The sequence below is a fragment of the Apteryx mantelli genome, chromosome 2 (assembly GCF_036417845.1).
Source record: "Apteryx mantelli isolate bAptMan1 chromosome 2, bAptMan1.hap1, whole genome shotgun sequence".
Lineage (NCBI taxonomy): Eukaryota > Metazoa > Chordata > Aves > Apterygiformes > Apterygidae > Apteryx > Apteryx mantelli.
In genome coordinates this window covers 23,497,059-23,551,780 of record NC_089979.1, presented here as the reverse complement: position 1 = coordinate 23,551,780, position 54,722 = coordinate 23,497,059, and the positions used below count along the sequence as shown (strand labels likewise).

At 39.0% G+C, this 54,722-nt stretch overlaps 2 protein-coding genes across 7 annotated transcripts; one reads left to right on the top strand and one right to left on the bottom strand.

The window, feature by feature from the left end:
* Positions 1–7,988: 7,988 nt before the first annotated feature.
* TMEM67 (transmembrane protein 67) lies at positions 7,989–43,854 on the bottom strand. Of its 3 annotated transcripts, XR_010883274.1 has the most exons (29): positions 43,834–43,854; positions 41,579–41,667; positions 40,026–40,119; positions 38,414–38,513; positions 37,832–37,901; positions 37,663–37,737; positions 36,971–37,033; positions 35,300–35,454; positions 35,064–35,172; positions 33,874–33,960; positions 31,775–31,840; positions 29,830–29,986; positions 29,333–29,456; positions 28,096–28,201; positions 25,973–26,029; positions 25,782–25,880; positions 25,186–25,284; positions 24,755–24,841; positions 23,898–23,997; positions 23,658–23,797; positions 21,499–21,639; positions 20,921–21,001; positions 19,612–19,728; positions 18,343–18,459; positions 18,157–18,261; positions 17,706–17,808; positions 14,967–15,109; positions 14,398–14,555; positions 7,989–8,501 (listed from the first exon to the last, which is right to left on the bottom strand). XR_010883274.1 is itself a non-coding variant. In XM_067290291.1 (28 exons), the coding sequence occupies exons 2-28, from the start codon at positions 41,633–41,635 to the stop codon at positions 14,475–14,477; spliced, it is 2,733 nt and encodes a 910-aa protein (XP_067146392.1). In that variant the 5' UTR covers positions 41,636–41,667; positions 43,834–43,854; the 3' UTR covers positions 11,378–14,474. The 3 variants fall into 3 exon arrangements, 2 of the variants coding, with proteins under 2 accessions (XP_067146392.1, XP_067146393.1); XM_067290291.1 differs by lacking the exon at positions 7,989–8,501 and having other exon boundaries at positions 11,378–14,555; XM_067290292.1 differs by lacking the exons at positions 7,989–8,501; positions 40,026–40,119; positions 43,834–43,854 and having other exon boundaries at positions 11,378–14,555; positions 41,579–41,640.
* A 2,346-nt stretch (positions 43,855–46,200) lies between these two features.
* On the top strand, positions 46,201–53,852 carry RBM12B (RNA binding motif protein 12B). 4 transcript variants are annotated; one of them, XM_067290287.1, is made up of 3 exons: positions 46,201–46,280; positions 48,813–48,857; positions 49,573–53,852. In XM_067290287.1, exon 3 carries the CDS (start codon positions 49,601–49,603, stop codon positions 51,704–51,706), a length of 2,106 nt encoding a protein of 701 aa, XP_067146388.1. In that variant the 5' UTR covers positions 46,201–46,280; positions 48,813–48,857; positions 49,573–49,600; the 3' UTR covers positions 51,707–53,852. The 4 variants fall into 4 exon arrangements, with proteins under 4 accessions (XP_067146388.1, XP_067146389.1, XP_067146387.1 ...); XM_067290288.1 differs by lacking the exon at positions 46,201–46,280 and adding an exon at positions 46,686–48,352; XM_067290286.1 differs by lacking the exon at positions 46,201–46,280 and adding an exon at positions 46,686–48,673.
* The last annotated feature ends 870 nt before the right edge of the window (positions 53,853–54,722 follow it).

Below are 54,722 nucleotides of genomic sequence, written 5' to 3'. Positions count from 1 at the left end.
ATCAACTCTAATGACATCTGGATTTGAGTGGCTGAGAGCAGAACGTGCTGTATTACAGCAAACACTGCAAAAGAGAATCAGAGAGAAAAAGGACAAAGATTAACCAGTTGTGTATCTCTGAGATCAGTAAACCCATGTCCATCAGGATGGGAAAAGGACAGAACATTCCACAAATCAAAGCGTTATCTCTCTTCTTTTAGTAAATCATAACCACTTCTAAACTTCTGTCTTTTTTGCTAAGAGGAATGCAGGTATTATGAACTAAGTCATAGAATGTGAATGAATATGTTATGAGAGAGCTTTTCACCTGGCTGATAGACTTATTGATGAACTGGCCAAGTCCAGTGGGAAAATGGAGATACCGAGCCCACACAGGAGAGACAGGGGGTCCATTTGGTGCAATTGCTTTGTACACTTTCATTGCAATAGCTTAAGTAGAGCTCATAAAGCCAAGCTATAGCTTGTACCACAGGATTTAGAATAAGCTAGAAAACAATCCAGGGCCATTTCTGACAGGGTGGCCACCTGGCTACAGGGGGCACCGGGGTCATTTGAATTGTATATGATCTTGATGGACCCAAATAAAAGGCATCACACTGAACACAGTAATGATTTCTGCCTATTTCTGCTGAAGTCACAATACTACAACCTTGTTGGTAGATGCTTCTAATGAACTACAGCAACAAGGTCTGACAATCAAGAAATGGTAGGAAAAATAGGGCGAAATGTCAGTCCCAGATATATTTGACATGAAAAAGCCATCTCATTACCCATGCTGTAGGCACCAAGCCTCAGTTGTGACAATGGGAGACCTTTTCTTCCCCAAAGTTCCTCATCTTTCCTCACGTTCTCTTGCTTGCTGTCCCTCACCTCACCCGCTCCTTTCAGTGAGTTACTCCTTTTAATGAGTTATATTCAGTGCCTTTGCTCAAACCCTGCTTGAGCGCCAGGGCATGTGCTCTACTCCCAGTGTGGGGTCTGCCCCCCTTTGCAGCTGTGCTCCTGTGCTCTTGCCTGCAGCATGTTTGATGCTGCGCCAGAGCTCTGCAGGAATGCATAGACAGCCAATATGGATGTTAAAGAGGAATTTGAGTCAGTGCTCATGACTAAGCTGCTTCTTGACCGCAGGTAATCCCCAAACACTGCAGAAGCAGCTCTTCAAAGGGCGGTTATGCGTCTTGTCCCGTTGGGTGCTGGGATGTGGGTCTGTCAGAGCTAAGTAACCCAATTCTGCAAAATGCCTCTGAATGTTATATTCAGCATGAGCCTTGCAGACCAGACCTTACCAAGCTGTGGAGGCTTGGTGCTGGTAAGCCATCAGGACGGCGTTGCGCAGGTAAGGAAATGAGGGCTGGAGGGCCGTCTCGTCCAAAAAGCCCTTGAACTGCGCACAGTAACATTTGCTTCCAGGATCTATTTCAAAAGACTCACCCAATTTGGCATCCGATCTTGCCCTGGGTGATGGAAGGAAAGGCCTTCCCAGAAAGAGAGACGACTATAGCCACAGCCAAAGGAGTTCGTCTCTTATTCCACCCTATCTCTGCAGCAATTTCACTCTCATATACATCAGAGAAACAACACCTGTTATTATGACACCTTGGAAATCATCAGCAAATAGCTCTTATAAACATCAAACACAGGAGAGAGAAGCAGCTGGATAAAAGGATGAAGTGTGCTCCCTCAACACAGTGAAGCCAGCACTGAGGGGAATATATTTTCCCATAAGAAATCCACAGGAAGAATTACAGATCCTACAACGAGTGAGAGGAAGGACTGGAGAGTTAAAGCTTCAGAAGTGAATCAGCTGCAGGGCAGGTAACAAGGACGCTCATGAGAGGCAATTTCTCAGTTTTCCCCACCTCTGTGGTCGAGGGGAAGGCTTGGTTTGATATGAATGTGCCACCCATGCAGGATATCAGCTGAAGTGCTGAATCTCAAGCACTCTCCTTCCCAGCAGCACAAGGGCAAGTGGATTTGTACGTCACAGACCACAAAGCAGATATCCGATTTCAAAACAGAGTTTGGATAGAGATGTAGATGTGTTTGTGCTCTGAATAGAACACTTTGGTTTTAGGTTGGTTATTTAGGGTTTGGTGCTCCTGTAAACTTTTTTTTTTTTTTCTGGAAATTCTTTTCGTGTTATCTGAGTCCTGGTTTAAATGTTTTAACTATTTTGTTATCAGTAGTAACAGCAATAGCAGCAGTTATGAGAACTTGTCAAACTCTCTGGTCTCTGAGACATTCTGAAACTGAAGAAAACCTTAATTTCATTTTAGGAATACTATTATAAGCAGATGTCCAGGCTTCTCGTTCCCCTGGGGGGCATGGAAACCCTGATGTCCTCGATGTGAGATGGTATCCTTGGGGATCCCAGGCTCCGTCCCATGCAGCCAGGAGCTAAGCCCTGTTCCTGCTAGGCATTTCCACAGTTCCCAGCTCTGGAAAATAAAAAGTCCCTGGACCTGAAATACCAGGAGCCACAGATTTGGGAGTCCTGGCCTCCTCTGCAGCTGAAGAAACCGGCAAGGAATGAAGCAAGTTTCTGAAAAAGATCTGTTTCTTTTTTCTCAGAAGTTCAATAGAAACCAGCGTGTTGGTTCAAAGCATGCTGATTTTGATGATCTGGCATTTTCTGATGAAAACCTGTTGTTTTGATGGAAAAATTTCCAGCCAGCTGTGGGACGTACGTTGCTGCCTGGCTGTGCTGCTGTCGGCCCCGTCGGCAGGGCGCGGGAACTCAGTCCCGCTGCCCTGGCGGTGCTGCCCCACGCTCCCCGGGACGCCGAGGCCCGAGAGAAAACCTCGAAACCAGCCCTGGGCTGTGGGAGGCAGGGGAAAGGCACGGAGTCATCCTTTGCCACATCTCCCTAGCCGACTGCTCGAAGTGGCTGGCCCTTCTCTTTGCCTGGTGACGCAATGCTATCAGACAGGGCTCATATATCTCTGGAGCAGTATCTAATTTGTTTATTAACAATGTCAAAAGCACATTTTTACTTCTGTCAGCAGAGACGATACAACTGTAAAAGAACCGGCTGCTTTGCCTCATGCATTATCAGCAAAAGTGCCAGCTCAGCACTAATTCCTGAATCCTTTTGTGGCTGATGCTCGGCAATGATGTGTGGAGCAGAAAACAGCAAAACAAGTTGCTTATTTACATTTTGCTGTGCTGGGGGTTAGAAAAATATGATTTTAACCACTGAAGTGACCATGTGCATAAACAGGGAATGTATGTAGAGGTAGGTGGATATATGGCCCCAACATACCGTTGTATGGAAGTACATTTCTAATAATAACTAATCTAAAATAGCTGTCTGGGTTTTTGGTAATGTGTAAATAGTTTGCCTCAATTCACACTTTTCGAGTAAACCTGCTAAGACTTAGATGACAGCAGTAAAGAAGTCGGTGGCACTGCAGTAATTTGTGTGTCCTGCAGTTTTGTTCCCTTCACCTCCCACCTGGCATGAAGGGGACGGCAACGCTGGAGGGGAATTGCCGGCATCACCGAAGCACCTAAGAACGAGAGAGACCCCAGCATGCCACAAGACATGCCAAAGACCCAGCACAGCGCTTGCTGAATCAAATGAACATAAGCAAATTCATGATAACAAATGAAGTAGAAAATATTTAAGGTCACTTACTGGCAGGAAAAACTTGAGAGACACTTTTTTTATAACCTGATCTTTTGCAGCTTTTAAAATATTTTTTCACCTGCTGTTCTCTGGCAACACAGATATAAAGACTTGTGATCCTTCACTGCTACTTGTCTCTCTTGTAGCAGATCCTATTACGCACATGTTGTTCTGACATTTTTTAAAACATTTTTTTCTTTTTTTTCTTTTTTAGTGCAGTTCAGACCCCCACTGGCACTCAGTGCAGAGATTGCCCCCGGCAGGGAGGGAAGGCTCTGCCTGTGGCTTCTGCTCCGTGGCAGCCGGCAGTGCCAGCGTCGGACGCGAAGGGGACAGATGGGATGGTGGGGGGATGTCAGAGTGCTGGTGGCTTTGGAGGAGCTCATGTGTCAGATCATGTGGGCCGAGATGTTGTGGGGTGTTTTCAACTGCTGAAAAGATGCTGGGTATGGATGATGAAAAAACCCGGAGTGCTGGTAATGCGGCCAGGCGTCGCCACCGGAAAGGCAGAGTTTGGGCTGGATCTCATCACGTTCAGTGCAAGCACTTGACACCAAAGGGGCTGGAGCAGAGCCCCAGCACGTGGCGGAGATTTTGTGACAGAGAGGTCATACGACATTTTGCCATGTATTTGGGTAGGTCAAAGCGTTTCGACCACCGTTTGCACCAGCCACCTCGAACTCGCCGTGCTGTGGATGCCTCACACACGCAACATTTTTGGTCTTCAGTTCAGGCATTTCTGGAAAACAAGTGCAAACTTCACGGAGACGTATTTATCCTGTGTTCCTCCTGTCCCAGGAAACAAACCTGAGTCCCCCGCTAGTCCTGCGGGCAGAATTTCCGGGGGTCGACGGTGGCCCCGCGGGTGCTTTCCGTCCCGGTGGAGCCCCGTTGCAGCTGCAGTGGGAGGCAGCGGGTTCCCTCGCGGCTCCAGCCGGGTTAACCGGCCAGGCGACTGCCAGGGGAGCCGGGCGCCGCTGCTGTCTGACCTCCCTGCTCCGGCATGAGCCCCAATACGGCCGGTGCGGGCGGGTTGCTCAGGCTGGGCGGCACGGAAAGGGTTTCGCTGGGAGGCCCCGCTCCCTCTTCAAGTTATGAAAGAAATTTAAACTCTGAAGCAGGTCACCAGCAAGACAATATTCTTAAGCCAATACTGCTCCAGGACTGAGCAAACAAGAGAGGAGTTACTTAAAACATTTCTGTGCTAGGCTTGGCCAGGCGACAGCTTTCGTGATGCCTCTGTGAACCAGGAGCAAAATTACATTTTAGTGACTGCTTAGTTAGTCAGGAGCATGCAGAACTTCCCCACTCAAAAATTAATCCTAAAAATAAATATATTGGGAAAAAAGCCATGTCAGCGCCTGTGCCAGCAGTGGGAATAGGTCACCGGGGAGGTTTCGGCATGTGCTTGGGGGCTTCTTTGGCAAACGTGTTTACAGGCACTGGGGTCACCAAAAGGAAACGGGGATTTGCCCTTTGCTGTCCGTAAAAGTTATCCTTGGCACTTTGCAACACAGGGCAGGGGACAGAGACAGCTGTAGGATTGCACGACTTCGGACAGGGATGTGAGCTTTGGACATTTTTATGACAGCTCATAGTTCACTCTCCTGAACTCCTAAGCGATTCCTTGGGGCCATAAGGATAGCCGGGCCTGACCGGCTCTGGGGCTAGTGCCTGGAAGTGCACCAGCAGCGGTGTGGGAGAGCCGACATTTAGGCGGCCAGCTGAATAAAACCCAGTGCGTGACTCTGTTGTCGCAGTGCTGGGGTCCCTGCCGCACGGGGTACGGGTCCGTCCTCGGCGCAGCTCCGTGTGCAGCAGGGGATCACGCTGTGCATTGCATCATTGCATTCAGCGTTAATGCTTGCCACGCGCTCTTCCCTGGCAGAGGTGCTGGAGAGAAGGAGTCCATGGGAACTGCCTGCTCCCTACTGCCCACGTGATGCGGTGGGAGCGCTGCCAAAAACCAGCCGAAAGCGCTTGCAGAGTGGCGCTGACGCTGTGCTTTACGCAAGCCCCACGCGGCTCTTGCGCTGGCTCAGCTGCTGCTCCCACTCGCCCGCGTTGCTGCAGGCACCTCTTTCCAGGACGGGCTCCTTCACTCGCTCCTCTCGCCCTGATGCAACCGGCAGCCACTGTGGGCCTGCAGGGGAACGAACCCTGTGAGAGCGCCTTAGCAGCAACCCCTTCCACATCCACTTTCCCTTTTAGATCCGTTACAGCACCATGCCGGAAATGATGGTACAGGCCAGGGCTCTTGCAGCTCATTCCCAGCTGTGGGCTGATTTTTAAGGGTGTTTATTACCGAGCACATGCACGCACAGAGCTGGCTTGCTCTTTTAGCGGACTTCCTATTACACCATTCCTGATCTGAGAGACCAAGGAAGAGTGTGAAAAGCAGTTAGGATTTTGCACTCTCGCATGTATACATGCACGGAATGTGAAAACACCCTCCTCTAATTGTACCCTGTTGTTTGCAGTAGAGCTTTTTAATTACTGGTGGCATGACAATGACTGGGGTTTTTAAGCTTCCCAAATTCTCTAACTGTGGCTTTCACCTGCTGCACCAATTTCAAGCTCTCACAGTCAAAGTAGCTGCAACTGAACAGTGCCAGAGAGAAATCAGAAGCTGGATAAAAGCTAAAAGCATTAGGAAACAAAAGCCATTCCCCAGAGGGTATCAACTTCTTTCTGTTCCTCTGGTGAGATACATTTAAATGCATCTGCTCCCTAATTGTATCTTTAAAAGTCCCAGCCCTTTAGCAGTAATGATTGCTGAGATGGCAGCATTGCCCATAATGACAAATCATGAGGAAGCAAAAGGACACGTTCGGAAGAGCAGAGTGCACCCAGTGGCATACAGCAAGAGCAGACCAGATCATCTAATGGTCCTCTCAAGCTTGAAATCTGGTGGGAATGGGCAACGCATTTTTTATTTCTGAGAAACTTGTCATCTAAACATCACTCTGAATTTATTTACATTGTCAGAAAGTAGTCACTGGAGACCAGTGGTAGCTCTAACTAGCAAGAGCTTCAGGAAATTGTGGTCTCCTCACAGTATGGGGGTTTAGGAAGCAAAACTTGCTTGCTGGCAGTGCTGGACCCCTGCCCTCCCCATCACACCAGTATGTGTAACAGAGATGTAGCAGCAGAACATCTGCAGCTGCAAACCAGACAGCATCACTGCAAGGTGCTGCTGGTTCTGTTGCCAAACCAGACACTCCCAATCCAGAGGGCTCAGATCCAGTTTTTCCCTGTCAGCATGTTCACAAAAGCTCTGGGACTGATCACAACTTCTCAGACCTTCAGAGGGATTCAGTATGTTGCCTTCCAAACAACATATCGCTAGGGGCACTGCAAATCCAGAGGCAGGATGCTGTTTTTGAGAATAGCATACAACATCAACATCAGTAAGAAATGAGAGATTTAGCTGTGCGTGCAAACCATTCAGCCATATTCTTTCTGTTTTGAGAAATATACTCATGTCTACACTGCAGAATTTGTCAGGCTTTGCCTCCATCCCTATGGAGATGGATATTTCCCTATCCCTGTAAAGTGGGGTTGGGGTTGCTGCTGGGGAAACCTAGAGCTTCAGCAAGTTCTGCATTGAGCAGGGATATTGCATAACACAATTCATCTCTGCATAGCAATCCCTTTCCAAAAAATACTTTCTGCATATCATCTCATGTATCTATCAGTGACCAGGCAGTAATGTTTTCCAGTGTTTGTAAAAATAACTACTGCATACATGGCACATATTAGCAGCTTGAGTATTTCCAAAGGTAAAGTTCAGACCTTCAGATCCATGACACCAAAGTGTTTAAAATGGGAAACGCGGCCTTTTCCCTTCCAGAAAACAGTAGACTAGTGTATTTGCCTCAAACCGTGAAACAAGCAGAAACTAATTTCTGACTTTATGCTTTTAGAATTAATGAACATCTGAAAACGCCCTCTCCCAGCATTACCTCTGCTAGGACCTTTCAGTGTAACATAATAAACACCAAGCTTTCAACTAAGATGTTCTTAAGTATAAATATATCAGCAAAACTCATCACCTTGCAAAGATTCACGGGGGCAACTGGGCTGTGCTGCAAGCCCAGGTGAACCTGAAAATGGAGAGGTGAGGAGAAGTGGTTGGCGCCAGTGTGGAAAGCAGCCTTAGCCCCGGTCAGGAGCGCGAGCGCCCTGCTCCAATGCTTGCTGCCATCTGCTGTCACTCCGCTAGGTGTTTCTAGCCAGGATGCTGTGCCGGAGGCCAGCCCTCACAGGTGACCATGGAGCCAACTAGGGCTACAAGGGCCTTATGTAGTTCTAACCTGTGGCATAAAACACACTATTACGAATAGCATCGCTGTTTATTTCAGGGTAAATAATAACACAATGGGGGTGATTACAATCAATGGATAAAGAAAACCTCATGATGAATATATACCAGTACATTTAAGAGCACAAAACCACCTGATTTCTTTTTCTTTTTTGGTCCACATTTTATCAGTGTATATTGCACAGCCTCTCCCCTCTACGGCAAGTCTTGCCTGATGAGTGGCGAGGCACGCAAACGCTATGCACCCGAAGGAAAACCTGCAGCTCTGCTGTGCTGGCTGCTTTGCCCCACCAGCCCCAAGTGCCATGGCATCTCCGGCAGCACACTGGCCTCAACCCAAAGGGAAATGGCTCAGGAGAAAGGGAGGGCATGCGAAAGAGCAAAATCCAGTTGTCCCATGGCAGTACGGGCAGCCAGTGCCAGCGGAGTCCCTTCACTGGCTGCTGCGGCGTTGCTGCAGGACAGAGTGACTGCAGAGAGGGTCGGGCTGCAGGCGCGTGAGGGCAGGCTTGGAGACATCCCAGGTACCAAATGGTCCATGAGCCCGGCTGTCTCCAGCAGTGCATGGACAGAAAGAGTGATTAGGTCAGGCCCTGGGAGATACTGGGCTGCTTGCTACAGACAGAAACAGGTACAATTCTTCTGGCCTCAGGGGTCAGCCAAAGCCAAAAGCAAATACCTCAGGTAAGCATTTGCAGGAAGAACTGAAGACTTATTTTTGAAATGACATGAAGGGGACTATTTCTCCCCCCTCCGCTGTAAACCAAGGTGAGAAGGTCACAGTGAACCTGGTATTACAGCTTTTTTTTTTCCACTTCATTTTTTTCCATACTACACCAGCTGGCCAGCTTTTCCTTCATTATTTTCTTTGATTAACCAAACAAATTAAACTTTATTCTGTGGCATTCTGCCACCCTCATGCACAGAGCTGTAAAACTGAAATTCAGTAGCTGTTAAAATAGCAGGCACTTTTGCAAAAATAATGAAAAAAAAAGAAGAGAAAGGGTCTACATGTCTGTCTCCTAGTTGTTGCATGTCACGTAGGCATAACTGCCTTAGAACTCTGTGACAACTCTCTTTCATGGATACATCTTCTGCTTTTGGTACCATAAACACAAGATTGTGACGAGATTGTCTAATATGGTCTCAACTTCCATAGGAAAAAAAAAACTTTTCTGAACATTTAAAGGAAAAATCTAAATACGAACTAATGCAATGCTGTCTTCTTTTGTGTGCAGAGCCACCAGCGTCAGAGCTACTCTGCAGGGGCATACAGGTGAGCTTGAAACATCAAATATTTTTTCACTAACCCAAGGGCTCCCCCACCTATTCTTTGTTGTCAGATTTATGATATTATTACTCAGAGGGAGGTTAGCAGGGAGAACTGAGGGGGACAGCAAGTTCTGAATAGCACCAGTGTGTCGATAAAACTTTGATTGGATCAGAGAGCAATACAGATTATCAAAGCTCTGAATTGTCAAGGCTTACTGAAACTCTACCAGTATGAGATGGAAGTGTTCTTCTTATGGAGAGGCAAATGCATCTACTGTGGTGATTTCCTGAGGATCCTCACTTCAGCTCTGTGATCCACAGCCTGAGCCCTTAAACCTATTCTAGCCGCACATAACAGAGCAGAGAACCGTCTGCGCACTCTTGCCTGCAGGAGTTGGCAGATCTGTCTCCAGGATTATATCCACAGCCATGCCGTTGCTATTAAAAGCTGTGACAACATCAACCTTGCCTGAGAGGGATTGTTTTCCGTGTAGTTTCCTGAGGAAATGGGGCTTATCTGCTGATTCCCCAAACAAGTTTTTAACTTTGATATTTGATACAAGTGTAAAGGTCCCCAAGCTACGAAGGTCCTACATAAATATCAGTGGCTGGTACGGACAGAGTCTAAATTATGAATGCCCTTGGTAAGGAAAAGGCAAGCAGAGCTCTGTTGCCCTACATTTCTTAGGCAGCTGGTTGCTGGCCAGCAAGTACATTGGTAGTTCAGGCCAGCCATGACATGTACTATCTTTTGTCTGCTATGGGTGGTGTAAGAGTTGCATAAGGAAGCTGGGAGTGCTGGGGTGCAGATGGTATTTAGACAACAAAGAGGGCAAAGCTGGAGGAAGGCAGGCTGCTTAGTTCTAGTACTTGAACAAAAACTTGTTTCGAGGTGTCTTGGTTTTATTCATTCTTCCCTTTAGACATGTACGGAAATCTGGACTTTATGCTTTTAAACTGATTTCTAGTGCTGTATTTGGATTTTCATTCTTCACTCCTTAGAACCTGCTGCCATCTTAATACATAAGGTGCATAATCCATTGCTACACATCTTGGTAAATTGCCCCACAAAGGCATTCTTCCCCCAGCCTTCTGGCCAGTCAGACCACACCTTCCCCAACTTGCCCAGAGAAGCGGGACAATGTGGATAGGCAGTAATTTCCCCTGGCACAAAGCTGTGCTGCTCAGCTTCGCTTGTAGGAAGTCAGGGCCAGGATCTGCACTTTGACTATGGCTGGTGAGAGGAAGTACAGGGCTATGGCAAACACCAGGTGGAGGTACTGGCTTGAGGAATGACAGAAGAGAGAGGGAGAGAGGGACACAGGATTAGTGTTTTTAAAAGGTGAAGAGGTACAGTAGAAAAGGCCATAATATTGTGATCCTGACTAGAGAAAAGAGATACAGTGGAAAGCAGATGTTGTTGAAGAAGACCAGTTCTGAGTTCTGAGGATAGTTACCACCACCCCAGCCTGCTCATGATTTTCATAGGAGTATAGTGCAATGCTACCCTCTGTAAGTCATCTATTTCTTATACACTTCCTTTCAGACTGAAAACAAACAAAACCCTGTCAGCTTGGATAGCACTGTCACTTTGTCCACATAAGAGCAATCTGATGGACAAGGGTGACTGGCCTTGTGCCGGTTTCGCTTCTCACCTCTCATATGATTTACCTCAATGGACACAAAAGACAGGGCAGAAGACCGCCCCTCCTTGTTAAAGTGAACACTGTAGTCAAATACAAATTAAGCTTTCCCTAGTAAATAAAATCTATGAATTTTAAATATATTCTTGAAATTACTGTATCCAGTCATTATGACTTGTTTGCACATGGGTTGTAATTATTTATGGAATTGACTATTTTGGCATCTAACCAATTAGACACTTAGCAATAAGCTCATTCCATTAGTTGTGGTTATCCAAAACTATATCCCTTTGTCCTCATACAGATTCCAATATTCCTTTCTTACGCTTTTCCTGAAAGAGCTTCTGTGGACTGCAGAACCAGAAGAAGCCTCCTGCCATACTCTGGAACGTCTCATGTTCATGGAAGGAAAAGCATGTTATAAACTTAAAGAAATTCACTTAAGTGAAAAAAACCCTTCTCCAATCCTTTAAAATTTCTTTATTGCTCAGAGAGACGAATATGGAAGAGTTTGAAATGCCATGTGATTTATTAAATTTAGAAACTTGAAGACAGGCCACATGAATGACACATTGTAACTGCATATTAATTAAAAAAGTAAAGCCATTTAGTTGGAATTACAATCACAAGAGCTACTTGTTGAACAAACCAATCAATATGAGAACAAAGCATAGTCAACCAATTTCAAGTGTTCATTAGAAAGCAAGAATGAAGAAACATTTCTATTAATTCCTGGAGTTTCTGATTCCTGTAATTATTTCCTAAACCACGTAGTGTGAACATGGTAGCTACACTAACATTTTAGATAAATGATCTGGAAAAATAAAACATAACAGAGATGTGTGTGTAGTGTGGAGAAAGAGGGGTCCAAAGGATGGAACTGTTTTGACAGGACATTTTTAGATTAATTAATCATTCACCTGTAACAAAATTTGCCTTTCAAACTGAAAGGCCATTAAAGCTTTCACATTCCCTTCTGGGCAACATGTAATTAAAGCCATATCTAAAGCCAACTCAGAGCATGATTTTAACATGGAAAGGTGTACCTGGTCAGCAAAAGCACTGGGAATACAGACTGAGGGCAGGCATGCTGTCGTGTCTCCATTGCTACTGTTAGCAGACAGGCTAAATTAAAACTGCATGGCTGTGTCTATACATGGCACAATCATATCTTCATTTTGCCTGCAGACATTCCCTGTTTTACCTAGGTCTGACTACTACTTTTTACCTATTCTGACTGAAGTAAGTCATAAATCAGAACATTCTGGAAGAGGTATGTTTGAAGTGTTGGTCTATTCTCTGAAATAACATATGACTAGGAAATCATCAGAATCAACACAGAAAAAGCTTGTGCCTGTTATCATTGAGAATGATGGGCAGTCATTATTGCTGGAAGACAACAATATGAAAAGAACTGTATTAGGTTCATTCATGGTCTACTTGCTCATTTACTACCACAGTAACTTTCTACACCTTTTTAGTCACATCAGTCCTCTTGAATAAATATGGTGACAGAAAAGATTATATTTCCTCTTGTACACCAACACTTCAGTATGATTTGCAAGATCTGGAAAGTTTAGTTTAGTTAAGTGATGCAAAGATATTGACATTGAGAAATAAATGGACATCACACAAGCATAACTTTGCCTTGCAGATGTCCTACTGCAGACCATTACTCAGATGGCTCCTTAGCTTAGTTTAAAGTTTGGCATTCGATACATCACTGACAGGCAATATGACAGAACACCTCACAACCAGTGAAGTTATACAGTCACAGTACTGAATAGAAATTCAATGTATGGCTGTTTTAGCAGATCCAGAACCTAATGGACGACTTAATTGTATGAAGACAATAACCTTCACTTTATTCATAGTGGACATTTACACTGTGTTGGAAGCTTTGTATTCAAACCTTTTTTGAGGAATAGGTTGCACCAACAAACTAAGAATTGTGCACAAGAGACAAAAGTAAAGAAAGAAAGATATGCACAGACATGCCCATACTAAACTGTGTATTAATAAATGGATGTCCTGCTCAAAATCAGCTCTTCAGTTATCTACCTTTTTGTAACATAACTGGCAGATAAAAACTCTATTAGTTTATAGTAACTATATTGGTCTAGCAAGTCACATTGTTTTTTCAACTCCAAAAGCAAATATATTAGAGCTACAGCAACCCTGAGCTTTAGGTCTACGTTACTGACAGTTTAAAATCATGATATGGTATCAACATGAGAACCCCTTCCTCTTTATGAAGCCAAGAGACACCTGAAAAACAATATTGCTTCAACTCAGATAAGCACATCTACATTTAAAATCTGCTAAGTCCAACTAATGGGGCTGAATCACGTCTTTAATCTCCACTTTGAATAAGGATGCTCGCCTGGACTTATACTTTTATGGTATTTTTGCTGGTGAAAGTCCCTTGCTGAATCATCTAAAGACAAGTAACAGTTGTAAAAACAGAAAACTGTGTTCTGGGGTGATCATTTACTGAAAAACACATAATTTTGAAAAACATTATTAAGAGGATTTTTCAGAGATACAAATGGGAGGTACACACCTTACTCTAAGATGTTTTGAACGCCATTCATAATCTCTATTAACACTTAATAAGTGGCACTTGCATTTATTAAATTGGCTAAATTCCAAACAGATAATGAAGGTAAAATGATAATATTCACTGTGTTAAATCTAAAGATAACAAAGCCAGAAAATTAGAGAGCCAGAGGATACAGGCATACAAACATACAGGCACCTGTGAAAACACTCAAAAAAGAAACATTACTTCTATTTCACTGTCTGAACCAGCGGAGAGGAATTACTGTATTTTCCTAGGCATCTCTCGTTAGATTACAGAAGATCAGTAACAGACCAAAAATATCCACCATCCTCTCCTCTGCTCTATCAGTACGCCACTCTTCTGTATTGCTGTAACGCTACTGTATCGCAAACATATGGAACTTTGTCACATACAGTCCACACCCAAGAAAAACAATAAGTTAGGTAAATGCAAAGGGAAGAGATAAAAGCAGATAATACTATGCCAATAAATAAAAATTTCAAGTTGAAGTCACTGTAAATAAGTGACCTTTAAATGGTCCTCTTGAAATACTTGCTAGTTTAATTTTTAACAAATCCTGTATGGCCTGAAACTTGAAATATGTTTGCTAAACATTATACCTCAAAAAAAGGGGGGAAAAAAAAAAGATTTCAGTTATTTTCAGAAATTCTAAGAGATGACAATCTCTCCTGACAACAAGTATATTCAAATTATCACCTCAAGGTGAATGGTCCATATCTTAGCAAAAGCCACTAAATAAACTTTGTCTTATTCTAATTATAACATTAGCTTTACTTCTGACTGCTTATTTTCACGTACTTTTCCTTTCAAAGGCCTACGGCTTAGTGTTCAAAAATTTAAAAATATTTTAAGTTACCCAAAAATAAAACTTAATAGTACAAAATATAAAAAGACAACAAATGTCAAAATCATTACACTATTATTGAACAGTGTACTACAATTAACCTGTAGTTCAGAGATGCTTTGCTCCTGGATACGATTTCCATGATAAGCTCCTCAAAGTATTTCATCTTCTCAGTCAATTAAATGAGAAATCTTTCATCCACCAAGGTTTTGGATGCCAAATTCTTCTGTCCAACTGTATTACGAATAAACCTAAATATCTAAGAATATTTTAGAAAAATTGTATTAAAGATAGAATGTTTAAAACACCATGTTTCAATACCTAACATAAAAATAGTAACTTCATATTATCTTTAATTCTTTGACATGTTATTTATGATTTAGGTGCTTAACTCTCTTTAGTGATTTTGAAATATTTTCCACCCTGAAATATTAGATAACTACCAGTGACTAATTTTAACTGATATTTTTGTTTTCTGTTAAAAGCTATTTGTACCCTCTTTATTCATGATATGTATAGGAATAAAACTAAAAATTGCTTTATAAGCTCTCAGTACAATCTTCTGTCACAACATACTGCTTACAGAGTTTAAGTATCTAGCTAATTATATACATTTCCATACTAACCCACATTTTTAAAATATGATTTTGTTTTTAAATTGCATATTTACCTCCTGTTGCAAATATGTGAGAATAGCTCCTAAAACAAAACTTTGGGAAGCCAGATCCACAACAGAGAAAAACAGGATATCAAAGATGAGCAGTGTTGTCTCGTTGCCATAATAGAGAACATCACTGAAAGAGTGTCTCTCATCTAAAGAAACAAAATAATTTGTTGAAAAAGGATTATTTCTGTGAAGTGCAAGTTGTGAAGTTTGTCAATCCACACTGAGAAAGCTGACAAAGAAAGGAAAGTCTGAGCAAGAAAATACCATAAAAGCCAGTTATGGCATTAAATTTAAGCAAAACCAATACTTTTTCACTCACAAAATGGCTTAATACTGAGACAACAAACACAAAAAAAGCCCACACATGCCATACACCTTTACTCACTTCAGAAATCTGAACCAGTTTGTTTAAAAAAAGGCAAAACAGATCAAAGCTCCTTGTTGTTGAATTTCTTAGCAAGTGCTAACTCTGGCCCCAATTCAACAAACTAATAAAACACATGCTTAAAGCCTTACTTAAGAGGAGTTTCAGCATTTAACATTATCTTTGCTCATTTGGTTAATAATTTCCCCAGAAAGAGACCTTTTAAGTTTAAAATACCTTTTTTGTAGCCAAACTAGTTTGGACCACTGGTTCCCTTCCTTATCAACAACCGCTCTCAAAAGAGAAAACACTTAAAGCAAGCAATTACAGAAAACAGAAATTCTCTTCCTTCTTTCTGCTTTTTCAGAAAAACATGTCTAATGCAAGTTCTACTGTTAACAGCACATTTTCACTCCAGATTTTATAGGTCTGTCATTAAATCCTGATCCACACCTAAACTTCTAAGAACTATCACAATCTAAGCCCTCAAGCAACATATTTATGTCAGTGCTGAGGGTTATGATTTTTGAAATAACGGCACTCAAAAAAGCAGATCTTTGTTGAACATTGCACGGTTGGGAGACATCATTGTTTCTATCAGTACCGTTCAACATTTAATTTTACCTCAGGTACTGCATACCTGACAACATTTATGGTCGAGTACAACAGAAGTTTGGAATAAGGTTTTGTAATTACTGGTACTGCAAGATGCACAGTTGCACACTGAGGCTGCTGAAAGTCCTAGCTATAGTTTTAGTGCAGAAACCGGTTACTTGGCAATATTCATTACTAGAGTTAGTGTTTCATAAAGATATGGGTGGAGAGCCCAAGTCTTTGATGAATTATGTGTAGTTCAGACATCTAGACTGACGCTAGCAACAGGCTATGGCCACAGCTTCTATTTAGTTGCAGTACATTTGCTGCATTCCTAACTATATTTATAGCAAGGCATGTGGTTCAAATTAGGGTTCAGCTTTTGCAAGCCTTGGTATCAGAGAGGTCAAAATAAGTTCTGCACAGCTCAGTGACTTAAACTGAGGACTGCTATTACATAAGAACAAAGACATATTTTTAAGACGTGTACTGGTCACCTGGTAATATCTATGGTTTGAATTATGATTCTGATATGATTTAGAGTTTCTGAACAGTGAGACTGGATAGCCAAGTACTTGAGGGACTCAAAATGAGGGCCTGCATCATTACGGATCACTAAATTACACTAAGTTTTTGTGCAGATGATGACTATATTTAGGGGTAGAATGGGGTTTGAGATACAGGTTAGAAAGGGTATGTTTTTGATGGATTCTGCACAGTGCAAGGGCTGAGAAACAAAGCTTGCATCAGCCTGAGTTCATAGCTTATGTTTCATTTTAGCGTGGATACTAGTCCCCAGACAGTATCTTTTAATAGGACTAAAGTTGGACTCAGGGCTTCAGAACCTTGGGAGCGGAGGGCCTAACCCTGGATGAGGATTGCTGTTATGCAAGTATCAGTCACCTGTCAGTAATTATGAGTAGATTAAGATTTTTGAAACCTCGGTGTTTCACAGCATCAATTCTCCAGGGATTCAGATTTAGGAACCTAGGTTTACGGTAGATAGATGGTCAAGAACTGTCATTAAATCTATTTTTAACATAGGTAATGGTCACTTGGAAATATTTATGGCTAGGCTTAGGGTGGGCTTGGGATTCAGGATGATGCACTGGAGAACCCAAGTGTTCGATTGCTTCTGCATAGCTCAGGGACCAGAATCAGAGCTGGTGTCATCCCTGCTCCTATTTGAATACTCACTTTTGCTGCAGGTATTGGCAATGTTTAAAATGCTTCAAAATGAAATATTCAAGAACCCCAAGTACTTGAACTTTGCCTAACTTGGTGATCAAGGATGAGCGGTGTATTAACATCAATTACTCCATGAGAACTTCCTCACTGTGATCAGTATCTTCTTCAGAAAAATCTTTCATATTTGTACTTCTAGTTATCTCATAAGAAATTCAGTTCTATGCAAAAACATACTGCTAAACTATTTCAATAGTGTTGTGGGTCTTCTTTCCATTTACAGAGTGGATAATGGATCTAGATAGCTAGTCAAGAGAGCGCCACATAAACACGTGCACATCTCTATGAGGTATCCTTTCAGTTGCCTGAAGGAAAAAACACTGCAGTCAAGCAACAGAAATTATAAACAGAGATAACCTAGAGATAGTATCAACCTTGAGAACATGCACCGAGGCTCTTGAATACCTCCCTCAGAAGCTGTTGTTTAATTACCTCTCCTGCTGTAAAGTCCAGTTTAGACTGTAAATCCTGGGACAGAAATCTACACAGAAACCTACACACTTATAACAGCACAAACACCAGGTCACAGATCCTTTTACCATTGTAGAAAATGCTTTTCTCTATTGGTTCCATGAACTCCATGCCAAGAATTCGTTCAAGCAGCAACTTATCTTTTACAATATAATCCATTTCTTTATGAACCTATACGAAAAGAAAAGAAAATACTTCTAGTTTTAAGATTTCAAAGGAACAATATTTGTTACAAAGGTGGAGTACAGCTCCACCATTTAGACTTGTATGAATGAAAAAAAACCACTCGTCTATTCTAAGTGGATAACAAAAAAGGATTTGTTATTACAAGAGCAGGCTGCACTGCTGGACAGTACTCTTTTCTCTTCCTTGAACAAACCAGCGTTCTAGTTGCATGAAGCCTTTAGTAACAAGTCTTTAAGAACCTATGCTTAAAGAGGAATTACAGTCTTTCAGAATTACAATTTTTCAACTCTACTTATTATATTTTATTTAATATATAAATGTCAATATACATACGTGATCAATAAACGAACCAAGAAATTTGTTCATGGTGTTGTATGCCTTTGTGTTTTGTTCAAAAGTATTTGCAGATGAGTCCAAAAGCCTAGCAGGACCACGTTTCTGAAACATAACATGACCAGGATTTCAGTGGAAAAATACATACTTTAAATAACATTTACAGAATACAAGTATCTCGCTTACCCTTGTTAGGGTTTCATGAATCTTGTCATACTGCAGTCTCATTTTTCTTGAAATGGAAATCTGAAATGTCTGGACATCTGTGTTTGGTAACAAACCTCTCTGACTACACAGATTCTCCTATAATTGTAAATTAACATTATTAATATCATTCATATATAGATCAGAAAAGTCAAAAGTTTTTCATCTCTCTTTCATGTACATAGACTGCTTCATATCTTTAAATATTTGAATCCACTGCACTCTTATAGCAAGATTTTCTTAGGACATGAAACCCTGATCCCTGCTGCCACAAAGTCATATTCCTCTTTTCACTTATGTTCAGTTCATTACATTCTAAAATATCTTTTGACATTCATTCTCAGGCCATTTCTTTTGTATTTGTAATTTATTCTGTATTTTTTCTGCTTTGTCTTATGCTTTGAATTTCTGACTTTTTCCACAACTTTCTCAAAACTTACTTAATAAATCTCAAAAACCCAATAAAATACAAAACTCAGTATTTCCATTCAAAAAACATGCTTTTTCCTAAATTACATTGAAATAAAAAATTAGGAAAAAATTGTAGGAACAAACAATCAATTCAAAAATATTATTTACAATATTCCTTTGCAATTCAGTGTTTGAGATTCAATTTTCACATGCTTATGTTTTTACTGGTCAGATATCATTAAATTATTGATATCCTTTATCCAGGATACTTTCCTCTTACCTGTCCCTACAAGGATGCAAGATATCATGACGTTTAGTGCAGGCTGCTCCAATATTGTATTAAACATTATGCTTACCTAATCTTGCAGCAAATATATAAGGTACAACGAACTAGAAAAACTGTTATTCAAATGGATGTCTATAAAGCATAGTTATGTCACCAGAGGTGTACATATGGAATAAAAGAATTTATTGGAAAAGTAGATGTTTTGTAAGGGTTTTTCCCTTTATGAAAGCCTCTTAGTATGCATCTCTTTGAATGTGGCCGTGAGCCTAAGAAAGGCTTCAGTATCCAAAAGATGGTATATATACAAGAGAAAAAACATATCAGAAGAACAGGAATTTTACATCTATGAGATCACAAGAAGAGATAGTGAGGAAGAAGAGAGGAGGAGAACTAATTTCAAGAAGAGTTAATAAGTCATTTATTTACAGACCAACGGCTGGTGTTTTTTTAAAAATGATAACTCAGGGTGCAACACAATGCACAAGCGCGGACACATAATGCAAAGTTTTTTATGAATAATTAGAACAGGTGTAAATTTTACTACTTTTACTTACTGCTTCTCTCTTTAGGTTCATACTCATTTCTTCCATATTGGTATCTGCATGTCCATGCACAGAGCGACCATGGATATAATAACCAAAGCAGCTGTGTGACAAGAGAAACACTGAAATCTAGAAGAGGTGGGAGAAGAGAATACTACTTTACTTAAAACAGTATCTTTTTATTTTTGAACTTTTGAATCCACAGTGGAGATAAACAAGATCAGCCATACAACAAATACAAAGTAGGCAGATATCAAAATACACACGACACAAAAACATTTACTAGCTCTTTCACGTATTAGTTAAATCTATGTTTAACTAGAGACACACGCCAGTTTCAGGTTTAGTTCATCAACTGTAAGAATCACTATTAATTCTACAGTGCCAAAAAATTAAAACACATTTTAAGCAAAGATACTAGCTTTTATTTGGATTTAAAAGTTACTTCTGTGATGCATAATACACATGCACGATTTCAGCTGAGCTCCTAGGAGATTGTACGTAACAGAATTTCACTCAGTACGATACAATGCTTCTGTATCACACAATATACAAAATTAACTCTCTATTACAACCCATGCACTACACTGGTTTCAGCCAATGAAACCTAGAAGCTTCATGGAGAAGGAAGAACCAAGGCTGAAAAGGCTGATTAAAAGGAGTTAATACCTATAGTTTTAAAAGTTCTGGCCAAATGAGCTCATTCAATCTGCTCTGACTGCATTCTTTTGTTAACCTAGAATTCTTGTAGCACAAAGCTTTGAGACCCATATTTAAACTAGAGACAGGGAAGTAGTTCAGATGTAAGTGAAAGTGCAGGAGAAAGGTGATAACTATCCAGGACGGACAACCACCAAGTTGAGGGGTTGAGGGACAACTAGAAGCTAGGAGCAGAAACTGAATGTAAATATATTAATTAAAACCAAAACAGTTGTGTCTAGAAGACAAAAGCACTAAAATGCAAATCAGTAGAAAGAATGGCAGTAAATAGTTCCATGGCTCATTTCTGTCGTAATCTGGCACTTTTTAGTTCTGTATGAGCATATGTAACTAATATGCCTTCAAATAACAACCTAAAATCACACATCTAAAAGGACATATTGATATCTATGACTCTAGAATTTTTTTCCAATTAAAGTCAAACTGAAATCTTCTTGTAGATTGCACCAATAAAGTGAGCCAAAAAAGTACTGACTTTGGGTATTAGCTAGCAAGCTCTGGTTAAATTAAACAAATAAATATTATTTACTATTCTTAAAACCATCTTATATACTATCCTATTCAAAATGCCATCACAGAAGTTAGACCAAGAAATACTTACATTGCTCATGCAACACAAATCAATAAACTGTGTTATCTTATCTTCAACAAATCTTTCATAAAACACGGCAAAAAATATAATCTGAAATAAACCAATCACATTTTACTTTATTAGTTCACCAGACTTGACTTTATTTTCTGAATTATAAAGCAGTTAACTTCAAAGTTTAACAGCCACAAATTACAGACTTTAGTAGTGGCCGTCTCTGCACTGGCCCCCAGAAACGGGATTAACATCCTTCCTTTATGAAGTAAAATTCTAGCAATTACCTGTTTTTCATTTTGAACTTGGAGTTGTTTCAAAGGTGTTTAAAGCAAAAGAAAGTAGTTGCATAAATTCTTCTCCTTGACGGGATTGAAGATAGTGACTATAAGGTAAGATCTTTCATAGCTTAGAAGATTCATTTTGAGTTGTAATGTGTCACCACACTAGCTAGAAGTTAAAAGCTAGAAGTCTAGAACTAGCAAAGCAGTTAAGAATAAACTTAATGCTATGTTGAGTAGTGTGGGTGGCCTATTCTGGCTTCAGAGCACCAGCCCTGCAAAGATACTTCAGCATATCACGTGTCAGTTACATACCTGTAAGAATGCAATGGCTAGCCAGAGTGCAGTGGACACACCAAATCTCAAAATACGGCTGGAAGGAGCTACGTAACTCTCACTGCTTCTTGTAAGGCTAGAAGAAGAATCCATTAAAGCCAGGTTTGAAAATCCCACCACCTGAAGAGATATGAAGTTCAGTTTAAAAACATGGGGGCAATGAATAGAATTACTTATGACTCTGTTGTTTCCATCATAACAAAAAGTAAAAAGAAAAATTCAGGAAAAATACAGCTGAGAAGAGTAGCATGTTTGTTATAATAGAGTCCAATTGTGTGATCCAGTGTTATTATTTAGAAACATAATTAAGAACATATATTGTATGTATGTATGTTGATACAGAAACACATGTACAAAGGCAAAACTCAGGACAAGTCCACACTGATTTTTATTAATAAATGCTGTAAGACTCTACAGATAGACTGCCAAATTTAGGCTTTCTGTTCTGTATCTTCCTGGGATAAAACAATTTTTTGATTTTTCAAATGTAAGAAACTGAGTTTTTTGCTTTTATCAAACAGAAATCTATTTTCCTCTACTGTCTGTACAGCTGAAATTATTTTAAACAAACTGTCTAAAAAAATTCATAAATAAAAATGATAAGAGAAAAATTAGGTCTTGAAACATTGATCCTAAGACATGAAAATGTTGAGAAAATCATTCAGAACTGAAGCCAAAATAGAAATATATTGAAAACCTTAGCTTTGCTGCCAAAGTACCATCTTAACTACCCATACAATAAAATCTGCAGTGGTGACCAGGGCCAACCAGAGACTGTTTTAGTGCTAGATATACGGCCTGACAGGAGGAAAAGTCCTTCTTCTACACTTTCCAGCTTCCTCCAACTCATACTTTTCCAGGCTTGTTTTCTACCACTTTACATCCTGTCACCATAACTAAGGAAGACTGAACAGTCACTTTATCAATATTGGTAACTGGAGAAGTCAATTTTGTGCAATACGAAAGTTTTCCCTCAGTATCCAGCAGCTAAATGCCATGTGTGCCTGGTTCGTCATCCTCCTGGGAAACAGCATTCCAACATGACAATGAGGATGTGAAGATGACCTGGGGTTTTGCACATGCTGTTTTGAGCCTACTGAGGTATCTTCCATGACTTCTTCCACTATCAGTAGAAAGAAAGGGACTTTTCCAGATGGAAATTCATGGCAGCAATTATAGAGCAAGATATGAATCACTCTCTAAAGGAGTCTCCCTGCACTAACTAGTAACAGGAGCCTATGAAGATTAATCTCAGGAGACTAGTTAGCTTTGGGAATACCTGCTCTTTTTTCTCTCCATTCCTTCCCCCTATCACAGCACCTAAACTGGTCCTGACTTGTATCTACCAATAGGAAAAAAATGAAGTAGTTAATGAGAAGAAGTTTCTTATTGCATTTAACTAATAGAAAAATAGGACATTTAAAAACAGAAATATTAAAATGAATAGAAGTATCGAAAAATATAATAAACCTCACATAAACAACTATAAGCTACACACTTCAAGAGTACATACCAAAGTAAAAGCACTTACCAAACAGTACAGAAGAAACAAACCAAAATATTTTCTAAAAGCTAAAGTACAATGACTCATATGCCCTTCAGCAATAACCGAGGGCATACTGCCTTATGCTATGACATCAAGAGCAGAACTGGCAGATTTCATTTCCTGCTTTATAAAAGGTCACTCTAACAAATTAGCAGGAAAGAAGTTCCAGTTCAAATAAATATAAATGCTGTAGACTGTGGCAGAAGGGAGCCAGTAGGCAAATAAAGAATTGAGTGTGTACACAAATTTATCAGTTTCTTAAGCAATTCAGAGTAACTCATTAGCTTAAGAAAAAAAAGAAAAATAAAACAAAACCAAAAAAGGTGTCCAAGGTAATTAAAGGCTGTTTTTTTAAGTCTTTTCATAATGAAATATTGCAATAACATATAAATACACAGATATAGATAGATATAGAATTAGATATAAATAAAATGAACCATATCAAAACACTAACTTATTCTACAAAGTTACATTTTTTCAAATGAACTTGAAGGTCCTCCTATTACCATAAAGACTGGAAGAATTAAAAAACAGACTCTTATGTTACACTATGGTTGTGAATTATAACAAATAACAACAACAACAACAATACCTCCAAAAAAAAAAGAACTGCAAGCACTTGAAAGAGGGGATTTATCTTTCTCACTGTCTGAATTTCATTCCATTCATTGGCTATAAAATATGTTCTCCATATGCTCACAGGTGCAACGGCACTTTTTATAACACCTTCACCTAAAAAGAATAAAAACAATTAAGCTCTGAAATTTAATACCTGAGAGTAATATCAGAATTTAATCAAGTTGTGTATACAAACAAGTTTAGCTTGAGTTACCTTCGACTGCTTTAAGGACTTTCCCCTTAGGTCTTTCCCAGTCAATAAAGAAAATATCTACAGTAAGTTGTGAAACCAATTTATGCAAAAATTGCAGAGCCTAAGGAAAAAAATGAAGTATCACTCAAGTAAGCAATATTATATAGACAGTCATTGCAAGCACATGTTCTTCATTAAATATAGCAAAAAATACATTTGACTAGACCTGACAGTGCAACTTTTTAATTTAATTTTGATATACTGTTTTTTTTTTAAATTAAAAGCTTGGGATAATTGTAAGTCATAACAGAGCTCATGAATGACACCATAATCAGTCAGCACTGCGATTATGTCCAGAATTATCAAGAAAATATAGCAAAGTAATCAATTCCAGCAATTTGAGTAAGGATCTTCCCACAACAGTTTAATCTGTATTATTAAATCCAAATCAATATACTACCCCAAATTAATGAAATACTTCCATATCCCACAGAGAGAGAACACTGACCTCTAAATTCTACAAATATATTTGAACATAACTATTTTAGTCTGTGTTACCCTTCTTTTTGGTCAGGAACTGACAGTAACACTTCTTTTCTTGATATGATGTTATTTTACTTGTGTTTATTTACATTTTTATCCTTAAAAGAATAATTTTCTAAAGATTATCTTCCTTAGACATTTGTTTCTTTACAAAAAACCTTCATTAAAACTACTTCCATGGAAAAATGACTTAGTTCTTAAAAATAAAGTTAAAATAATTGTTTACCTCTATACACTAATAACATCCACTGTATGAGATGTTTAAAAACAAATCTAATGAAAATATAAAGAAGCATGTGTAAAATGTCTTGAATGCCCAAAGAAAAAACATTTACCTTTAGACTAAAAGCACATCCTACGTATGTAACAAAATCTTCTTCTTGAGATGGAAGTGGTAAAAAGACAGAGACAAACTGCTGAGCCTATAATTGAGAAGCTATATTGAAACAGCATAGAAGGCATATGTAATAACATATTAATTGCTTAAGAGTGAACATCTTTTGCAGAAAATGATCCACATTTTATGTGTAATTTTTCAAATTTGTAAAATATTTTAACTGACTACTAAGCAAACTGCAAGCACAAGGAAATCTAAGGAAAGGAAAAAGCTGAAAATTTAAACACACAGAACATCATGTATAACTTGCCTCAACAGTCTGACCAGAAAGGCAAAAAAAAAAAAAGACAAAAGAAAATGAATTTTTGTTTTAAAATTTATGCATTATTAATAAGTATTCATAATAACAAAATCTGGAAAAAGACTTACTTTGAAGAACACAAGCCAATAAATCCCTGTGCCCACCGTGATGATAAAGAAAACATTGGCAAGGTCTCCAGCATAAAACAGTAAGAACTTCAAGACTGTCTGCAATTATAAAAGAACACTGTACAAATCTGTAAAACTAGTTAACTAAGGTATACAGTACATTCATATAAAATGTTACGCAGCTCACATGACAGTAAACTCTATTACTGAAAATCAGCCCCAACAGAATTTTTCTCCTATGTTCATATATTTATGATATATTTAATATCTGAAACTCCTATTAGCTGGTCTTCGTTCAAAGCAGAATTAATCTGAAAACTAATAAGACCACTCAACTGATCAGATTTGCTCTGTTTATAAATACCTGTATTTGTGCCTTTTAGCAAAACTACTTCCTAAATGACATCAGAAGCCAAAAAAAGCAAAAAACCTATTTCCTCAAGTGATCCTAACTCCATAGCTCCATGCAGCTAGATTTAAACAACTATAAACTATTTCAGTTACCATAAGAAACAGAATAGTTACACCACATGATAGCAAAGGTCTCCTTAAAGATAGGAAAACATGTCCCCATTTAGGTCACCAGCTATTTATACCTGCAAGTCAATTACAGAGCTTCCTGTACGCCTCTTCCAGCCTGCAGTCTTGAGAAGGGACCATAAAACTGCGAGTCCACCCAACACACCCAATGCGATCTGAAGAGAATGAAAAATTCTTTGCAGATATTTTTAAAGAGACAAAATATAAGCAAATCATAATATCAACAAATTAAAGGATAATTACTTACATCAGTCTGAATCTGAGCCTCTGACTGATTCTTCTCATAACTGACCGAGAAGGAAACCTGATTATTAAAATATGAAAAGTAAATATGTATAGAAATTCTGAAATGCTACAACGATTATAGTCAGTGGTGTTTTACTACTTTTTAGCTGGTGCCAATGCCCATCCAGGACTACTCTAGAGGTGCAGTGCACATCCTCTTCCAGTGTACGTGTCCTGACCTGATGTGCTGCAGTGCCAGACTTGATGCTGGCATGTGCTCTGCCCCGCTTAATGGAGGAGACAACTGAAACCCAGATGATTTTCCCAAGGATAATGCTGGAGACGGACCTCTGCCCCGCCCAAGTTAGGAGCTGCACCTGATTATAATCCTTACAATTGTGCAGACTTTGCTTCAAAAAGGTCTTATCAAGTGTTTGATTCCTTCCCTTTTAACAGTGTTGATTAAGAGTAACTTCAAGTAAATATAATTACACTAATATGCAAAATTAAAAAGGAGCTCCTACATAGCTCAGGCAGCAATTTTTTTCCAGCATGAATGAAATAAACTTTGTTAAACTACATCAAAATTGTTCTCTCTAGCTTAAATATCTGTCTAACCTAAGACATAATTTGACTTTGTCTAAAAGAGTTATACAAGGAATAGAAATCTTTGCCTTGGTTTTACAATATTTTGGCCCGAGTCTTTGTCACTGCAAGGCTAAAGTTAACAAAGTATTACGAAGAATAGAATTTGTAATTCAGTTTAAACAAACAAACAAAAAGAATCCCCATGGTAATGGACAGTGCCTTGGTTTCCAGAAACATTTGTTCCTGTCATAGCTAATGCTATCGCCTTATTTAGATTTGAGACTAAATATGATCAATTATCATAAGCCAAGAGTTTGTAGAACTTGTAATGAAATTTAATGTCTTTTTGCTTTTAAGAGGGCCTTGCATCAAATTTGTTAAATGCATGAAAGATGCATCCAAAATTGACAACACCTAAGTAGATCAGACCTACATCTAGGGGGGAAATCATACAATAGCACAAAGTAGAGAAACTGAAAACAATTGTTCTTGCCATCTCCATTTGACTGAATTATTTTCTAAAACCAGACCTGTTTCTGTGATTAAATAACGGTATTATTTAAACAGGGAAGAAATGTCTCACTCTAATTTTTCTACCCTTCTCATTCCCAGTCTACTATTCCCTTTCATGCAACTAATAGCCAGTGAATAGGAATGCTTCTAGCGTCAGAAATTTCTAGCTAGATGTCTGTCAGTATTGGAAGCCTGAACCATTGAAGAAGGTTGATAAGCAGAAAATGTTAATATTAACAGTCTGTGCACATTTATTTATAGCAGAATGATTACTATATTAAACTCAACATTTTCAATTTTTTAAAGCAGTATGAGCTACTAGGCAAGCAAGGCATAGGAACTGGCCTCTTGGATATTCCCTCCTGGGCTGCTGCCTATTATGGTGGGCAGAAGGGGAAGAAGGAAGCAATACCTCTTTTGCATCTCTCACAGCAGAACTCTGTGGCTTTAAGAAAAGGAAGATCCCCAAGCTGGTCTCTAATCCCTGTGGCTACAGATTTTGGATTATTTTACTTTAAAATTTAGGAGATCTACTGCAAATAATGAAGCACAGCAGAGAGAACACCAAAGGATGTTCTAGATTTATTGCAAAAATCTTAACTTAAACCACAAGTGACCTGAAATGTCTGTGTCATAACCATCACCTGTTAATGCACAACATTAAGAAAAGTATTCCATTTTGTGCTTAAATTGCTGCTGCTTTCAGTTCACTGCATAAAGAGTATTTTTTTTCTGGTTATTTTCTGTGCATACATTTTTTAATTTGCACTCTGGCCTAATATACCATTACACAACTGATTGTAAAATTCTAGGTATTTTACTTTAAGAAGGACTCAAATAAGATAAATTAAAAAAATACTTTGAACAGCTTTGTTTTAAAAGCTTTAAGTTTTAGTGAAAATTCGCAACTTCTAAACTGCATAGAACTAGAAACTGCTTATTTCATTTCACATTCAAAAAAACCCATTCACTTTACAGGAATTCTGACAGAACTAAAAGCACCATGAACAATTCTGTTCAATTAAAATAGCACGAAGAACTCACCATAACACTCTGGGTGTCAGGGTTTTGGATAAGCACATCTGTGTAAGCAATAGTAATTAGAGGTGGGTAGATGGTTCCTCTCTGAGTAGGGGATGCCAGACGAATACTGCAGAAATACAAACAGAATATTATTTTTAACCCAGAAAATGGATGAGCTGCTTGGAAAGCACTGATCGAAACTTGTACTAATAGGAAAATACTAAACAAACAAAACAACCTTATCAAAAAAATGTGAGTTACAAACCCAATGACATTGCAATTCATATTTCAAAAGCAACTGGACTATAAAAGGCATATATACAAATATATAAAACCTGTGGAGAATTGTTAATTTGTAAGAAAATATCTTAAATCAATCTTTAACTATAATTCACATTACAGTAGCTGCAACTGAAGTTAATTCCAAAAGGTGATTTTTCTCAAAATTTTACAGAATTACCTTTTATATATGTATTTTGAATCTCTGGCATTATTCTTTTTTCAAGGGGTTCTCCTAGCATACCTGAACGATCCTGATTTTTTGAAATAATGTAATATGAACAAATAGAGCTAGTACATTAAATGGATCTTAAAGATGATTGTCTATATGGCCCAGTAGTCCTTGCTACTCATAACTAATAAATTGTGAAGAAGTGCAGTAAGCACAAGAGAGATCTCAATTTTGTTTAGACAGTCATCTCAGAGAAAGACATTACATTAAGAAGGAAAAAAGGTTCTTCCAAAACATGTTCTACCTGAGATAAAGAAGCAATAATGACCCTAAGAGGTAGTCTCACAACTGCAGTTAAATGACTACAAGTCTACTCTGGATTGCATGAGAGTATTTATAAGCAACAGCTTGTAAAAATACTGCAAAAGAAGAATATGGAGTATGAAACAACATCCCCACAGAGTCAGCAACAGACACATTGGAAAAGAGTTCTCAGGTCTTAGAAGCCACCTGCTTTCAAGAGGTGACTGGATGCCTGCTAACTTTTATGCACACATAGTCTAATCCAACTTGAAAGGGAAGCAATCACAGTAATTTTAATCTCCTCAGATCAGTGTTATGTATTCTTACTTAATCATCAAAACAACCTACTCTTGCTATTTCTATGTATGCAATGGAAAAAACAGCAAAGAATGTATTAGAAACAGCACAATAACACAACTTTCCTTTAAGAGGCAATAAAATACAGATTGCACAAGACTGGCTTTATTTTATCTGTATCATAATATACAGTATGCATTTATTCACCTTATTGTTATTTTGCTAGCAATTCGAATTATTCTTGGTAGTTTTCCCAAGTCATTCTCTTTTCCACTTAGTGCATCCACCAAAAAAAATCGACGCGTCAAAAGCCAGTTGTTCATATTGCTGCCTTTGAAAAAATATGATGAGTCATGCAATATTTAAAAAAACTGTAATTCAGTGACAAAAAGAAAGAAATCTACTAAAAGTGATAAATATTATTGTATTCAGGATGTAAAATGATTTATTTTCAATATAAACAAATATATTATGAAGTTAGATAACCTTATTTGGGCATATTATTGATTGGGCCAGTGTATGCAACCAAAGCTTGCACATAATACTATAAGATCTTGATCACAAAATACTAAATTCTTAAAACAGGAAAGTTATGGTGGATTGTGGTATCTTTAAAAATAACTCAATGATTGTAATTAATACAAATGCTTTGTATTTGATGACATTCAGATTATTTCATAGAAATGTTACTATTGCATTCTTACCTTGATTCACAAACATTTCATTGTATTGAAGATTCAAGTTTAAAACTGGCACAGCCCAAAGATATTGCTGTCCCTCATCATCATTATATTCAAGAAATACGTCATAGAAGACTGGATTAGCAAAATCCAATAAAATCTTTGAAATTGAAATTTTGCACTACAGGAAAATAAAATGTCAGAATTAAAAGATCAGTTTGGCCATTTAATGATTCTTATTAAGTTGCAGATTCTTCCCCTATAAAATTACCGTGAAATCTGTCCCATGTACTCTGCGAAAGACAAAGAATTCCAGCTATGTGTAAGCAATTCAGAAGTACTCCTGATATTATACAAACCTCTTGGAAATGACCACAATTGACCAGAATGACTAATGCAGAATTAAAATCTGGTAATATTCTGTTTTCAATAGATTAGGAAAACATATCCTAGGAAATTTCACAGACATAAAATTTGAAATAGCATAAACACCAAAGTCAAGAAATTAGAAATGAAGATGGACAGGTTATTTTGCATATGTGAACTACCATGCAGTCCTTAAACAGTCATACAACATTTCAACCATACTTTCCCCAAAGCTGTAGGAAAAAAAAAAAAAAAGTGATGCATACAGTCCCCATGAAATAATTATATGAAAAAATACTCAGTAAGTTAATATTTACAGGTGTTAATTTTAAACCCAGCAATAATAACTGCTGTTAAATCTTAACAACAGGTTATACATATCAATACAGTAAATATAAAAATTTGGGGGAAAAAAGGGCACAAAAAAGATTAACCAAACTGGACCAGTTCAATGATCCAAACAGAAAATAAGTTTCTATTTTGTCTGCAGTACTTCAATATGTATTAAACAATTTTATCACTTGTCACGCTAAATGTTTAAAGAGTAAAAATATTTAAACAGATATTTGTCAAAATTATTTGGTAAACACTGTAGTTTACAAGGACTAAAGCTTTGACAGCTACTATACTACAAGACTTTCACATCATCCAAACAGCAGCCAGAGTAAATGTATTTTTACACTGCAACACATAATGTGGGGAATGGTTTTGAATGTAATCATGCTAATAAATAGTATTAATGGATAAATAAATAGGTATTAGATGCTGTGCACACATACAGAGTGCACTCTTTATGCACACATATAGAGTTTTATACAAATAAACTAGCTATTCTCCCCCAAAAGAGATTATGATCTCCCTTTTTAACATGTAAGTGCCAAAACTAATGAAGCCTTATTGCTGGCATAGCTGTGTCCATGGCTGACTGACTTTGACATCTAAATATACACAAGTTCAAGTTTTACCATAGCAGGGACGGTTAAAACTGCTCTATCCCCTCTGGCTTTGCTGGTGTTTAGTAAGTGTGAACTTCCAATACAACTTTTCTCATAGTTAGGACAGTAAAAGGATCTCTTTCCTCTCCCGAGTCACCTGTTTGATTAAAACTTGTAGGAACTTCATTCTCCTGGAGATGTCAAACACTTTATTGAATTCGCTGAAATTAGGGAATATATTAAAGAGTTAATACGGATGATTGATAGGCATGGCATGACTGATAGACCTTATACCTTGTTTCCATATGAAACTTGGCCAAAGATGGAGGCAGGAAAATTAGAAGTCAGAACACAGCATATGACTGTCAGAATGCAGGCATTATGTTCTTCCATTGATAAGTCAATAGCCTCACTTCTGCAAGTGACAGCTTCATTTTTTGGCTGTCTGATGTAGTAAAAAGTTTTGTGGTGTGTATTTCAATAGTTAACAAGCACATTTATTTCACTCAATAATTAAGAAATTAGAATAAACAATAGTTGCACAAGAAGAAAGTCCATGTTGCAGCTTGTGGCTCAATGCCTGAGGTCCTTCAATGAGCACTGAATTACCGATGACATGTAAACTAACTTAATTCAAAATTCAGTATAACATTTTATCTCATACTTACATTTTGTTCATAAGTTGTTCCAAACACATAAGCTGCATTCAGTTTATTTTGGGTATCAGGACAAAGCTGAACAAAACATAATAATAATAATTAGGCTAATTCACAGGTACAATTTTCTCACAATATGAAATATTCACAGGTACTCTAGGCAGTTTATGTACTCACAGTTCTAATAAGATACACTGAATTTTATTCTGTTTTATTTTTAAGAAGAGATGGATGGATTTTGAAGAGAAAACACAATTATTTATTGTAATAACATTAATATTCTTAAAATGCTGTTTTAGTTTAGTCTCACACTTGCATAGTATTTTACAGTTCTGTCACTGAACTTCTTGAAATTTGTGGAATGGAGCATCCAACCAGGCAAGAATAGCCTTTTTTTGCACTGAATGTTAAATGCACAGTGCTGTGCTGCCCCAAGCTTTGTTAGTGGCTTCTGTTAAATGCAAGAATCCCATGTGAAAAGAACTCCACATTCACCTTTCCCATTTCAAGCTAATATTTACAGAGTATCAAAGTTATCATGGAAAACAGGAATTTTTTTTTCCTTTTTCAGTATAACTTTTCTGCAAAGAACAAGTCATTCAAACAGGACCCACAAAAACAGGCCAAACTCTAACTAAATGAGGACTGCACTTAGTGGAGGGATAACCATTTTTCCAAAATGAAAGCAAATCTAAGTTTACATAAAACACAATCCAATTAGAGGACAATGGAAATGCCAGGAATTGTTACAATTACGCACTGAGGTTGCTTTAGCACTGCGACATCTTATTGTTATGTACAATTTTTTACACTTAAAAAGGCCTTGAATGGTAAAGCTATTCCTTTCAATTGATTTCTGATAGGTACTAAAAGCTCTGCATTTGGGAAATTAATCTGTCCAAATAAAGCCTTAACATCTACATCAGAACATCTCATTTTCTATGCATAGTAATAGGCTTAATGACCTGTTTTCTTGACACTAGTCTTCCTTTAAATTTGGGAGGCAGATGCAAGACAGTTCATCCTGAGACAATACTGAAATAAACAGCAGTCACTGCTATTTCCTGAAACTTAATTGCTCTTCTGTAGATACTACAGCATTTGAGTAGTATCCATGCTCCAAGAAGCGACACAAAGAGCCTAGAAAGGGGACAGACAATTCCTAATTGTTCTTGCCAGTACTCCTGTTGTTGGCTGCCTAGGGGACTGCTGAGAGTGCCTAGGTCACCACTGGATTGCTAACGAGATTACAGTCTGTGTTGTGTTTCACAGCTGCCAATTTCTGCTGAACTGTTGGGCTAATTACTATTGCACTTTGTACTTGCATCTTCGCTGCACTTTTCACACCCTAGACAGCATGTTATTGCTGAAGACGAAAGTGTGCGTGCCACTGAAATCCAACGGTAGTGTCCAGGGGTACTGTGAATCTTCTTACCAGTACTCCTCCTTTCCATGTAAAGTCTCCCAGTAAGTTTTACAACTTTATGCTGTGAACAAGCCAGACAGATACTGGCTAAAGTGTATATTTTATATTTAAAAGCAGAAGAAACAAACAACAACAAAAAGAAGAACAAAAGGAAAAGGATTGATAAATTAGTTTTCCTATTTCTCTTGTCAGTAACATAACTACTGATGTGCTTGGCATCCCTGTAAGGTATGAGGAGTACAAGCAACAGTATCCAATAGGTCCATACTTCCAGAATCTTCTGTAGAAGTACACGGACTGAGAGCTAAAGAATACACTTTTCTCATTAACAAAAAGAAGGCTAATAATAAATTATGTACACAGGTAAACCGTATGCTGAATGGAAGAAAGAGGTAGTAGCTAAGATTGGTTCTAAATGACTACTGCTGCTTTCCAGAGCTTTCCAATATTTGAAATTTATATTAGTAAAAAGAATGAGGGCAATGTTGCTGAATTTCTACATGTGATTAAGGAGACAGATCACCCTGAGCAAGAATCAAAGGCTATTTTCCCTAATCTAGTTCTGTGGTTATATTAAGGCTGAACTGCCACGGCAGTTATTAAACTCTTGGCTTTTGTCTTAACTTGGCTCAAGGCAACCAAAACGTCACAGTATCAACAAAAGGTAGTTAGAAATCAAACCTACCTGTAAGACTCCTCCTTCCAAACTCTGCCACTTAAGAAAGTTTCCTGCTGCATCAAATGAGGCTGCAATAAATTGCAGTTTTATATCCTGATGACAAAAAACAAACACAAAAAACAAAATCTCCATAGAGTGGACCTATACATTTTAGGGACCACTCTCTCATCATTTGACGCTTCCCTAGAACTTTCAGCATAATGCTTCATTTTTCCCATTTGATTTTATGTGTTTTAATCCTGGTTGTGGTAGTTACTTTTTAAAATATATTTTTCAACTCTTCTACAGCTCCACTGAAAATTAAAATGAAAATTTTGGGCTGAAGTGATAGGCTAAAGCTATCTCTGATACAACTCAACTTGTAGAGATTTGTAACAGAAATATTAAAGTTGAATGAAGTATGAATGGAAATATGTGTGTGTAAGCACCAGAAGGAAGTAACAGAAGGCGAAGGGTTAAACAGATGGCCGATACTGATAACAAAGAACACTGTGTCCAGCAATAAAACTGAAGAATGTGTTGTGATAGAACCACAGCACACACAACTTGTCAGCAAAAGACCCTGCACCCTGATGTCAAGAGGATGGCAGTAAAGTTACAGCACATCATATAGATCTTTTTTTTCCCTATTAGCTCACCAGGAAAATAGACAATAGTTATAAAGATGTATATATTTCAAACAAGGAAAAAAGATGAAGAGCAGCAGGCTTTCCTAAGATTTATGGAAACATAAGCAAGATTCTGAAGTACAAGTCAATGCTAAATCAACTATTAACTCCCAACGGGCATAAAAGATCTGCCCAAAAAAAGAGTTCATCACTGCCAATCAAGAAGAACCCCCAGGGACATAATGAGGACTTAATAACTGGCACCTCTGCTTCCCTGTGTCACACGCAATTGATCCTGGCCAGAGCACTTAGGCATGCACATCTTGGCCTTGTGAGTATGTGGGTGTGGAGTGTTAGCAAATGAAATCTGTGAGTAAATGAATGCAAGTCAGTAAAATCATCTTTCTTAGAGATTTTGTACATAAATATCACCTTCCCCTTCCAAAAGATCTCACACTGAGTTTTGTTACACTAATTTCCTCAAAATTATCTTTAGTAGAGCCGTATCTGCAATGAATCTAAACCTTTTCATATTATTATATCTCCTTCCTAATCTCTGCTTCCCCATGTCTGCTACGCAACACCTACCTTATTTGTTCCTTTAAAATTGAAGCTTGTAGGAAAATGTGTTGCCTCGAGCACTTGGGATGCTAATCCTGGCTGATCACCGTAATATAGCCATGGCAGATTATGCCTCCTAAAAACAATTACAATCTGTTTTCTCTAAAGGAATATAATATTTTACATGTTTTACATTAAAGAACATTTGGAATACTAATCTCTATAAGGCATTTTTATGAAAAAGTGCAGAAGAGGTAACTTACCAGAAGGATATTGAATGAACAATGCCTAGCCTTGCCGTGTTGGCATAAATATACTGAAACAAACCACAGGCATCAATATTTGAAGAACTTAATGAGTTCATATTCATCACACACATATTTCCAAGAGCTTGACACGCTGTTAGATTGGAGTACAACTGCAGTAGAGAAACACAAGAACACATACAAGTATTTGTACAATCTTCCTTTTGGTGAGGCAGTTATAAAATTGGTGTTATCTTTAATAAGCCATTTTTAAAGCCTTGATTTTACTTGAAGGTGATTTGTTCTGTTGACACCTAATATTTTCCTCCAGCTATTCAGGTTCTGCATTTTTTTAAGTCTAGAGATGGCAGTGTGAAATCAATACTTTCACTTTCATAATACATAAGGCACCTTGACTTTCACAGTTTATTATAGTTACAACAGTTAGATGGCATGATGTGACAGAAATGTCAAAATCTGCTTTTAAAAAAAGTGAAGTAAGAATCAAAATCTTTAAACCCCTCAGGTTGTATGACAAAGATGACTCCGTCAAAGACTTAAGATTGACAGCGTATTATAGTTGTCTACGCAGTAAATACCATCTTTTCAATTCTAGTACATATCCTATTCTGTTGTTCCTAAACTGCTGCATTTATATCAGTGTTACATTTTGATAAACAGACTACTGCCGTGTGATAGGCAGATGTCTGGCATCTGTATGCTGGTGCTTTTTTGTGGCTCAGCCCAGCCATTGCACATGCATCTAGACAGCACCTCTGAAGAGCCGAGTGGGTGAGCCAAAGTAGACAGAGGATAAGGTTACATAAGTACAGTCTTGGTTTGTGGAAATGGAGGGGATAAGTAGGAGAACACCTACTGTGTGTATAAGATGGGGAGAAAAGTTGGGCATGAGAAATTAAAGTCCAATCCTGAAGAGAGGAATAAGGAACAGAAATGAGGATGTGCGATAAGAGGGTTGATAGAAAGTACATAGAGGCATATCCCCCTGTGCAAGCTTGCATAGTCCTGCTGCTGCAGCCACTCTTCCACCCATGGTTACTGCCATCCACAGCTGTATAATGTTAAACAACACTTGCATGCATAAATCGGAGCAAAGCCAAAAAGGATGGTTTGTTCTGTGGTTATTCTTTTCTATCATGGAACACAACGATTAACTGAAAGCCCCCAAACCAGCAGCGTATCAATATTGACTATGTGAGAAATTAACTTTCTGACTGATCCCTTACCTAATATATTCAACATTTCACATAAGTACTGACTATTGCAGCATTTTTGTTTGTTTTTAAAAAAGCAGGGTCACAGGACTTAAAATTATTCCTTATTAAAATTTCTGATTTAATTCATTTCTTCTAGTCATGTACATGGTCTTCTACAAGACCCACAACCTTATGTATCTATTAGTGACGTAAACCCTCTCCGTTAGTATCCATTCACCTTGTGAAGATTCCAATTGTAAAGACTTGCACTAACACTGGCTAGTGTCCAATATTCCTTCTAACCATTCCGTATATATTTTTCCTTCTTACATGCTGTCATCATCTCAAAATAAGATTCTTTAAAAATAAGCAAGTTAACTTCCAACGATTAAAGCCCCATATTTGAGGTCTTTTAACACAAGAGTATTACTTCTATATAAAAGACAAAACTGCACACACATTAAAAACTCACCCAACAGGCAGAGGCTGAGGCTTGCAGGTTTTTCAGAAACCATGCTGATATCAGTGTTACACCCTGTAAATAAGGAACTGTTTCATTGTCTTTGTTCAGAACAATTTACTCAATGAGTAATAATCCAAAAAACAATATGTCAGCCAAAAGATGCACTTATTTTTTGTAAAAGCTTTTTGTCTTGGGAACGTCCAAATCAAACCAGCTCAGTCCAAAACCCAAATCTAATACAATAATTTGTTCATTTCACTAAATTAGACAAAATACACAGGATTAGAGTGGTAAAACTTAAGCTTTGAACATGGATTCTGTGACAAAGGAGTTTTCTTTACTGCACAAGGGAAGTGCTAAAAATTTCAAGGGTAAAGTGTTGACTGCGTGGTAAATTTAAATCATGACCAAATTTGCCAAATTCATTATTTCACAATCTGCTCTTTATAATTACGCATATTTGAACTAAACATAGCTTTCATACATACTGTAAACAACTGAAAAGACATTTTTTCAATAAAATATTATTTAGAAAACTAGATATTTTCAGAAAGCAAGACAAATATTTGCTTTCAGGAAAACTGAAGACTGTTTTTTCTTGCTTTCTTTTCAACAGGACTCTAATTCTAATTCATTTAACAACAAACTACATGCAAAGAATGCTTCAGAATAAAAACACTTCTCAAAATAAACACACTTACTATCTGTCCAAAACGAACAGTTGCAATTCCCTTCGGGGGCAAGTTTTCACTAGCACTGAAACATAATCCACCAGTCTGAAAAGGCAAAAAAAAAAACCACGGAAATTTATACATTTGTCAATATAACTTGTTTTCTGGACATCAATATAAGAAGCCTTCTTGTACTTACTAAAATATTCGGGCTGCTACAGCCACAAGACTTGCTTGCATTGATGAATGTTTTTTCACATCTTACACACCTATAGATCACAAATATGAAGAAAGCATTTAAATTGTGGTTAAATATGAGATTTAGTACTTAGTGAAAACAGATTGCAAAATCTGTCTTCCAAACAGGAAAGGCCTGGTAACACAGTGAGAAATTTCCATAGTTTGAATTGAAATCCAAAAAACAACATTACCAATTTATTTCCATTGTCAGTCAAGTAGCAAAGAAATAAAATAGTTAATTATCAAAATAAGATTTCCGTTTCTGTTTCCAATCCAAAACCTGCTCATAGTCAGACTGAAGCAAAGAAATGTATGGTCATATAAAGACTTAAGTGAACACAATGATTTTAATATGAGCTTCCAACTCGCTACTTTTAAAACTGTCACTAAGCATTAAAAATGTATACTGTAGATGCAAAAGAAAATATTCCTATTAGTCAGAAATATTTATATTCTAGATTGTTCATGAAGAGTATTCCATTTAAATATCAGATCCTGACAATTTCAAATTTATCAGCACAGAAGGAACAAGAATACTCACCTATTTCCTAAGGCATCTGAAGCAGAGAATGACTGCTCACTTCCATTACACTGTATACATAATGCTTCATTTAGCAAAATGCCACCTATACTTCTTTCCACTAAGCGGAAAAGAAAAGCAACTGATAAAATAGTATGATGCACAGTAGGTCATGCGGGTTAAAAACAGTGCTAAAAAAGAAAGTAGCTACATAGATCTCTGAAATAAATGCAAAGATTATACTTCTAAAAAATTCTAGAGCACAACTTGCAGATAACATCCACTATAAATGCACATGAATATATGTATAAAAGATATATGTTGTTTATATTTATGCACATACAGTTTAATTTTAATGAAAAATGCATTATTTCATGTCCAGCATTGCTGTTCCTTTGTTCCTTAAATTGAACCAAATTTCAAACTGAGACTTCATGGCAAAGCTAAAATTCAAAACATCTAGTTTACAAATTCTGAAATATTATTTTAATTCATCTGAAATACTTTCTGAAATTTGTCACAAATTCAAGTCGCAAAACTGCATCTTTCAACAATCAAATTATTTGTCAAGAGATTTCAAGTCTAATTATGAAAAAAGACCTACAAACAACATCAAAGAATTACAGTGCTGATGCTCTGCAGGTAGGAAATATGAAATCAGCTTTATTCTCAATATTTTACCATAAGGTGTGGAATGTATTTTTTAACTCTCATGAAGCTTGAAGGAAAGGGGTTGGTATTAACTTTTTAAAGAATTCTAGGAAAATTTTAAATTAGACACCTGGAAGACAGCAGCTCTACAGTATAATCTTTTAGAAATGTAAATAATTGGACAACATTATGAAATACTTATTCAGAGAGTTATATGGAGACAGAATGCCTTTTCAATCCTGTGTCTGAAAATAAGGAAAACAAGCTCCCAGGCACCTTTTCACATCCTTGGTAAAAATTATACTTTGCTCTCAGTTTTATACTATGAAAGATAAGCAAAAACATAGTTAACACAGACAGTAAATTAATGTTAAAATTAGTTTTGTATGTCCACTGAAATGCATCTGCAACTATTAGAGAGCATCAAGTAAGTGTCACAGATATATGGAAGCATATCTCAGGGAAGCACAGATATAGGGACATGTCTCAGGAAAGCATGAAATCCACTGATCTTAATCCATGGTAATTTGCTTGCTCAGGCTGTTCTGTTCCACCTACTAATGTATCTGTAATTGCTGTACTGAGAAGTGCTTATTCATTATATGCCTCAAAGCATTTTCATGTTTCTTTTAGTCTATATTGACATTGTTTTTATCCCATTTTTAACTCCCCCCTCCAATGCTAGCCAGCTTAAAGAAAGTGATGTACTGCTATTCATTTTGAATTTTTGCATAATAGTTTTTAATGCAATGAATAGTGATACAGATGTATCTGCTCTCTTTGAGGAATGAAGTTTCAAAACAAAAAGAATGTCCCATTTTTACATTAGAAATGTAAGCACGTGTTAAATTTCCTTTGTTGTTTAGTAGCAGAACATGTTGTCTTAATAAATTCAAATATGTAAAATAAATATTTCAAAATTCAAATATTTCAAATAAATATTTCAAAATTCAAATATTTCAAAATTTGCAATGTTTCTTACCTAATATTTCATTATTGAGGCATTTACATTTTCCTTCTGAAGTTAGGCCTTTAGGACAAGTAATACAATTCCACCCATCTTTAGTAACTCCATTCTAAAATAAAGTTTATAATTATTATAATTTTCTAAAAATCACCAAATACCTGTGAAAAATGCCTGATCCAGATGTTATTTACTAGAACATGTGTTTATATATATCAACATCAATAATATTCATGAAGCTTTAAAGCCAAAACTGGCTAAGCAACCTGGCAAAAAGAATCCCTGTGTAGAGAGAATAAAAGAGATGTTCTTAAGTTTTTCTGGAGACACTAGTTAACATCCATCATGAAGATAAGAATTGGTTAAAGGTGCTGGGTTTACAAAAGAAATAGAGGTTCTATTTTTAAAAAAACCTCAGTAAACGTAATAATGCAGAAATAGTCATATTTACCTATACATACATAGAAGTAATGGAAATGGAAGAGTTTTAAGTCAAGCTATAGCAATTCATATAGTTGCATGGAATCTTGCACGTATCCAAAGAGCTCACATGCACACTTATGTTGTCCCATGAGTAGCTGCACTAACAGATCAAAACTGAGGAGGGAGATGAAGGTAATTGATCGTGCTCAGGTGATATAAACATTATTCCCTTCTCCCCTATCATCTTTTTAAACTTTGCATGAGCTTTGTCTTAGGATCAAAGATGACTGACAGCATTACAGGAAAAAGAAACAGTAAAAAAATCAAAACATCAATGGATATCCCTCAAAGTCTTTCTAAAATACCAAGAAGAAGATGAAAAGGAGGGGGAAATTAGTTACATTACCCAGTTAGCCATTATGCACCTCACTTACCAACTAAGATGGTCTCTTGAGAGTTTTTCTTATTGGAGAGAAAGAAGTACTCCAGAAGCCTCTTACTTTCAAAAGTTGTTTTTGGTAGAAAAATATTATTTCTCTATTTACTATAGAGGGAGAAAGCTGGTTGACTCTGGTGCCTGCGGATCAATGCTGTGAATACTGCTCAAAACTGTAAGCTTACTTTGTCAAGACAGGCAGAAAGAACTGACCAAACTACAAAGGTATGTGTAACTGAAGTAACATAAAAGCAGCAGCTAATTTTGAAGTGAAAAGATAAATGGTAGGGTAGGAAGATACAGTCTAAATATTACAAAAACAGGATTTATATAAATTATCAAATAGGCAAAAAAACCCAAACAAACAAGAAAGTTGAAACTCATCTTTGGCTTTCTATGAGGAAGTAGTCTCAGGGTAAGGATAACACAACATAAGGCAGAAGAGAAAAGGAGCAGAAAGAAATTAAACATTTCAAATACTCTTATTTTGCCTAAAAGCACAATTTTATAATAAAAAGGTGCCTGCAAAATAATAATTAACCGTTTTAATGAGGAAAAGAAATACTACAAAAAACATGGTCTTAAAAACTCCCAAGTGAAGCCTGTTTTTCAAAATAATCTTAAATTAATGAAAAATAACTTGCAGTTAGATGGAAATTTCAGACTTCAAAAATGGATTATTATGGCAAACTATGAAAAGTTCAATACTTACCATGTTTTCTGGGCATTTTTCACAAGTAACAGATGGCCCACCATTATTAGAAACCATCCTGAATCCTGGCTGACATACACATGAACGACCTGCAAAAAAATAATTCACTTTTAATCTGTATAAATCTAAACATTTTTTTCCAAAGAACAGAACTACTATTTTTCTTGAGAGATATTCAGTCTCTTAGATACACAAATAAAACACCTAAGTGCCATGTGCATGAAAATCACCTTGCTTTTTAAAAACATAGATGTTAGAGACTGTAGTAAAAGGTTTTAGGAAAATGGTATTAGGTTGACTGATATAGTGGGAGAAAAACTATACAGGGCATATGTGTTTGTGTTCTTCCTTCAGCTATACCAGTTGATCTAATAACTGGTACGATCTTGCCTCACTGCCTCACTTAGCCCATCCTCTCTACAAGAGCACTAGCATTGTATGTCTGTATTCAGTTTTTATCCTTTGAATAGGAAATCACTCTGAAAAATAAAACATAATCTTTATATGCAGAGATTTTTTCAAAATATAAATATATTTTGTAAAGCTATTTTAAATTCAAAGCTTTTAAAACTCTGCACCAGGATCCAATGAGTAACAGAGCATACCTAATGCTTATTATTAAGGCAAACACAATGATCATGGCACACCACAGCAGACACTTGCTAGTGCTCAACAGCATTTTTTCCAATAGTTTTTTACTCCCAACATATTGCAGGCCCTTCTCTGTAAGTTTAAACATATTTTATTAGTATTTAGAATCAATTCTGGTTTATAGTGTGTGTTTATTATTATTTAAGGTCATAGAAACGTGCATACAAAAATACATGTAAAATTTTGTGAAAGGTTTTGTAATCCTAAAGCACTAATAGTATCTTCATCAGACAAGTTTTACTGAAACAATATCAGTCAGAAAGATCAACTATTCAGTCAGAGGGCACCAAATTCATATCTACCTACAAAGAAGAAAAAGCCTAATGGGGTTAGACCAATACAAAGACTTAAGGCGTTGTGATGATCAATGTGATGATACCCAATTTTTTTTTAGGTACCTGGCCTGAAAGTAGAATACACAGTCATGAACTGGCCATTGAGGCTCCCAATGCATGGCCAGAGTTGTGCAATTCCAAGTGGAATTGAGAGGGGATACAAACAGACTGAGTAGGGGCTACCTAAACTGCTCCAAGAAGATGCTGTGGGGAAGTCCAAATCCTTGAGTTCTCTGTGGAATTTATATGTCTGCTTGAAGCCCCGAGCTGAACACTAATGTTACAGGAAGATTCAAACCTAAATGACTTATGGATTTAGATATCTACATTATCAGTGGGTCTGAAAACTGCTACAGTACATTTCTTCTGCGGGTAAACAACAGGGTTGCTCTTAAGATACCATGAAGGTGGTGGAACAGATGACCATCTTTTACGTAAGTCTCATGCTGAGAGTATCCCGCAGGGTGGAGACAAAGGCAAGGGACAACCCATCCGTCTTGCTGTAGCTATGCCGTAGGAAGCAGAGCATGCAACAGTCCACCAGCCAGAACCTTACCTAAGTGAGCACAGCTATCCAGATAGCTGCATTTGATTGAGGTACCAGCTCCAAAGAAATAAGCTGTTGGGTCTCAGTTTGATTTGTTAATATACATACACCATTAAAACTACCACTTCTCCAAGAATGAGTATTCATAAAAGAACTATACTATCATACCCTCGTGTCTCTTAAAGAAAGGGAACATTGCTCCTATTTTTTTCACTTAGTATTGTCAATGTGTTGTGTGCTCCAAATTTCCGCATGGGACTTGGATCAATCTGTGCACAGTCTGAAGGTCTCAAATATTTAAGATCTCAGACATTTGAGTTTTGACAGGAAGCTTCAAGTTCTGGAAGTGTTCAAGAACAGAAATTTAGGGACCTATAGAATTTTACTGATAAAAAAGTGGGTATTCATAACAACGAAAATGCCTAAGGAAAGAAAGATTAGAGAACAGGTCCACATATATTGCTCTTGGATAGCAGAATACAGATACCATATTTGTGCTACAGACATCTATGTCTTAGGGGGTCTGGCCGTTTTTACTGCTTTTTCAGACTCGTGCCTGAAAACAACTGCTTTGCAAACCAAAGCAGCCCAAATGGGAGCCCAGATGTTGCACCTCCGGCCGCCAGGAGCTCCCAGAGCGACCGCCGGCCCCGCACGGTTCCCGGACCCGGGGGGCACCGCCGCCCGCCCCCCTGCGACGCGGCGCGGCGCGCGTCGCTCACCCCCGGCGCTCGGCCTCTGGTGGGGCCCGCACGGCCCGCAGGCCAGGCGGGAGATGTCGAAGTAACGGGCGTCGCCGCAGCCGCCGGGCCGCTGCAGCGGGAAGGAGAAGCCGCGGGCCGGCGGGAGCCGCGCGGCCAGCGAGAGGAGCAGCGCGGCAGCGCCCCAGCACCGCGCCGCCGCCATGGCTACCCGGCTGCCTGCAGCCGCGCGCTCTCATTGGCCAATCGCCTCTCGTACGGAGAGCCCGAAGGGCCCAACCGAGGAGGCGAAGCGTTCGCGGGGGAGAGGCTGCACCTCCACCCGCCCTGCCTCCGCCCCTCGGAGCCGGCGAAGAGGCGCGGAGAGGGCAGCAGCGCAGGGCGGAGTAGGGTTGGGTGGTGTAAATGTGTTGTTTTCCTTTGTAAGGAGACAGGTAGCAGACTGATCACACAAAAGGCCCAGATGAACGGACACAAAGTCAAAGAAGTTACCCCTTTTTTCACCTGCCATCACGCTCTTGTTCAGTTTCCCCCAAACATTACCAAAACTCTTCCGGGTACTTGCGTGTCCTCGATTTTCATTATTCCTCACTACCTCTTTACTGACTGATAACTGCATAACTATTATGAGTCTGTATACTAGCATTGTTTGAAAGCCTATATGCTTATCTCACTGAATGCTTCATTCCTAGTAAGATTTGTATTGCTGGGTTGATGGGAGTTTTTTAAAGGCCGAGATACTGGGTGATTACACTTAAATTGTCTATGCTTCAGTTTCTGTTCATAACATCTCTCCTGGAGATAGCAAACAGCTGTTGCAGATAATTCCCATCCCTACGTGTGCTTTTTTTAAACACTTCCAGTCAATAAATCAGCAGCTCCTTCTGTACCAAGTGTCCAGGCAGTGGGGCAAGGAAGGTGGGGTTAGGATTATTTCCAGAAAAAATAGCATTTATACCTGCACTAAAATTATTTCTCAAGAATCTCAACCCTAATTTTTTGAGATTTCTGACCACTGCTTCTAAACCCTATCATCTGAAGAGAGATTTCATAAATCACTGTGATAACCAGCAAGCTTCTGGATCCCAAGAGAAGGCAGCTTCACAACTTCCGGTCAGCCTCATGTAATTTTTTTTAGCTATTTTCTAAGACAGAATGCAGATGTACTTCCCCAAACTCAGTTTGAAAGGACAGAAGGACCTCATTTCATTAGTTGCTCACAGTGTAACCAAACTATCAGTGCTATGTAGTTGTATTGTTAGATCAGGAAACATATTTCCAAAAAAGACAGAGAAGTGTGCTTTGGATGTGGCTCTGCAGAAGACTTCATCAGAAGCACTTTCTAAAATTCTACTTCCTATGCTCAAGATATAGGTTCATCCCAGAAAAGATAGATAAGAGCTACTGGCAGGATTAAGTGAGGGTGAAAATTTTTTTAGTCTATCAGAATGGAGCTGACAAACAATAGAATTGCTGTCTAGAAATACAAGGAAATATGTGTAAAACACAGGGAAAGGGAGGTGAGATAACCACTAGATGAATAAAATATCTACCTAACCATAATGACTAAAGCAGCCTGCCTCTCCCCTTCCACATGGACAGCCTTAGCCTTACCTCCTCCTCCCTCCCTTTTCTCCCAACACAGGGTTGGAGCCACCCCTGAGAAAGCTTAGGTTGGAAACTGGTTTTCTAACAACCGGCCCTGAGTTTTAGAAACTGCCTGGGAACAGAAGCGGAGGGTACAGAACCCCCTCTCCAGTGCCGGAGGCACCCGCAGGCCCAGGCCCGGGCCCGGGCGGGCTCCCAGCAGCTCTCGGTCCCGGGGCCCACCGGCACTCGTAGGGGCTTCTCCTCCGCCCCTCTTCCTGAGCCGGGTAGGCGCCGGGACTGAGAAAGCGAGAGACCGAAGGCCGTTGCAACACAACCATAACCCTCGCGAGCAGCGTAACCGGCGCTGCCCCAGCACCGCGGCGCGGACGACACCGGGCTCCTCCGCGGGGCCTGCAAGACCGCACGCCAGCTGCGTCCCCTGGCGCTCCCCAGCGGCGCATGCGCACTGCCCAGGCTGCGCAACCCTGCACGAGCCAACCGCCCGCCTGAGCAGAGCGCATGCGTAGTGAAACCAACCGGGCATCACATAGCGCATGCGTAGCGGAAAGCCAGGTAACGACGGGCGTGTTCCTGGCACCGCTTCCGGAGGCGGTTCGAGGAGGTGCCGTGCGCTCCGAGCATGCGCACGAGCGCAGGGTGGCGCTCGGGGCCACGCCGCGCCGCGCGGCCAGAGGGGCCCGGAAGGACTCGTGCAAGTTCAACCGCGGGGTCGAAGGGGAGGGGGTCGCGCAGGCGCAGTTCGGCTTCTCGCCCGCTTGCTGGGGGGGGGAAGGAAGGAGGACGCCATCTTGGTGGTGCAGTGCTGGGAGCTGCGGGGAGCGGGGCTCGGTGTGGAGCCTGTCCCGGCGGCGTGTCCGGTGGGTGGCTGGCGCGAGGGAGGGCGCCCGGCTTCCCGGAGTGCTCTGCGTATCCGAGGGCGCGGGCTTCGCGCCGCGATCCGGTTGCGCGCGGCCGGCTCTCGCCGGCGGAGCGGCTGCGCGGCTGTTGCCCGCGCTGAGGCCCCCTCGTCCCGGCCGGCGGCTTTCGCCCTTCGCTCCCTAATGCCCCCGGCCCCGTCCCGATGCCGCGGGGAGGCCGGGCTTGTTTTCCGCAGGGTCGGATCACAAGCGGCCTCCGGCGGGGCCGGACGCGCGGCGCGGGGCGGCCTCCCCGCCCGCCCCCGTCCCTGCGCCGCCGGCCGCTGCGCTCGGCGTCGCCCGCTGGGCGGCGGGGCGTGTTCCCGCTGTGCTGCGAGCGGCGGCTGCGTGCGGCGGCGCCGCGGCTTCGGGGCTTCTCACCCACTTTCTCCAAGTCGCAGCGCTGGGAATCGGCCCTGTGCCGAAGCCGGCTGCGCAGCACGCCCAGCTGCCGGGTTCCTTCGCTTCTTCTGTCAGCGCTGTGAAAGCTTTCACTTGCAACAACTTACTTCGATTGTTAAGGCTTATTTTGGAGAAGACTGGAATAAGGAATCCTCCTTTCACTCACCAATTATTTGTTAACTCGCATATTCCTCGGAAATTCACTTTTATACTTGTAGTATTTCTGTGGGTGTTCCTGTTGTCTTGCGTGCTTCATGGCATGCAGATCCTTCTGCCCAGTAGTGAAAGTGCTAGTTTAGTGCAGACCTATTTTCATGAAATATTTACAGGGGGTTTTTTGAGTGAGGCAGTAGGAAGTTTTAATGGGATTTGGAATGTGCTGTGCTAAGGCTGTGGGAGCATAGGCACAGTATTGCTTTTTGGTTAGCTCAGTTTAAATACAGAATTTCCTAAAGTATTACTGTGCACTGTTCTGTGCTTTTAAATTGTTGACATGAGGCTGCCATCTATTTATTATCTAAAGACTTGTTCTTTGAAGGCCTTGCTCAGTTGATGATCTGGTCTTAGTCTTGTTATTTTCATCCTAAAAGTCACTCTTTGGTCATTCATTTAAACAGTTGGACGGCTTATCTATGTTTGCTACCACTTCTTGATTGCTTAATGTACAGCTAGTAAAAGCTTATTATCTGGACTTGACTTTCTGTTTGTGGACTTCCTAAATATCACGTTATGATCTGGAATCAGTGTGTCTCGTTTGAGCACTGCAATTTGTATTTTGTATCCATGGGCCATCGTGGAGAACTTGACGTTTACCACCAAAGGAGTACTGAGGATATCTGGTTCTGAATGCTGGCTAAAAATTGGGATAGGAATGCAAAATTGTGAAATTCAGAAATGCTACAGATTACATACATCATGAAATAGGAGGCCAGCGGATTTGATTTTTCAAGAAACGAAGGTTCTGTAAGAAAATTCTGCCCTTGAATTCTCTCCTTGCTTGTTGGCACTGCTGTCACATCTGTTGAGAAGATAGATTATAAAGATATGGAGAGCTGGTGATCTTCTTTGCAGTTATTCAAACAGGCAGTTGTTTTCAATTTGTGCTTACAAAGTGCTGATTTAGTAGCAACGTAGAATCAGTTAAAGAACTTGGGCTTTGCTCTTGTTTTGTAAGCTCAGGAGGAGTGATTAGTCACTGTGGTCAACAGATAACTGTGCATCAGAAATCCTGTTTATTCATTAGTGTGTTATAATACTTGTTATTGAGCAAGGGTTTTGTCCAGGGGATATTGTCAGACACTTGTCATCAAGGTCTTGGGCTTTTTATTTTACTATTTATTATTATTCTTTAAGGGATGTAGCCATTTGTTATGGAGGCTTGTCTTTGTTCTGTGAGAGTACTGTGCTATGTATCTTGTGACACTAGATGATAATTTAGAAAATTGGGATACATTCAAGTTAGTGTGTTAAGTGATTCCTGTTCTTATATTTGAAAGGCAGTAAACATTTAGGGAAAATAGTGAACTCTGCTTTGTAAATTGAAGTAGTCACTGAAGTTTCTCCTTGTTGACTATTTTTGCTCTTTCATGTGATCGCCTTCACTGTATACCCTTAAGTGCAGTGCTGGAATGGTGAGTAGCATACCCTTGTTGTGAACTTTGAAAGCAGGTGGACTTCAGAAGAATGGACACGTACAGTAATCTTGAGATGGACTTGTGCGTCTTTCAAGGACTCAAAGAATTGAGGGTTTTCCCCTCGCTTTACAATCAGTCTGTTTCATTTCAACAGTTCAGTGTGGCGCAGTTGATGATGAGATAACCTCAGCGTGTTTTCACCATTTGCAGAAGTCAACTTAACTTTTGAATTTTCTTTGCTTCTAATATGGAGACACAAAGATGCAATGCATAGCATTTTGCTGTCTTTCCCTTGGAACGAGGAAGGAGTTCTTCATGGTACCTCAAATTGTGGTTTCATTACAATGCTTGGCTTTAATATTAGCCACTACTATGGATGAGCTGCAGCAATGTAGCACAGTATGTAAACCAAAGTACGGATATCAGCCATTAATTATGTTTCGTTTTCTTTCCACAGTTAAGTTGATTTTACAGAATTTACAGGTCTTCCAAGCAGAAACAGGTAAGCTGCCAAAAGCTTAACACTTCTCACTGAGTATTGTGAAAAGATCACACACGGCCTTTTCTCACAGACTTGTGACTGGGAAATAGGATATACTCTCCTGAGTGCATGCGGCTGCTGCAGTTAATACTCTGACTACATGAAAGAGACAACATTTTTGAACGCTGAGAAAATATACACATTATTGAACAGAACTGATCACTGGGTAGAGCAACTTGACAAAGCATTAAAGTCATCATTATTGGTGAATTACTTCATTTTTCAGTGATGTAGTTATTCTTTTTTCTTTCTCCTTTTATCATCTAGTATTTTCTGCATTATGATAGCAAGTCTCTTGACCAAAACAGGAATTTTTTGTTCCTTAGGATTGGACAGAGATCTCTGGCATACAGTAATTATGCTGTGAAAGTCTTAGGTGTTCCTTATGTATTGTGGATGGTGAGGAGTGACTTAGGTTGATTTTGTTGCCCTTAGGATAGGGAATATTGATAGATCTGTGGACATGTGCAGGTGGAATAGCTAATGGTTCTGACATCAACTTTCAGTGAATCCTGCTTTAATCTTATTCTTGTGTGAACTTGTGAGTTTTTTGTTTGATGCCTTCTCTCTTGATTGAGACAAGGACATTCATTAAAAAGGCTTTAGCACGTCTTTAGTACTCAGCTATTACAGTATCTTAACACTTAAGCTATCATGTGTACCTTTTTGTCTGCAGGTGATTTTTGCTGTGGGTTGAGCTCAGCATGGCTGTAGTCATCCGTTTACAGGGGCTTCCTGTTATTGCGGGTCCTGCAGATATTCGTCGTTTCTTCTTGGGATTGAATATTCCTGATGGAGGTGTGCATATTATTGGAGGAGAAATTGGGGAGGCTTTTATTATATTTGCAACAGATGAAGATGCACGGCGTGCGATGAGCTGTTCAGGAGGGTTTATCAAGGACTCGCGCATAGAGCTCTTTCTCAGCAGCAAGACAGAAATGCAGAATACCATAGAAATGAGCCGGAAACGATTTGATCGTGGGGGACGAGAAACTATGTCTGGGTCTAGACGAACATGTACTAATAATTCTGGTTCATCGGGTGTTGGAGACATTTCACATTTAGTTGCAGCTATTACAAAAGGAATGAATAAACCTAGTTATGGTCCGCCAAATCATCCGGAGGCTGGTTTCCATACCAATGGCGCAAGACATGGTGATGCAGGTATACCTAAATCAAGCTATAACCAGTCAAGAAAAGATTCTCATTCATTTAATCCAGATGATCTTTACTTATTTCTACGTGGTATACCTTACTCTGCAACAGAAGATGAAGTACGTGCTTTCCTTTCCGGGTTACATGTGGATGGAGTGATTCTGATAAAGCATCGCAATGGCTTAAACAACGGTGATTGCCTGGTAAAATTTGCCACGCCTGGCGATGCCTTAGAAGGACTTAAACGTCATAGACAATACATGGGTCAGAGGTTTATAGAAATAAGTCCCTCTACAGAGGAACGGTGGATTGAATATGGTGGGAGGGTAGACATGACAAACGAAATTGATCGCTTTTTGTGCAAAGAACGTTCTCCAACAAGAGGTGCAGGCTACATGCATTCAAGGAAGCATTCTCACTCAAGATCACCGAGGAGACAAAGAACACGTTCTCGTTCGCCTCCCACCCAGGAATATTACATACATTTAAGAAATCTATCTACTAGTCTTGAGAAGAGAGATTTGAGAGCTTTTTTCCCTGATCTGGATATTTGCAGCAAACAAATCAAGTTCCTAATGGATAAACATCAGAGGAGGACTAGAGATGCTTTTGTGATGTTAAGGAGTGAGAGAGATTATCAGGCTGCTTTGGAATATCATAGAAAGGCTCTTCTTAATCGTCCTGTTTACATTTTTCCAATTTCAAGAAGATCAATGTTGAAAATAATTGATTCTTGTGAGAGGAAAAGATCACAGGAAAGAGATCATCCTGGACAACCCATACAGGAAAAAAGTTATCGGGAAGGTCATTCTGGCCCTAAGATATGTGTTTATGTAAGAAATTTTCCATTTGATGTGACAAAAATTGAAGTGCAAAAGTTCTTTGCAAGATTTGATATTGATGAAGATGATATTTACTTGCTCTATGATGACAAAGGAGTTGGGCTGGGAGAAGCATTAGTGAGGTTTAAGTCTGAAGAACAAGCCATGAAAGCAGAAAACTTAAATCGGCGAAGGTTCTTGGGAACGGAGGTATTATTAAGACTTATATCTGAAGAGCAGATGCAGGAGTTTGGTGTAACTGTTCCATTATCTGGACCAAGTGAAATGCAGGGTCATTCACAGGCATATGACAGAGGTGAGCTTTCCCGTCCAGTTGGTTCACCATCTGGACCACCACAGGGGCCACCCATACATTCATTTGGTCCCCCTGGGAATTTTAGGCATCCTTCTGAATTTAGGCACCCCCCTGAGGACTTCATGTGCCCTCCCGAGGATTTTAGAGGTCCTCCACCACTCATGGATTTTGGTGGTGACGGTGAACCTTTTGGCAGAATGGAGTTTGGAAATAGTAAAATGGGAAGTTTTCCTGAGGGAAGATTTATGCCGGATCCAAATTTCAGTGGCGGTTCTGAACACGTTGTTCCTATTCGATTGAAAAATTTACCATTTAAAGCTACTCCTAATGAGATTCTGGATTTTTTCTATGGCTACAGAGTCATACCAGAGTCGGTTTCTATACAGTATAATGAGCAAGGATTACCTTCTGGTGATGCCATTGTTGCTATGACAAACTATGAGGAAGCTATGGCTGCTATTAATGAACTGAATGATAGACCAATTGGTCCACGGAAAGTTAAGTTGAGTTTGCTCTAAAGGAGGAAAAATGGTCTAGAATAAAATATTCTAAATTTGACAGTATTGACAATTATTTTCACTTTTTTAATTACTGGAAGATGCAGAAGAAACAGTTTCCATCAACGGTTGTAAATAGTGTCTAGTTTAGTTGTTTAGTTCTTGGTTGAAATATCTGTATGGTTAAGATATCTGAGAACTGTATTGTGCCTGCTTCTTGTGGCAGAGAAGAGCCCAGAAATTCTGGAAGACACTGAATATCCAGGTATAAAAGCATGGAGTTGCAATGCTCTTTTCTTTTTTTTTTTTCCCTCCAGTTTGCTTTAAATCCATGTTCCATGACTTTGCATCAAATAAAAATGTAAGTGCTGAATGATTGACCACACAAACAGTTCAAGTAGAAAAACTTCAGTGCTGCCTGCATTAGTAAATTACACTTTTTATTGAGAATAGCTTAAAAAATAAAAAATGACTGAATTTTTTTGTGTAAACTGTTCAGTCTTGGTTCAGTTTCATGTGGTTACAGGCATCTCAGTGGGGGGAGGAGGGACTGTGAAAGAGCTTCCTGTTCACATTAGCTGGCTTTGCTGGCTTGCAACTTTTTTAAATAAAAAAAATTGCCACTAAATGTGTGTCTTTGTTTAAAACTTGCATAGTAACTGGTCTCAGCTACCATGCTCAGTGTACATCAGCCTTGGTGAGAAGGATGCTGGCTGTTTTCTGTGGGAAGAGTGAACTATTAAAACTTGTCAGCATAGCAGCAACTATTTAGGTTACAGTGACTCCAAATCTGTATTAATCAGTTTGGTAGGCTTTCTTGGTCTCTTCACACAGTGTAGTACCTTGAGGCAGAAAGTGAATGTTTGGTGTTTGGGCTTCAGACTGAGGTTTCAGGGTGGTCTTTGTTTCATTGCCACATGCTTGTCATCTGAATATCAACTTGCCAATGATGTCCGACTGCATTCCAGGTCACTCTCTAATTAGTTATAACATCTGTCATTGGCAACCAAGGTGACAAACAGTTATTTTCTTATGTAAGAAGATATTTATTTCTGTGTTTACAATGCTTTCTAATTGTTGTTTACCAGCATATTTAAATTTTAACATGAAATAAGCTGGCCTGTTTTGGATAGAACTCTGCTTTAAAATTTTAGGTTCAATAGGAAACTTGTTTTGGTTGTGTAGATAAGGACTTTGCACACTGTTGACATTGAGATTATACTAGATAGTATTTGGAGTACTAAGGAATTTTATGAAATGTTGTAATCCCCTCTCAAACTAAGCCAGCAAACTTGCAACACAGTGGTGAAAACTGTAGCATTAACCTTTGTTCAGGTGATAACCAAAAAATCATAGATTCATTGAGTAGTTAAGGTTGGAAGGGACCTCTAGAGATCATCTAGTCCAGCTCCCAAGCTCACAGCAGGGCCAGCTAGAGCAGGTTACTCAAGGCCTTGTCCAGTTGGGTTTTGAGTATCTTCAAGGATAGAGACTCCACAACCTTAGCTGCAGCAACTCCATAGCCTTTTCCAGTGACTGATCACCCTCACTGACAGCCAAACTTTAAATTAATTCTTGCGTGTGAAGTCATCAATTACTAGATGTTTGTATAAACTCTTGAGTGGAAATAAAAAAAAAATTGAGACCTTTTTATTTTATAATTTTTAAAAGACTAGTGTAGCTTCATTTCTTTTGCATTTTATTTGTTGTCTGTTATAAGCACTAGGAAAAATATTTTAAAAGAAAATGATAATGACAAGTCTGTATACGTAGATTCCTTGAAGCAAAAAAACTTAAAGGTGGCCAAATTTTCAAATTCTGGATACAGTCTAGTAAGAATCAGCTTCAGAATTGTGTTGTACTGTGTTCTGAATGCTCCTCCAAATTTAAATAGATTTTAAAAATGTTGATGCTTTTTCTTCCCTGTTGCACTACAGAGGTCAATAAACAGGAAGCTAACAGACTTTGCAGGGAAAGTAAAGGCATCTGTTACCAGGAATCCTCAAAATAAACTTGCCTGACATAATCATGCAGTTGAAAACCTCAGTGTGGTTCTTGTTGTAAGTTAACATCATCTTTACTATGAATTCTTGCCTCTTTATTATCAGCTGAATGCAGCTCATTTCTCCTTTAGTTAATCAGCTTTCGATGATTTGTTGTTTTTAAAGTTCTTCCAACTAGTATGATAGAGAATTTTAAACAAAAAATAAATCAGTAAAATTTCAACCTGACTTCTAGAATAGAGTTGTTACACAAAATAAAAATTTTTAATTAAAGGATTTGGAGGCTGAAGGGATAGGGGAAATTTAGTAGTTTGTTTGCGGCTTAGGCTTGCTCTAAAACAAAATCTTACACTTATCTCAATGACATCATCTGTTCTCCAAAAAGTCTGATAAGGTACCATTAATTTTTGGGAGGAAAAACTGTTTTTTTTCACAAAAACAGATGCAAAGCTCGTAGTGACAGAGGTCATAATTGTGTGATTTAAAGATTTTGTTTGTTTGTTTGCCCTATAGCTAATTTGGCTTTAAAGCCACATTACAACTTATGACTATTATAAATTAATCTATGAAATATTGAATTGGCAGTTCAAAAATTTTTTTTAAGGTCCGTAAAAACAAGAGCTGTACTTCTTCAAAGTATGTGTACATGATCTGGAGCAGAGGGAAACTGAGAAAGAATGTCTATACATCAGTCAGTTATCAAGGTTACTGGGAGAGTGGATTCCAAACTTGCAGCTATTATCTGCCTAGCAGGTCTTTTTTTGGGGGGGGAGAGGGCTTGCAGTGCATGTGTACATACAGTTTTCACTAAATCCTGATTTAGGATGGTGCAAGGTTGGGGTGGTGATAGCATGTCCTGTTTTTCCTCATTCCTGATAATAAGGGTTTTCTAACTTTAGATGTTTTAATGGTTTGGAGGCACTCTCAGTGTAAAGGATGAATCTAAGACAGTAGTCTATCTAGAAATACATGGTTTTAAGTTGCTGAATTACTGCTCTTCCTTGTTAAGTTCCATGCATTACAGTAAAAGAATA

Coding starts and splice junctions, on each gene's coding strand:
- TMEM67 (XM_067290291.1), bottom strand. CDS start 41,635: ATGGTTTCTAATAATGGTGGGCCATCTGTTACTTGTGAAAAATGCCCA. Junction 40,120..41,578: donor AAAAATGCCCAGAAAACATG/GTAAGTATTGAA, acceptor ACTTTATTTTAG/AATGGAGTTACTAAAGATGG. Junction 29,457..29,829: donor TGAAATGTTTGTGAATCAAG/GTAAGAATGCAA, acceptor ATTTTTTCAAAG/GCAGCAATATGAACAACTGG.
- RBM12B (XM_067290287.1), top strand. CDS start 49,601: ATGGCTGTAGTCATCCGTTTACAGGGGCTTCCTGTTATTGCGGGTCCT.